The sequence below is a fragment of the Lycium barbarum genome, chromosome 11 (assembly GCF_019175385.1).
Source record: "Lycium barbarum isolate Lr01 chromosome 11, ASM1917538v2, whole genome shotgun sequence".
Classification (NCBI taxonomy): domain Eukaryota; kingdom Viridiplantae; phylum Streptophyta; class Magnoliopsida; order Solanales; family Solanaceae; genus Lycium; species Lycium barbarum.
Window position 1 is genome coordinate 18,096,565 of NC_083347.1, and position 72,089 is coordinate 18,168,653.

Below are 72,089 nucleotides of genomic sequence, written 5' to 3' on the forward strand. Positions count from 1 at the left end.
ACTTCGTCTAATGGACTTATGCATCATTAGTAATTAAAGTTAGTAACCTGCTCTTCTTTGTTGTCTTCTTTCTCATTATTAATTTTTTCTAAGGACGATTTTGTTGAACCAAGTAAGACTGACAAATGTGAACGAACAATTAAAAAGTACATTTGAGTAGCCAGAAATTCTGAATTTTGGTCATGTATATGTAGGACTGGTCATTGGTACCTGATTAGTATAATGTTGGAATATTCAGGGACATGACTCCTACAAAACTAACAATGAGAAAAAGGGCATTAGATTCTAATAATTTATAAACCATGCTTAGCGAATTTCTCTAAAGGTATATAACCTAATGTTTGAAAATATCCACGAATTAACGGAGAAAAGAAAAAAGTGACCATTTAATTATTTGAGATCAGAGCGACTGAGAAGATAACTTATAATTTGAGATCAAGGCAAAAACAATCGAGATTCGTGGAAAATTTATTTAATTATTTATAGAGTATTTGGTTTCTATGTGTCAAATTCACATGGAAGCACATAATATTCAAATATTATCCTGAGTCTTCTAGCATTGACTACTTTGTTTGGCCTAGCTTCTCAAATGTCTATTTTTTAAAAGTTTTTTACAAACATTTATTGTAGCAACAGAGATTAGATGGTAAAGACATTCAAAGCAACTAACTTAATGACTAGAGATAGTTTATGTCCATCAAGTAATTGCATTGAATTTGGTAACTCAAATAAACAGCCAACCTAACATAATTTGGTAACTCAAATACACAACCAACCTAACATAGTAGTACAGTATAATATTTGGAAATTAGAGTAGATATAAAGTATAATTTGGTCCAAGCTCAATTAAAATTTCAAATCTATCAAAGATGATTAATAAGACGATTCAACTTTCCTAGTCAAACTTCTTTAATTCAAGTATATTTACATTCTTGATAATTTATTTTATATATACCATATTATTACCATCTCTTTCCTGGAACATGGTTGTCTTCCTGGTCCATATATCTTTTCAAGAAGCTCTGCTTTTCAGGTTGTTCTTTGAACGTGACACTTAAGGAGCACATTTCATGAGTAGAATTGCTTCCATTGAGCATAATTATCTTTTCTTTCATATCCTTTTTATATTCATATATAGCTTACGAAAAACTCATTAATCTATCAGTGGCATATTGACGAAAGCAATGCAATTAAACAGAAGCTAAGCTCTTGAAACCCAACAACAAAAACAACATACTCAATATATTTACACAAATAAAGTTTAGAGAGGATGGGGTGTATGCAGATCATACTACGTCTACCTTTTTGGGGTCTTACCCCACTGATTGTTCTATTACCATTAAAGAAATTATTAGTACCGTCAGTTGATGTTTTCAAATGTGCTAAGCTTGTTTTATTGTAAGAACATATAGAACTTCAAGTAAAATCCAATTGAAGAAGCCTTTTCTTTAAGCCGGAAACAGAGGCGGCTTAGCAAAGTTTTTGGGCTAAAGCTAAATTGTAATAATAGGCCTTAAACTTGATTAACAAAATTCACACGTACCTTTTATCTACGGTTATTTTTCTAACTTTTTGAGATATAAAATTATTAACTATTTTAATCAATATGTATAGAAAATTATTTTCATGCATGCGACATTCCTTTGCCAGAAATTTGTGCATTATTGGTTTGCCTTTTTTTTTTTTTTTGGATATGCTTAAGAGTAGTCTTGTTTGCTTTCACCAAATATTTACAATTGATCTTCAATTATAACTCTAAGAAGAAGATAGATTTCTCCTCTGTAATAAGTTTTAACAACAAATAGATAATCTGTTTTCACTCAATCTTTAAGAGCGCTTCCAAAGGGGAAAAGTTCCCACCTGCTCTCTAATTCTAGTAGACTAGTAATTCAGATAGTTAATTACAGCCAGCAACTTTTCTATTCTACTACTCTTTTAATTATGTGATACAGTTTGAATTTTGAGAGTCAAACAAGAAAATCTTTGATCGTGATTTATTCATATGTCCTTTAAATATTATAAATTATTACTCCCTCTGTCTTTATTTATGTGATATACTTTCCTTTTTAGTCTGTCTAAAAAAGAATGATACATTTTTATAGTTACAAATAATTTAACTTAAATTTTTCCTTTTATCCTTAATGAAATTATTTACAACCACACGAATCTATAACTTATTTTAGATCACAAGTTTCAAAAGTCTTCATTTTTTTTTAAATTTCATGCCTAGTCAAAGTATATATCATATAAATTGGGACGAGGGAGTAATTATTGTGATTTTTATTACTTTTACGTAGTTTTCAAATATTTAAAATATTTTTCAATAAAACTTCAAGATTATATGTCTGAATTCACTGTCAAAATAAAGAAGTTCGACTTTCAAAATTCGAATTGTATCACATAAATTGAGACAGATAGATCATAAAGTATGTAAATTACAAAAGTATTTTAAATTTGGTATGAACTATAGAACATTTTTCTGTGATGAAACGAAAAAGAATGGGGTGGCAAGATGAGACCAGAAGTCAAAAGGTAGAATGGTAGTGTTCACACATGGGTTTGCTTCCGGTGTCTCCGGTAGCTGTCTCTCCGATGTAGACGCCGTATTATGTTTGCGTGTCATCATATCACTGGTTACTCAATTATTTTCCACATGTCAACTCAACCATTTTCTTATGAAAATGAACGTGCTTCCAGAGTTCAGAGTAGTACGTATTATAGTGTTGCATAAATACGTCTTAAACAAATCTTAGTCATAAATTTCATGTCATTATTATCATGATTATCTTGATTTAAAATTCGCAGTGAGTGGACTGGTTGGTTGCATTGATACCCTCCTTCCTGTGGCATTATTTGACTAGGTATATAGTTTAAAAAAGAACGAAAGACTCTTTAATTGTGAGAAAAAACAAATCTTAGATAGTTGTGTGTCTGTAAATTATCTTATGAAGTTAAATTATTTTTAGATATAAAAATGTGACATTCATTTTTGTGACAGACTAAAAACAGAAAGTATACCACATAAATTAGGATAAAGGGAGTAATTAATTTGACCTTAAGATCTCTTATAAAGTAATACTACATTAGGTTCATTTTAATTGCCATGTTTTTCTTTTGTATGTTCCTTGACAAAATTTTAACTAAATTAAAAGAGTAATTTTAATTAAATTATCTTTATTTATTCTTTTATCTCAATTTAATATTATTCTTTTTTCCATCACATTAATCTTTCCATCACCTTTGAAACAGGGCAAAGGTGGGCACCATAGTACTTTCTCTAGTTCATAATAAGTGACCTTTTGGCCTTTTTATTCTGGTTCAAAATATGTTTCCTTTCAGATAATAAAAAAGATATTGAGTTTGTATGTCAAATTTATCTCTATTTTGATAAGTAATGTAATCAAGAAATTAATTATATTAAAGATATATTACCTAGATTAAGGGTAAGTTATCAACTATACATATTTTTTTCTAGGAGTTATTATGTCCTTAAGGAATGTGTCAAAGGCCAAAAGATCACTTATTATGGACCTGCGGGAGTAATAAAAACTATATTAAGTATGTTTCATTTAATTAGAAGTTAGTCAAAATATCTATATTTTTTCCTCGAGCAGTGTGCAAAGGCCAAAATACTATGGATCGGAGGGAGTAATTAGTTATATTTTGATTATCTAAAATGATAGCTATCTTGTACCATCTATTTTTAGTATGCACGATAATGGACAGAAGGAAGTATAGTTTGATTGGTAAAGGACAAAAAAATTTCACCCACACAATTTTTTTTTTCTTTTCTTTTCGTTTCTTCAAAATTTAACACATTCCCAGGTAAAAGGAAAGAATAAAAAGGCTACACCATGATAAATTATACAATGCGCAAATCCAACAAGTAGTACTCCATTACTTTTGATATTCCTTCAACGTTGTTCTTTATCATTTGTTCTATCTTCAAGAGAAAAAAATTTAGTTAAATAAACATAGAGTCCTGTGCATGGACTCCTATGTGATCCAGGAAAGATTTGTACTGTTTGGGAAAATGTATAATTAGCACTGGAGGATAACAAACTTCTCAATGTATGTGTTTTTACCTTATTTGAAGGAGAAATTTGTGCCTGCAAGTGATACATAAATCTCCATGAAAGCATGGAAGCATGTTCTTCTTCATAAAATTTATTCTTTCTCCCTTTATTCGTATTATCAGAGATGTCAAACCTTGAAACTGATGCACTTGGAAGTTGGAAATTTGGAATATAGTACTAATTTACATTCTACAATTCCTTGGGATCAGTAATCCTATTACTTCACTCATGCTTGCAACAAATTGGACTTTTCATGTTAATTAGTATAAGTGGTACAGCTTGAGATATTTTTCAAGAGAATTCGAAAGTTAGTACTATGCCCCTTTTGTTTTGACGTGAGAGACCATTTAAATTATTATCGTTTTAACCTTTTAAATTTGATTCAAAATCTCGTTCTTGAACGTAATTTGAGGAGATATAAAAGATGACTTAATCAAATAACCCTTAGAATTAGTGTTATTTATCAAATGGTTATCTTAATGGATGTGCCAGAACCTTGAAAGACAAATAATATGCTAAGGTAGCTAGTGTGCCAAAAAGTTAGATCTTAATTTACAGGTAGTTGTCTACCTAACACGGGATGATTTATGTAAATTTCCTTTTTAATATTAGGTCACTGTATAAATCTTGTCCCTATTTTTAAAAATTGTGCAAAATATAGCCTTTGGGAAGTTATCCTTCGGACTCAATTTAACAGACAAAACGTTAGAATGTTGTCCAACATATTTGCAATAGCTTATAAAATTTAGATCGTGGACTAACATTTTATCTTAAATTTTTAGTTTGCTCAAAAAGAGATCTTTAGACTGTAGGCGGTGGCCTAAAACGTCCATAAGTTACGAGACAAATCAAAAGAGGATTATTTACTAAACAGCTGTGAGATAACCAAACCTAACCCCATTGTAATATGAGCCCATTTATTAATTAAGACAAAGGGAAAACGAACATTTGGAAATTTAAATTGTTAGATATCAACTAAATACTGCCATTATGGATTCTTCTACAAGAAAATAGTGAACATGAACAATATTAGAAACATGGAATAGCAAGTTATATAGTACTAGTTTTCTTCTACATTAAATTATGGAGAATCTGCAACTCGAAGCGTTATATGCCTTTCTTTTATTGAGAAAGAAGATGGCAAAAAACGTATAATAACATGCATGTTAATTTACGCTTGAAATTAAGATTTTTTTTTCTTGAACTAGTGATTCAGTTAGCCGTCAGTATAACAGTTATTTTCAGTGAGAATTATCAAATTGGAGATGTCTCCAAAAGTATGTGTATGCCAATAATCTTTGAATGATTTCTTAGCCAAAAACTTCCTGATAAAAAAATCCTCAAGCAACTAACAAGAATATTAGGAGTAAGATGTTTCTCCTATTTAATTATCGGATATATATTTGGTACATTCAAGTAATTATTTTAATGATTTGATGCTCCATCATTAGTGTTAAGTATATCTGCTACATCAAAGTCCCATTATTCTGGAAATTAATATTTTCTATATTTGCATCAACATCACGAATATATTCACTCGTCACAGCACAATCCTTTTCGTTGGTCATAAATTCTCCAATTTTAAACAGCCTTACTCACTAGGTCGAATCAGTCACTATTTATAAAGACCTACTAATCCCTCAACCTATACAGCAGGGGCGGCTCAATACATATGGTGGCCTAAAGCAAAACTTAAATGAGAGGCCTTAACCTTTTTTGTTAAAACAAAAAATGAAAATTCGTACATAATTTCATTTGAAACCTATTTTCTAACTTTTTGAGATGTAAAGTTATTTAAAACTCCTGGAATTTGTGTTAGAGTTTTAATCCGTCTTTTTGAGTTTTGAATAGTCAAATTCATACTTTCTAATGTACGTATTTATATTCTACTAAATAATTTAAAAGATAATATAAAGTAAGAAATTCAAATATAAACAAATTTTAGATGTAAATTAATAGAAAGATAGAATAATGGAACCTGATTTAACAGATGATTTGATATTACTTTTTGTTACTTCAATATGCTGGATGCAAGGCTTGAAAATTTGAGGAAAAAAACAAAAAGAAAATCGACGATTTACTTTGATTCTCTTATTTTAGTGAAATTATTTCTGAGACTTGCCAAAAGGCCAAGGGAATACAAAAGATAAAAAGAGCAAAATACATATTATTTGAAGAGAAATGTTAAAAAGAACAAGAATAATGTAAGTTATATTGATGGCGTTGGTTGTATCAGTAAATGAGGCAAGAAAATATTATTTACACATAAGATTTAAGGAGTGATTCCCAAAAAACCAATAGTCAAACATCTCTATAACGATCACTCACTATAATAACCTTTCTGATAACAATCAAGTTTCCTTTAGAACTTTTTTTGCTGCTATATTCTACCTGATCTTTATAACAATGTTTTACTTATAAAAACAACATCTATTAATATAACTTATTTTTTGTAAAATCACCCCTTTATAACAATCTTACTCAAATGTTAATTGATTTTACTATTTCTCACTTCCGTTGCAAGTCAATCATCTTTCATAATTAAAACAATAGTAGTACTTCCTTTTTGTCATAAAGCCACATATAAAAATAGAAATCTTTAAGATAAGTAATAACAAGTATAATATTTTGAATCTTTAATATACCACTTTTGATAAGAACATAACATTAATACTTATTCAATAATAAAAAATTTGTATTGAAAATGTGCACATTAAAAAAATTTGGGGCCCCTACAATTACGGGGCCTAAAGCAGCAGCTTCACCATCCAGTCTCCCCTGCTGTACAGTGTGTCTGACAGTCTTGTTTTCATTGAAAAATAGGTATTACTATTTCATCCTGTCTTTTTCTATTTTTTATAGCTGAAAATGGTTTTGAATGTACATGCGACAATGATTGTTTGAGTTGATAGCCATCTGTATTGTGCCATGAACTTCGTAAAAATGAAACATCATCAATTCCTCCTTTCGTCTCATAATAGTTGTCACGTTTTGCTGGTTGAAAGCTAATTTGACTAATATTTTAAGTTAATGGAATTAAATTAATTTAATATCTTAAAATTAAGATATTCAAAAACTACACAAAAAGTATGATAAATTGTAATTTTTCTTATGTTAATATGGTGAAAAATGTATTTTAGAACATTGGACAAATGTTTCGGGGCGGACAGTGCATGACCGAAACCATGTATCACTAAATTTGGAAGAACCATAAGTCCTTACTGCTCCTTCAATTGAGAAAAATGTGAATTTTCTATAGCTGCCATTATTCATTGTCTTCAATTCGCTTTGACTAAAGTATTAGCAGCTGAATATTTTCCCAAATCTATACTAATACTAGTAGTAAGTTTGTACTTATCGTAATTAATAATTATTGACTTGCAATATTATTTTCCACAAACTGACTTAAAATCTTGGATCCACAAATGACAAATCGAACTCAGTGACGTAGCCACCTTTGTCCACGAGGCGTTAATTGACACCTCTGGAAAATGACACTGCGTAAATAGGTAAACAATTTATTATATATATATAGAGAGAGAGAGAGAGACTATATGGTGCCATGTCGGATTGATTCCTTGGCTTTTTTTTCTGAGTTAACTTGGGTATAATTTTTTTTCTTAGTTAATTTGGGTATATTTTGATGTTTTTTGGTGAAAATCCTGAGACACTACTGATAAAACATGAGATGACGCTCGGTTGTTGGTTGCTAAACTTTATCTGAACTAATTTATTAAAGTCTACTTGACATGATGGATCATGAAAAAGCAATTCGTAGACGATACTAAAGAAGACTTTGTTCTTCGTAACATACATCGCCAAATTGCAAAGCATCAATCATAGAATCTGAAGTACTACTTTATAATAAGATGCATGCATGCTGCCATGAGAATTGACACTCACATTTATTGACAAGTCTTGGCCAATCCTACACCCTGTAGTTCTACAGTGAAAACTTTAAGCCATATTGTGCGTGCAGCTTCTTTGGTTTACAAATGGGACCAAAGTTAGCTGCAAAAATGAAACCAATCCAATTCACCTAGCTAAACGTCTTTAGAAATATGGCAAATATGAGAAGATATTTCTGTGGGAATTTATGAACTATCCAAAAGCAAAAGACATTGAAAGGGAGATTGGTCATAATAGCTTTTAGCTTAGAGTCCATTTGTCCCCTACAATGGTTGCATGATATTGTGGGAAAATGAAGCATGTATGAACTTGACATCTTTGTTTATAGCTATCAAAATCTTCTTGACCTCTCTACCCTTTAAACACTATGGGTATAGCTAATTTCAATAATCTACCAGTTCACTAGCGTTTGGGCGTACTCTGTTTCGCACTTATTGTCAATATTGGACAATAGTTTTAGACTAATGGAGTTCATCAAACCTTTGTATTTTTCTCTAAGAAGATAATCTGATGGATAGCTACAAATACTTGGAGGTTTTTCTTAACAAACTTCTACTATTATTGTCGTGAAGGATTGCGTCCCAGGCCTGTGCAGCTGACTCCTCCTTTTGGCCCAACAGAAGGTACAGCTTAGCCCAACTCTATGGCTTCCATACCCAACTATAAACCATATTTGTGCTCTTTGCAGACTATTTAATTAAGAGCCCGTTTGGATTCGCTTCTTTTAGGTCCTTTAAACTAAAATAACTTTTAAGCACTTTTATAGTGTTTGGATAAAATAAAAAGTGTTTTTAAATCTGTTTTTAAACCAAAATTAAAATAATTAGCCAAAAGCCATAAATAAAAATTCTTAACTTATGATTTTTGACTTATAAGTAATAAACCATAAGCCCATCCAAACAAGTTCTAAGTTTTTGTTGGGCCAGGCCACTTTTATGTTAAAATTCTATTCCAAAAGGAAAAACACTCAATTTGCACGATTACCCTTATGCGGGGGTGGAATTAAATTTTTGCCTCTCAAATTGCTAGTCTTTAATATTTATTCTTCACCTAATAACCCGAGATTCTAGGTTTGAATTCTGGCTCAATCGAAAAAAAAATCACAAGGCAAAATTTCGTAACAAAATTAGGCCTATTCGGATAAAAGTTAGGCCTTGGGGCAAACTTTTGCCCGAAATAGGCCTTAAAGCAAACCTTTGCCTTAAGACCTAACTTTTACCTGTATAGGCCTAATTTTGGGCAAATGTTAAGCCTTAAGGCAGAAGTTTCAAGAAAGCCTTGCATTGAAAGATTTTTTTTTTTACTGAGCGGGAATTCAAACCCTGAATCTCGGGATATTTCGGCCACTTTTTAAGGCGAAGGATAAAAATTAAAGATCAGTAATTTGAGGGGTAAAAATTAAAGACTAGTGCGTTTGAAAGGCAATTCCCACAAAAAAATGAAAAAACACATTTTATATTTGTTGGGCTCTTAATGGCAGGTTTTATAGCTACATAAATGTCATGATATATTTTAGATCAAGAGTTTCAAAAAAAAAAAAAACTTTCTTAAATTTCGTGCTGAATCAAGCAATACTATAAAATGAAACTAATGTAGTATTTAATTTTAACATCTTCATTTTATCCGTGCATACATGACTCGTATCTCACTTTGATATTAACGTTGATTAATCCTTAGTCGAAGAGAGAAGGAAAAAGTGATAAGTGGAACTCTTATCACCTCTCATTTAATTGAGTTATTGACTTATTTGGAGTTAATTGCTTGTTGCAGAAAAGAGTTGCAAGTTCGCACGGATAAATATACTATACTGCAAGTCATCTAGTCAGTGAATACACATGGCAGGGAAGCCCACCATTTTATAATTCTAGATTTAGTAGAACTAATAACTACTATAATTCTAGATTTAGTTGAAAAGATTGACATACTTTATATTTTTAGAAATTAAAGTTCGTTTTTACTTCCTATTTTTTCGTTGAAATGACTTTTGTTATAGGCCACACTCAATACAAAGTTACAAACCAAATTGTTTGGTTCAATATCAACTTGGTAAATTACTTGTAATTCTTCCGACCCAATTTATGTGATATAGTTTGACTAGGTACAGGTTTAAGAAAGAAAAAAAAGATTTTTGAAACTTGTGGTAAAAAACAAGTCATAGATAAATCACTTTATTAAAGGTAAAAAGGAAAGTTTTAAGTTAAATTATTTTAAACATAGAAATAGAAATGTATCATTCATTTTGGAACACACTAAAAAAAAAATATATCACATAAATTGGGACAGAGAGAGTATTTAGTATAAATTCCGTCTACCGTTATTTCTTAAACCAATATTAGGTATGTGTAGTGGTCATGTTGAAACGCCACTCCTCCAGGTAGTTAATAGCAGTACTTAGATTTAGCAGCATTCTGAAAATATAAATCGAGTCTGAATCAAACACAAAGATAGAAGAACTGAATAAATTAAGAAATTACATAAAGTCACTTCCAAAAGTTAAAAGCAATAGACTTCGCGTTGGACGAAGGTTTAGTTGATTTCGTAAACGGTATATTAAGCAAATAAATTGATGATACCAAAATGTTGCAAGATGAAGGTTTATACATCAAACAAAAAAATATAATAATCCTGGAAGTATATAGATAAAAAATACTTGAGATTCAGAAAAGTGATTCTAAAAGTTTAATTTGGAAGGATCATATGCTTGAACATTTGTTGTGAATAGCCAGAAAGGCAGTTTCCTTAATTCTTTCACAAATGCTAAAACAGCATGCGATTTACTATTGTAGTGTTTCCCTTTATTTCTTTGGTGATTGTCATTTCAAAAAGTAGCCATGACTTTTGCAGCTAATTAATGCAGCATATACAACAAAACCACTCTCAAATGTTATTGCAACACTGGCTATTCCATACACACATATGACTACTCTAAATATCACGACAGAAACCTTCCAGTGAAAGCTACTTACAATACTGTTACATATCAAAAGTGAAATGAGAAATGCATCAAAGTAAGTACAATATAATACAAGTATTATGACAACATAAATGACAGCAAACAATGTCACAAACTGAACACTGAGAGATTGGAATGATGCTGGTGAATGGACTAGTTCATGTCGTCTGCGTGATGGCATTGATGGTGTTCTTCCATGAGTGAAACAACATCTGGCTCTTCATTTTCTTCCTCTGGTTTTCTCCAAAATCCTATGTTCTTAACTGGACAAGTGAACGACTCCAGCGAGCTGCAGTGGCTTACATCGACATACTTTAGCCCAGGCATTGCACTTTTGATTTCTTCCCATGTCTCCTCTAGTTTTGGCAAGAACTTCAAGCACAGCCCTTCTATTTTCCATTTATTTCCTTTACTACCCCTGAAACGATCGCTCATATGTTGTAGCATGTTGGACTCTTCGATACAAAGGTATTGCAATCGATCTAACAATTCAGGGGCTATCCATTCTGGGGTAGTGTTTCCACTGAAGTGCCTTAGGTACAATTCTTCGAGAGATTTAGGTGGTGACATCTTGTTCAGCCTCTCTAAGAAAACTTTATCTTTATGGTCACCAGCATTAATAACAAGCATCCTTAGCTGTTGAAATTGTTCGAGTACTGTTAATTCGTCTTCCTCTATCATGCTTCCATCCATGACATCCAATTGTAGTACTCGAAGTTCTCTCAGACCCTTAAGATCACGCAAGTGACATGCATTTGGTGTTGTTGTATCAGGTATCTTGAAGCCATACAACTCTTGAAGATGTGAGAGTTTGGAGAGACCAAGTGGTAGATAAGAAAGAGAGGTACAATTCCCCACATCCAAGACGATCAACTTTGGAAGAGAAGTGATTGATCTTGGGAGCTGTTTGAGGTTCTTGCATTCAGCAAGTACCAAAATTTGTAGGCCCCATAACTTTTTGACGGATCGTGGCAATTTAGTCAAGTTTGCCACATCTTGAAAACTCAAATAAGCTAGGCGTTTCAAGGATGTGATCCAATGCCACATATCATTTTCACAAAATTCGGAACTCTTCTCAAACTTGACGTGGGAGAGGTCTAAAACCCGGAGAGTCTTGACTTTGGCTAATGCAACCTTCCTAGTGAAGCCAATGCAATTGGCTTTGGTGAGAAGAAGTGCCCTTAACTTTGAGTTTCCATCCAAGGGCTGCAACAATGTTTCATTTGTCACGCCCAAACGGCGAGAGTGGATTGTGGCTATGTTTGCATTGTTCCCATCTAAACTGCAAAAGCTCTCTTCTTTTGCAACTTTGATTATCATTTCCCGAATCATGTCATGCATTTTGCAACTGTAGACTCTCCCGTCATAGTTTCTTTTTCTCACCGCTTCAACCAGGCATCGACTGATCAGTTCTGATAAGCATTCAAGAGCCATTTTTCTTGCAATTTTTTTTCCTTTTTGGTAAACGAATCCTTCTCCAATCCACCAATTTGCCAGTTGATCAAACTCTATCTCGTAATCCTCCGGATAAATTGCAAAACATAGAATACACCGCTTCAACTTGAGAGGAAGGTCATCATAACTTCGTTGGAGAGTAGCCAATAAGGAATCATGGCTGTTGCATTCGTCTGCAAATATCTGAGGCAAATCTTCACTTATCGCCTGCCACACAGAAAGCAACTGAAGTTTCGATGAAAGCAAGCCTCCAATTGTCTTGATTGCTAGGGGAAGACCACCACATTTTTTCAGAATGTTTTTTCCCACACGTTCTAGTTCAGGATCCTTGTATTCTCCCTTGAAGGCAGCCTTGCAAAATAACGACCAGCCCTCTTTGTCGGAGAGCGGCTTGGGTTGGTGAATTCGTTCTTTCTCGACTCCCATTCTCTTAACAACATCTTCATTTCTAGATGTAATAATGATGCAGCTGCACTGGTTCTCTGATTTGGGCAGTCCTTCAAAGATCCGGTTCCACCATCCGCCAACAATACTCCACACATCATCCATGACAATTAAGTAATTTTTATTTATAAGCGCTTCACGAATTCTCCTCAACAACACATTTCTATCTGACTCATGATATTCCATTTCCAGCTGCTGAAGAATTCTCTTCATGGTCTCAAGCTCATCTAAAGTCGATTTACAAACCCAAATTTTCATGCTAAAGCGTGAACACACTACTCTATCGTTGTAAAACTTTTGGGTAAGTGTGGTTTTACCCAGACCTCCCATCCCCACAATGCCAATTAGTTTTAAAGATCCATTGCAAGGAAGTATCCACTCTTTCAGTGTGCTGGTATCTTGAGCTAAGCCAAAGGGTTCAGCGATAGTGTCTGGTGTCCATAGCTCCCTGCCACTATCACTATTACCAACTTCTTCACTTTTAGATAGGTCAATCACTGGGGAAATGACCTTGAAAGTTTTGTCAATCATAATCGATATTTCCCTGTTGATTTCTGCCAAACTCTTTCCAACCCGATTACGGAAATACAGTCCACGTGGAGAAATAGAGGACCAATTATTGTTTTTCATCTTCTCATGTTCTGCTCGGTTTTGGCAGTCAACGACCAGGTCATCTATTCTATAAATCAGTTCTCGTAATTTAGCAGAGGCATCCTCAACAGTCTTGTACTTGTCTTTGTGCTTCTCCATGTCATTGAGGTATGATTGCAAAGTTTTAAGATTTTCCTTCATAGTCTCAAACTCATGTTCAAATCCAAGGACATATTTAACTTGAGCATCAACTTTGTCAACCAATACCTTCGTTAGGATCTCAATAGCCGTATCAACGCCTTCAATCATTTTTAGCCTGCAAAACTTCTTTTCAGACATCTCATCAGTCTAATAATTCACACACATGATTTTAGACAGTAAGAAACTAAGAAAGATAAAAACCACCATGACAATATGATGTGAGAAAGCAGTTCCCATAGAGATATCATAGTTCAACAAATTATTAATTTTACTGTAGCTACTCAAGTACAAGAGTAATTACATATAACTGGAAAGTCAAATAATTATATATCTACAACTCCTATGCACCCCTTAGAATAACAATGTAATATTCGTTGGATGTGCAAAATGATCAGCTCTGATAGAGAGAGCATTCATAGGCTTTAACAATTATATTGCGAGAAGGGTCAAGGAGAAGGTAATCTATATATCTACTAAAGTTAGGCATAGACATAGACATGGTGATGCGACACCTCTCTATGGCCAGCATTTATAAAACCCTATTCTAGTCTATTTTAATAGTTTTATTTATGGTGAACTTGAATATATGCTGTGTAATCCTATTAGAATAGGGTTATCTTATTAGACTAGGAGAAGGAAGACCTTACTTCTATATAAGAAGGTCATTATGATGAATACAAAGCAGAAAAAATTCTCCTATTATTCTGGTCTTTCTAAATTCTCGTCTCTATCTCAATTTTAACATGGTATCAGAGCAACGTTAAAAAGAACACAAAAACCCTAAAACAATGGTAGGTAATAAAGAAACCAGCGATGACTGCAAAGGAATCGCCAGTGAAAAAAACAAAACGCAAACAAAAACAATCTCTGCCTACGACATTACGTCGAATGATAATGCTGAAATTGTGATGACACAAGTCCAATTGAAGGGTGAGAATTACGAAGAATGGGCTAGATCCATAAGGACAACCCTAAGAGAAAGAAAGAAGTTTGGCTTCGTCGACGGTACAATTAAGAAGCCGAATGAAGAGTCGCTGGACTTGGAAGATTGGTGGCCTATGAACTCATTGTTGGTGTCGTGGATTTGTAACACCATATATAGAACCAACGCTTCGCTCAACGATTTCACATAAAGAGAAAGCGGAAGAATTGTGGACGAGCATCCGAGAACAGTTCACCGTTATTAATGGCCCTCGGATGCAACAACTAAAGGCGGAACTTGCGGAATGCAAGTAGAAGGGAAGGACCATAGTGGATTACTATAGAAAACTCACTAAGCTGTGGGAGGAATTGGCGAATTATGAATAGATTCCAACTTGTACATGCGAAAAGTGCACGTGCAATCTAGGAACGGTCCTAGAAGGCAAAAAAAAAAATGCATCTTTTCCTCATGGGATTGGATGAGACAACGTATGGTATGGTGAGGTCGAACATAATGGCCCAAGAACCGTTCCATCATTGAAAAAGGTCTATTCGAAGCTGGTACAAGAAGAATGTGTGAGAGGAATCACACAAAAAATGGAGGACCGGAGTGAAACCACAACTTTTACCGTACAAGAAAGAAACCCTTACCATGACCAAAGTAAAGGGAAAAATGATAGTGCAGAGATCCGTACACGTTGTGAACGCATGTTTTTGACTCATTGGTTATCTAGGTTGGTGGCTAGGAAATAAAAAAGGAGATCATAAAACCGGAGGAAGAAGACGAGGACAACAATCACAACAGAGGGGTGGACCGGGATCCGGTCATGGAAGAGGCAACTATCGGGCTAACATTGTGGTTGTCAAAGAAAGATCTCAAGCGGAGACAGGACCGATGAACACAGGTAGGACAAGACCTCACAATTTGAGCGACGAGATCCAGAAGACTGTGATTCGCATGTTGAATTCCAAAGGAATAAACTCTGAATGGAAAGATGGATAGTAAGACCGAAAACTCATCCTGAACTATTGACTCTGGAGCTACCAATCATGTGATAGGTAATCCAAAGGAGCTGAGTGATCAACGAGACATTCCTAAGTGTCTAGTTGGGCTTCCGGATAGAAGTAGCTCGGTGGCCACAAGAGAAGAAACAACTATGCTAAATAATAGGAAATGGTTGAAGGATGTTCTTTACGTTTCGGATTTAACATGCAATTTAATTTTTGTGTCACAACTTGTTGACCATTTAGATTGTGATGTAAAATTTAACAAAATTATGTGTGTTATATAGGACCCATCACGAGGAAGCTGCTTGGAATGGGTGAGCGTCGAGGTGGACTTTACTATTTCCAGAATGTGCCGTGGATACGAGCTATGAAGGCAGAGGTAGTTGATTGGTTCGATCTTTAGCACAAACGGTTAGGTTATACTTCAGCACAAGTAACGAAGTCTATTACAACATTAGGCCTAAAAGAGAGTAGTATTGGATCAGATAAAGAATGTGATATATGCTAAAGGGCAAAGCAAACAAGAAGTGTTTTTTCCTTAAGTGATAATATAGCTTCAGATATCTTTGAAATGATTCATTGTGATTTATGGGGACCGTATAGAACCTCTATTTCTTGTGGTGCTTCATATTTTTTTATTATTGTGGGTGATCGATAGCGAGCCGTGTTGACTCTTCTGTTAGTCGACAAGAAAGAAGTGTCCCAAACCCTGAAGAATTTTTTCGCCTTGGTGGATAGGCAGGTTGCTAAGAGGGTGAAGATTGTTAGAAGTGACAACGGAACTGAATTCACATGTATGAACACTTACTTCTTTGAACATGGAATTCTTTTCCAAACATCTTGCACCGAGACACCACAGCAGAATGGAAGAGTCGAAAGAAAATACCATCACATTCTTAATTGTAATAGTTTTATTTATGGTGAAATTATAATTATGGTAATATAGGATGTGTAGTCTTATCAGAATAGAGTTACTTATTAGACTAGGAGAAGGAAGATCTTACTTCTATATAAGGAGATCATCTGATGAATACAAAGCAGAAAGAATTCAGTCATTATTCTTGTCTCTCTAACTTATCATCCCTGTCTCAATTTTAACGACATTCTTATTTATCTTTTTTTCTCTTTTTTTAATTCACTTTCTACATAACTTACTAACTAAATGACTTAATAAAAGCCTCATATAATAAATATAGCATCTACCCAAAGTAGCAATATCAAGGATTATCTTTATGACCTTTTTTCTTAATTATTTTACTTTGAATGTGCTGTATCTAATTTATTAAAAAAAAAAAAAAAATTGGAAGTCCTTTCTTTAACTTTCTTAACAATGCTGGAAACATAAAAACAACCCATTTATTATCTTCTATTAGAAAGTCCAAAAGTCATTAGCCAACCTAATATGTTTTCTTTTAACCTGCTAAATCAATTCAATGTAGAATAAACGTGGATGAAATGGCATTCATTTTATTGAATTCAACATATAATAAATGTGATATTCATTTAGAATGTAAATGATTCACAATTTAATTGAGAAAAAAATAAAAAGTCTACTATATATGACATTCAGTGAGGATTAAGCCAATCCAACAAATTCCTCTATGAAAAAATATAGCCTCGCCCAAATACTTAGAATTATTCTCTTCTACATACTACCTATAGTGGTGTGAGGAAGAAGAGGAGGGATGAAAGAAAACAAAAAGGAAGAAGGAGGATAACACTAATAATATTTGGAATATATTAACACCGGGTGATATGGTACAATTTTAATGTGCATGATGGGAGTGATGTACAAATTTGCTCCAGATTGAAGGGAAGAGGGAATACGAAGGAAAGAAGAAAGAAGCATCATTTACTTGCGGAATTAACGCATTCAATTTGATTTTTTCAACTTCTCATCTTTTATTGTACTTTTTACTTTTCTTCTTTCCATATGAACAATTAAAATTTAAGCTCTTTGATAAGAAAGACAAAGATATTAAATGGGTGATAAAACAAATAGCTAATTAGAGTTTGGTATAATGTGAAAAAGGTTAAGTAGAGTACGTCATTTAAATTATATTTAGTAGTGCAAAAAGGATTCATTCTAAATGTTAGTATTTTGTTACCACTCAGAGTGTCATCCAAAATCAGAAACTTATCTTTTTGATTATTTGGATATGTTCAAAAGCAACTATAAGAGTAAAAACTGCAATTTCAATCATGTTAATCTATTATATTTAGTAGTGCAAAAAGGATTCATTCTAAATGTTAGTATTTTGTTACCACTCAGAGTGTCATCCAAAATCAGAAACTTATCTTTTTGATTATTTCGATATGTTCAAAAGCAACTATAAGAGTAAAAACTGCAATTTCAATCATGTTAATCTTCAGTTTGTCTTACAAATACTATTCTTTTATCGTGCTATAAATTTTGGTCCAAATTTTGTAAGGATTTTAAAAAAGCTATGAGTTATAGTTAAGGAAATGATCTCCTATATTCATTTAGAATTTGAATAGAAATAGTAAATCTTACAAAATTTCATGCGTTTTATTTATAGATCTGATGTATATATTGATCTCTTCTGTTGAAAAGATCATGTAGCTAAAATAACATTTATAAAGGTCCACAGAATCAAATCACATGTTATTAATTTGAAAGATTTCAATCAATCAAAATGTCACGTGTAATTTTTCTTTATAGCACAGGATAATTAATATTGAGAGTTGAGACATGAGTAAATTTTTTTTTTTAAAATTTTCTAACAATTCTTCTTTATTTAACAAGGTAATTTATTGAGACATAAATTAGTAGCGCGGATAACTTCACTAGTTAGATATGCAATTCATGCATTAAAATAGAAATATACACGCTCGCAATAGTACGTATAACAAGACAGTAATTGCATGACGTATGTCTCTTTTTACATAAACTGCAGCATCATTAACTAATATGTTACTGATGATACAAAATAGGAATAAAGAATATAAGAATCTGTCAATGCTTATTTATGTTATTAGATGAACATTCCCAAATTAAGCACGAGCCCAACAGTTTGTATAATTGTTTACTTCTCTTTGTTAGGTTTCTGGCCAACATCTGCGCTGGAAGTATTCATTTCCCCTTATTACGCTTTGAGGAGAATTTTTTTCCTAGTAAGTTCTAAACTTCTAATGACAAGTTCCCAACTACAATCTAATGTCCGTTACCTATTGCATTCTTTTGTTTTAATTTTGTTGTACAACTGAGGTGAATTATTTATTGTTGTTCTCTGTTATTTTCCATCGGTCAATTAATATGTCATAGTTTTGGCTACTCAGTATGGAGATTTTCTACCTCCTAAGGTAGGGGTAAGATCAGTGGCGGAGCTAGGAATCTAGCTAAGGGTATTCAAGCTTATAAAGGAAATAATTCTTTCAATGAGTGGGTGCACCAAAATTTTCAAATAAATTAGATAATATTTAGCTTCGCCATTTCCTTCGTAATTTTTTCCTCAAAACATTATCCAAGCACTAAAATTTGAAATGTATTTTTGAGTTTTCACTTAAAATTTTAATTGAGTAAAGAAAATCATTCAAGGGAGTGCAGTAAAGAAAATCATCGAACACCACTAAAACACAAAAGGTGGAAATGTAACAAAAGAGGAAAAAGAGAGAGAGAGAGAGAGAGAGAGAGAGAGAGAGAGAGAGAAGAGCGAACCAGACAACCATCTCTGATGTCGTCCGATGAGGTTTTAAACAAACTTCTTCAGTAATCAAAGACCAAGTCAAATATACTTTGTTTTTATGTTAAACTAGTAAACTTATTTGGCTTCAAGTGTCAAAAACAACAATAATTTTTTTAAAAAAATTGTAAATTTAAATAAATATTTTTATTAGATTTAAAATTTATATTTAACTATAATTTTCATTGTCAAATTTTCTTATAAGAAAATAAACTATAAAGATATAGTGAGACCTTTCTGATTTAATATTTTAATGAAGAAAACATTTAGATATAATACTTCAAACAATAGAAAGTAAAGAGAGATTGGGCCTATTGTTTGGCAATATAAAATGCAGTGCTTGTCCAAGGGGTTTTAGAAAAAAGAAAAAAAACTACACAAATGCTTCAGCGCTAGTTTGAACTCGGGGCGTGAGACTATCAACGAACACCCTTAACCACTGAGCTGTCGCACGCAGTTGTTACAAGGGTGTTCATTATATCTATATAACAACCAGTTACAAAGTTAGATCCATACACCCGCTATAATTTTCCGGCGAAGGGTGTTCATCTGACCGCCCTTACTATAGGGTAGCTCTGCCCCTTGGGTAAGATATGCATACACTCTACTCTTTCCAGATTCATTTGTAGGATTACACTGGGTATGTTGTTGTTATAGGGTCTGCTTGGAAATCCACTTTGTAATTGGATTTGATGTAATTGAGTGTAATCACTCGATAGCATGTAATTGAGGGGAGTAATTATACTCTTCAATTCTCAAAGGGATTGAAAATTGATAGTAATTACATGGTGTAATTATCGGGTTATTCTGCTAGTTACTGTCAAAAATTTTAAATTTTAATACCTATTCTTTTCAAAAAAGAAAATTTCTATTTTTTTCTTTATATTTATTTTTTATTCTTGTAATTCTTCTTATTTTTTCTTTTTCTTTTTACATCCGGAAGATGAAGGTTACGAAAATGAGGATTTTGTGATGGATGTTTGGGCATACTAGGAAGGATAGGATTAGAAATGAAGTTATCCGGTATAAGGTGGGAGTGGCTTCGGTGGAGGACAAGTTGTGAGAAGCGAGATTGAGATGGTTCGGGCATGTGCAGAGGAGAGGCACAAAGGCCCCACTACGGAGGTGTGAGAGGTTGGCTATGGATAGTTTCAGAAAAGGTAGAGGTAGGCCGAAGAAATATTAGGGAGAAGTGATTAGATAGGACATGTCGCAGTTGCAGCTTACCGAGGAATTGACCTTAGATAGGAGGTTGTGGCGGATACGAATTAGGGTAAAAGGTTAGTAGGTAGTAGAGCATTGTCTCGGGGATCCTTCCATACAAGTATGCGTAGCACTATTCTTGCAGCTTATTGCCTTTAGATTTTTGTCACTATCTGTTGTCTCTTGTAACTTCGATTATCGTATTAGTTTGCTGTCGTAACTTTTTTTTTTTTTAACACTATGCTTTGTTATGCTTTCTATTGTATTTTGCGATGATTACTTCTGTTAATTCTTATCTGACCTTCTATGAAATGTTTTTTTACTGAGTCGAGGATCAATCAGAAACATTCTCTCTACCTCTCAAGGTATGGTAAGGTCTACGTACACTCTACCTTCCCCAGACCTCATTTTGTGAGAATATACTGGGTATGTTGTTGTTTATTTGCTTCTCATTTTCCAATCTTTACTTCATGTGCTTCTATTTAATTTCTCATATTTATTTGTTTTTTATTTTATTTTCATTATTTTCTTCATTTCGCTTAGCTATATTATTATTCTAATTTTTTAAACTATAGCTCCTAATATTATAAAGATGACTCATCCACAAACATGATTTATAATGTGATGTCATTAAGTTGGATTTCAATGTCGACAAACTTGTGACTTATACCGAATGATGTTAGAATTGATAGAATACTATTTATTAAACATTTGAACAATGTTATAGATTTATTATTGTAATATTAATATTTTTATGAAACATGCAGTTCAGGATGAATCTTGCAAAATGTGTGCTTTGTTAAAAAAAAAAAAAAAATTGGATCAAATTATTAGTTATTTGAAAGTTATATACCACTTATTTTTTTATAATATTAGTTAAAATATATACTTTCTATCCCAATTTATGTGATACACTTTTCTTTTTAGTTAGTCCCAATATATTTCTATTTTTAGAAATAATTTAACTTAAAACTTCATATTTTACCTTATTGAAATAATTTACAGCCACACAAATATCTATGGCTTGTTTTAAACCACAAGTTTTAAAGATCTTCCTTTTTTTTCTAAACTCGGTGCATAGTCAAACTATATCACATAAATTAGACACGAAATTTAATAAAGAAAGGAAAATTTTTAAAACTAGTGGTCTAAAATAAATATTTGTGTGGTTATAAATCATTTCATAAGGGCAAAAGGAAAAATTTTAAGTCAAAATTACTCCTGTTCACTTTTACTTGTCCACTTTTGACTATGCACACCTCTTAAGAAATAATAAATAAAGTGCATAATTTACCAATGTACTTAGAATACTTGGTGCATAGTTTTATTGGATTTGAAAAATGATATGAAGTTAGTATTTAACACTATGGGTAAAATAGGAAAAAAAAATTCTCTTGTCTTGATATGCTAAAAGTGATAATTAAAAGTGAAAATCTATTTTTGAAATAGTGGACAAGTAAAAGTGAACAGCAGGAGTATATCTAATCTAAATATAGAAATGTATTATTTTTTTTTTTTTGAGAAAAACTAAAAAGGAAAGTGTATCACATAAATTTGGACAAAGGGAGTAGTAATTATATTTGAATTCAAATGCAACTTTAAACTTTGGCTATGAAACAGACTTTTTTATTAGCCATTGTTCAACCATTATTTCAATGAGAATTCGAACGTTGCTTTTGATTTAATTTGTAACAGACCCCATTAATTTATTTATTTTTGGTTTCTCAATCGGTGTCCGGTATCCGCATTGGAGTTTGATTATATTCAGATTTTCGCCGCTAGAGCCCATTTATGGGGGAAGCGCTCCCTACCAAGATTTTTTCCATACATAGAGCTCGAAGCCGAGACTTCTGATCAAGGAAGGAGCAGTCTCATCTACTGCACCACATCTTTTAATAGTATACCTCATTAATTATTCGTTTTGTCATTTACTTTATTATCTTTATTGGCATTAAAAGGGAGACTTGCTTGTGGGAGCATGATGGTGCATTCAGCCATCTCGTTTTCTCATTTATAAATTCCCAATTTCTTCTTGCTTCGATGAAGGTGTAACTAAGAACCAAATTCATTTCTCTTCTCAATTTCTTTAGTGTTGGGTTATTTATTTTTGAAATCTTTTTTAGATTTTGGCTTCTAGTTTTGTACTAAAATAATTTATTGAATCCTGCGGATACACTTACACCAAGTGAAATGTCCTTATTGACAATGTCTTTGACAAGCCTCAAGCTTTCAAGAATTCTCTACAGCGTTCGTGATCAAGTATTTTCCATAAGATTTCCAACGATTACGACAAACAAATAAGTCTTTATAATTACAATATTGTGTCATTACCCCCTAGTAATTACACAAAATCTAATTACAAGGTGGCTTTCCAAACACACCCGTTACTTTTTTGATATTGGCTTGCAAATTTAAATTAAATAAACTTGATACATGTATTAAGGTTGGAGTAAATTTATTTTCAACAAAAGAAAGAAGAAAAAAAACAGAGCGAGTTGAAATTATCAAGTCGTGTATGTACCTGAGAAATGAGAAGACAAGTGAAAGTTCCACAAGGGAGAAAAGACGGATGGGATATTCGTATGAAAATTCAGCTCCACCTCCACCTACACCTAAATATTTACCAAAAATATTCACTTCAGAATCAAAACTGGTGCATTCCTTATCCATATTTTTAACTATCAGGAAAGTAAATATGAAATATATTAAGGTAGTGGAGAAACCATTATTCATAAAGTGAAGCTCAATAATCACACAAATACAATTTGATAAAGACCAGGCTAAAGATTATTTAAAATTTTGAATTTATGTGTTCTGAATTTTAAAAATATAGGATTCTGGATAAATTTCTTATACATATGAAGTGATTTTTTTGAATAAAAATACAAAATTTTAACTAAAGTTACTGCCGAATTATAACTAGAAATCTAACTTCGCCCAGGGACTAGGACAAACAAGAAACTTGAAAACAGAGAAGGTAGATGCAGGAAAATGAAATACAGATATTTCATAAGTATACCACCTCCGTCCCATTTTAAGTGTCTTAGTTTGACTAGGCGCAAAGCTGAAGAAATAAAATGAGACTTCTGAATCTTGTGATCTTTAATTAAAGATGCGTGTAATGTACTAAAATATCCTTTGAATCTTGTGATTTTAAATTTGACATGTTAGATGTTTAAATTTCCAACTTACTAGATTTAGAAAGAATTACTCTTTTGGGTCAGATCAAAAAAAAAAGTAGGACACTTAAATTGTGACGGAGGGAGTGTGTGATTTTGGCTTGAAGAAAAACGATGTGAAATCTTTTACCTGATTTCTTCAGGGTAAAGTGCAGATATCAGCTTCCAGCAACCCTTCTAAATTAAATCCGAGCAAACGTTAGTGATCTTTGTTTCAGCTAGTAAAAGGAGCAAGTTTTGGGTACGTAAGATTTTATGATACATGAAAGAACCTCAAAATAGGATACTAGTAATAAGTAGGAGTACTCAGGGAATGCTTTCTATTAAGTAGTGGAAGAAGCGGTTCATTGGAATATCATTAGGGGTGTTTGGTAGCTGAAGGTATTAGTAATATATGGATTACTTATGAGGAGGAGTTTATGTATTATTTTATGCAGAAATTAATTATTCATGCATTAGTTATTCCACTTTCTATCCTTCATAAAATAATATATGAATTTTCTCATAACTTATATATATATTGATTATGCGAATTTGTACATCACAAACCGACCACAGTATTAGTCTTATATATGAATAACTGACCTACTAATCATGAATACTCCCTCTATTTCATTTTATCATGTGATAGTGTTTGATTGCAAAGGTGAATTTAAGATTAAGAAAAGACATAGATTGCATCCTGAACTATACCTAAAATCTCGATGTCACACTCAAATTATTAAGACGACCTTATACACCCCTGACAATCTTAAACGTGAATTTAATGCCACCCTGATACACATATAACCAGTTACACAAGGGGAGGTGTTACACACTAACGCCACATCAGCGCCATGTTGGAAATTCCCTAAATTTAATTTTATATTCTTTTCTTTTTTTTTATTCATTTAATTTTCTTTTATTAATTATATTTACACTAATTAATCCCTAATTAACCATTAAAATCCTTCGATAATTATATCATCTTCATCACCATCACCTCATCTCACCGGAACCACCATATCCGGCACCACCATCGCCACCAATTTCACCACCACCATTTCACAGGAAGTCTCACCTCTAACCGGCCATTGAAGCTTCAATTTAAAGCTCAATGAGCTCATATCTACGATGCAGGTTGTTCTAGTTGATTTTCACCACCATATCCGCCACCACCATCGCCACCAATTTCACCCCATCTCAATGAGCTGAGATTTTCTTGTATTTTCAGCATTTTGCCCAGTGTAAATGTGTGGCTCAGATGCAGGTTGTTCTACAACAGAAGGATTTAAGGGGTGGGGTGGCGTGAAAGTGGAGGAGAAGGGGGAGGGGGTATGTGGTGGTGGTGAAACAGTGAAACCCAACTAGTCAAATTTCCCAAACACCCACACAAGCTAAGTTGAATTTTTCAAAAATCAAAAGGCTGGAAACGGTAAACTCGAACCAAGAAAACAAGAGAACTATTTTTCTTTTGGATTTCAGATTTTTCGAATTTTTGTTTGTAAATTTGAAATGAAGAAGCAGAAGGGTTTGGGGGCGTTGGGGTCTGGGTGGGGTGGCGTGGAGGTGGTGAAATCAGTTTTTTTTTTTTTTTTTAATTAAAAATTATTTTTACTTTAATTTTGACTTCACTCTCCTATTATTTAATCATAATTTTTTTGTGTCACATCAACTCATAAGGTGGTATTAAATTCACTTTTAAGATTGTCAGCGGTGTAATAGGTCATCTTAATAGTGTGAGTGTGATTCAGTCAAACCTTTCTATTTTGTCATTCGTTATAACAACATTTTACTATAACAACCTAATTTTATTCGGAACCGATTTTTCATGTTATATTTTACTTCTCTATAATAGCATTCTCCTATAACGGCAGTGATATTCATTATAGTGATACACTCTTTGTAAAATTACTTCTCTGTTCATACTCAAATATTGCATTATAATATTTTATAGAAATCTCTATCATAGCCATACTCAAATATTGTATTATAGTATTTTGTAAAAATATATTTTCTACAAAAATAAAATATCAAAATACTTACGATGATCATCATTAATGTCATGCACATAGTAAATTTTCAAGTACAAATATCTAAAAATCCTCAATTATACTACTAAGCTCTTAGACAACCTTCAAGAAAAAGCTATTGAATTCCCTTTTGTTGAAAGTATGAATAAAAATCTTCGCCAGTTCAAGTGTTATATTATCATTAATAGACTGAAATTTATGAAACAACGTATAATTGTAGAATTGTCAAACTTATGACATTTAAATTTTCAGTTAATTTTGAATCCATATGTTCCTTTGATTTTAATTATTTATCATTATGGTACAAATAGGTATGGATTTCTTAGTAATTTATTTGTCTTTTCAATTTTCAATTTAATGAAATATGAAACTCGATTGAGATTTTAAAATTAACCAGTATTTTAGTTTCGTTTATAACATATAAAATATAGACAAATGATTTTTTGCGTACTTTTATTTATAACAGCTAAATGAGATCTAAACATCAAATGTCAGTATACATACATAACAGCACCTCACTATAGTAGCCATGAAATTTTCGGACAAACGCTGCCATTATAGAGAGGTTTGACTGTATTGAGATTTCGGGTAATCTATGTCTATTGCTATTTAAGATTTAAAGTTTATGTATCTTGACAACCCCAACTTGCAACAAAATCCACAACTCATTTATGCTATTGATTTCTCAATTCACTGTATGTGCACATTTTAGTGAAATGTTCAGTACATATATAAAGTCTTAGACAAAACTATTAAGTTATGCGGAATCTATACTGTATACTATCTGTTCGCCCCAATTCTGACTAAACATAAATTGTAAAAATTAAACTTCATAATCCAAGCATAACATAATATTTTTGTGACTATAAACATATCAATATGCAACTTAACTGGTCAATAGCAGTCAACCTAAAATGGAGTTTATAAAGGAAAAAAGAAAAGAAGGAAAAGGACAATGAAGATTCGCATTTCTTTACTGGCGTTAGTGCTCTATAGCTGTAAAAATAACTAAAAGTTTAGTTTTGTTATGAAATATATTATGGATGTCCAATACACAAATATAATGCTTCTCCTCCACCATCTTAAGGGTTCCTCCATTTTCTCATATATTGAATGCATAAGTAGCACTATAAATAGAGGCATAAGTTTTCATATGAAATACACTTGTAACACATTTTGGAAGAATAGTAAAAATCTCTGCTCTTTTGTCATTCTATTTCTATGGTTTTCATCCTTTAATATTGTGACTTTTTTAGCTTCATTTTATAACACGTTATCAGCACGGAGTTCTAACCAATTGAGATAGTAAAATGTTGCCAGTAGCATCCTTAAGTGTTGATAATACCGTGGCTTTATGCGAGGGTTCCAGGTAAGTAATACTCTTCAATATATTCACTAAATACTTTTGTAAACTCTTCAAGATAAAACACACTTTAGTCATCGAATGTTGAATTTTTCACGTTGCCATGTCTAATAGCCAAAACATCTTTTATGTTGTTCCATGTTTATCACGAAAGCTTATATGCCATATTTGGAATCCAAATTTAATTCACGTATGAAACAATCTTATATATGGATGGGTATGCTGAATTTATAAACATCGATATTTTGATCTATATATGGCTGGATTCCCTTTTTAGGAGTGGTTAATCTATGCTTTGTTATACTGCTTGAACGTGTCCAGCTAAAGTCATGCCCTAGATCCCCTTATTTATATCTTTTGAATTCTTCAAGTTATACACCTTTGATTCTAACTATGAGCAGAAACAAATTTGCTAGCACTTCGGCAGAACTTGAATAAAGAGAAATCATTATTGCTCCTGAAAAGCAATACGTGATGAGGCATCAAAATTATGGTTGATGCAATTTTTGGTTACTGTCTATCAATATGTAAATTTATTCTATAATAATTTTGTAAATTTAATATATCACGGTGCTACATATTAGCTCCTAAAGTAATAATCGCTTTGAAGTCAGGTATACTCTGAAAGATATGTTAGAGAAAATTTCTCTACATCATATTTATGCCTCGATTTGCTCCAGAAGTAACAATATGTTAAAAGAGGTACTAAGCTATCATTATTTGATATGATTAAGCCACTTTCAGATATATTTCATTCCTGAAGAATGAAACTTCTAATAAATGTTACAAATACGGATCTATTCCCTGAAATGAATGTGATAGTATGTAGTAAAGCTTATAAATATGGACGTGCTCTTGGTTGTGAAGAAATCACGACTCAACTCCAGAAGAGGTAGAATAATTGAGAAGAAATATTTCGAATATTCTATGCTTTACTCCCGGAGTAGTAAACTCATAAATCTGCTCCCGAAGTAGCAAAACTTTGAACTCTACTCCGAATGTTATAACCTCCGAGTTCTACTCCCCAAGTAGTAGAATTCTGAAATTTACTCTTGAAGTAGTAAATAACTCTAAGATCTACTCCTGAAGTAGTAAGACCTTAAAATTTACTCTCGAAGTAGTAAACATTTAAACTTTACTCCCGAAGTGGTAAAACTTTAAACTTTACTCATGAAGCAGAAAGAATCGGTAAAATATTTGAGAAATATTCTGAAGCAATATCTTCTTGTGCTTAAGGAAAATAACGAGTTATTGATAAATGTCGTATAGCAAGCACATTTGAATAATCAGGATTCATTTCCCGAAGTGAATGAAAAAAATACCACAACCTATCTCTTAGAGAGATAAAATACAAGGAATATACATTTTATTTGTGTGGTATGAAATTAAGGCATTGCAACACGTACCTGTCGTATATAGAAACATCTTAAATAATTTTATTAAAGTATCATTTTAAAGAAAAAGGAAGCAGAGTAAAGTGCTTTCTACTATAACCACATTGATAAATTATGGTTAGTTGTTATTGATTTCCTTGAAGGAAATAAACATTGGTGTATCCCTTTCCTGAAGGGTGTGATTACTATGTGGTTGCTGCTTTGATACAAAATATTCAGATGTTAATGGCTAGTCTCCTTGAAGGAGATATTTGAAATACTGAAGTTAGAACTTAATGTTTACTTTTCGTAATTTACAATTTATAATGTCCATTTAATTACTGTTTCTTTCACGACACCAGTAGTGTCTAACCAATTTTTTTCTCATGATACTAGCAGTATCTACGCAATATTTGGTGATACAAAAATCAAGGACTGCAGAAGAGATAATTGTTTGTTTACGAGTATCATGACACCAGCAGTGTTCAAATAATATCTGATTATGAAAAATAAATTAAAGTCTCTTGAAGAGGTTATACATGATTGCACCATTTATCCCAGATCGTAATTGTTATAAATCGTAGTAAACCTGAAGTTTACTAGCAATAAAATTGGTTATCACATTGGGACTACAAATTATTGGAAAATTGAATATTTTTAAGTTACTACGGGTAAGAAATATGTATATGAAAAGTTACCCGAGTATGATGGATCACATGTCACAATAAACCAGAAGTTTATGACATAAAATCTCATGCAATATTAAACCAGAAGTTTACTAAAATAAATAGCACTCGTCATGGTAAACTTAAGTTTTACGGATATAGATAATTTTATTAGTTGGAAATACCATTTTGGTTGTCCTGATTTAAATCTGATGTGCTAATTGAGTATTAAAAACATATTGAAGAACTAGAAGATTCTTCAAAAATTTGTTTGTGTTGCTTGTTCTCATGATAAGTTGATTACACCAGCTAATGTTGGGACTGAATCCCCAAAATTCTGAAAAATATAAAAGGTGAATGTGGGCTCCTTCACCTGCAATGTGATGTCTTAAATAGATGCATCTATGAGACGGTCATATGTATGTTTATTGTCAACTAGCAGTTGACATTTACGAAGTTGCTTGCTCAAAATGATTGAGTTGGAAGCACAATTTTCAGAATACGTAATCAAGACAATCATCTTGATAATGCTGGTTTATATTTAAGTTGGTTTGACATTAGATGCTTCCATGATACAGCTAAACCATTGCTTATGAGAACAAAGTTTCAGATGTTGGTCTGAGATATGATATATTGCATACAACAGTATTTGTATGCTTCAGATCAATAAATTTTGATAAATTCTCCCCTCATATTTGGTTCAGGGTCAAGAACTAGATATTTCCATCTTTTAGCATTTGATGTGCGGTACATAATTAATGTATATACCATGATGCACACAGATGGATTTTCCCAAAGAAAATGGGGACATATGTCACTAAAATAAGGGGGAGAGAATAAGCATCTAAAAAATATGTTGTGAATTATCATCAGTATGATCCTCAGATAATTCAAGTCAAATGCTGGAAGCATTTGCTGACCCAACTATTTCATATTTTATCTGCAAAATGCTCCTAATGTCCCTGAAGGACAGAGTCTACAACATGCATGGAGCATGGTAGACCAATCGGTTCTAAATATAATAATCCTTGAAAAAGGGAGGAGCAAATGATCATAATAAGGAGGCAAAATGCTCTTGAAGAGCCGACGACATAACACTTCATGAAACCTTATGCGAGGTTCAGGTACCTGAAAATGATGAAGTGATGAGATCTCAGTAAGTTATGTCGAATTGCGAACCGATACAAAATGATATCTTGTCGACGATATCTTTGATACAATATGGCGCGCAATATTGTATAAGATTGTGAGGATCTGAGTACTACGTCTCTTAAAGCATGTTGATGTAGAAATAATTACCAAGTAAAATGATGCATCTTGGTAAACGTAATGTTTATTGGACCAGCAGTCCAAACATCAGAAAATGTCACATTATTTATACTGATGGATGCTGTCACAGCCTATGTGGCTTACTTGATGAAATTTATATGAAAATTCCTGAAGGATATAAAATGCCTGAAGCATTTGGTTTAAAGTCTCGGGAAATGTATTCAATCAGATTACAAAGATCATCATATGGTTTAAAACAATCAGGGCGCATGTGATATAATCGCCTAAGTGAGTACTTGATAAATGAAGGATATATAAATGATGCCATTTGTCCATGTGTTTTTATTAAGAAAACAAAATCAGGATTCATTATACTTGTTGTTTATGTTGATGACATAAATCTCATTGGAACTCCAGAAGAGCTCCAAGAGGTGATTGAATATTTGAAGGAAGAATTTGAGATGAAAGATCTCGGAAAGACAAAATTCTGTCTTGGTCTGAAAATTGAACATTTCGCAAAAGGGATCTTTATCCATCAATCTGCCTATACTGAGAAAGTTTTAAAACGATTTTACATGGACAATGCGCATCCTTTAAGTACTCCAATGGTTGTTCGCTCACTTGAAGTGAGTAAAGATCCGTTCCGATCTCAAGAAGAAAATGAAGAGCTTTTTGGTCCTGAAGTACCATATCTTAGTGCAATTTGTGCACTTATGTATCTTGCTAACGCTACAAGACCTGACATAGCGTTCTTTGTTAATTTGCTAGCAAGATATAGCTCTTCTTCTACACGAAGACATTGGAACGGAGTTAAGCATATATTGCGATATCTGAAGGGAACTAGCGATATGGGTCTATTTTATACTAACAAAGGTAGTACAGATCTTGTTGGTTATGCAGATGCAGGTTATTTATGTTATACCCCATTTTAACCGGGTTAGAGCGGAGTATAACATATTGGTGATTCCTATATTACTTTGTTTTAAGGAGTCGCCACCTAATTAGTTTAATGGTGAATTAGGACACCTAGATATTAACTAAGGTAAATCTAGCTAAACCTCCGTTAATAGTCTGCTTAATCAGTATGATTCTAGGTAAGGGTTCTATATTATCCTAAAGGGAAGGGATTAGGCATCCTTTAGAATCCGTTAACTACGGTTGTCCGGCCAAACTTAGGTTAATTAATCAAAGTTAAAAATGCCCAAATTTTAAGAAAAAATAGCTTGTACGTATCACTAAGGTTCTTTTAAGGAAAGGATAAATATACTGTTTAAACTAACTTGTAGAAAAATATAGTTGTTTGCATAAAGGAAAACTCCAAGATGCCTTTGAAGACAAGACTTATAAATGTTGTTAAGATTTAAATGAAAATATAATAACGTTATTTTTTAAATAAAATTAATAATTTGCATAAAGGAGATTTTTAAAATGCTATTTTGAAATAAAGCTTTTAAATATGATGATGTTGTCAAAATAAAATTTGAAAATATGATAATTTGCATATGAGTAAAAAAAATGCGGGTTTGTGCAGTATTTTAGTAAACATTTAAAACAAACTAAACGATGACATGTTAATTGACTTTGCATTTTAGAAGTATAAACAAAATTATATTTTATTGACTATATTTGGCTAAAATACGCATAATTTAGATAAGCCTTAAAAGATGTCTACAAAATATTCTCTAGTTCCTCTTCGCGTGTTGGTGGTGTTTTAAAATTCCCAAGGTATAAGAATAAAATATAATTCCTTTAACTCAAATATGAATTTACGCTATTGAAAATTGATTATTCTAAAAATAAATATTATAGGTCCTATAAATACTTTAATACGAAAAAAAGAAAATGAAACTTAGGGAAATAATTATTAGTCTCTCTTAAATTAACTACCCAAAACTAAACCCCACTAAATTTACTAGAATTCATCTAAGTTAGGACAACAAAACAAAATAAAGAGTTAATCATGCAATACAAATTAAATGTAAAAAAATAAAGAGAAGGGTCAATAAGCTGAATGGGCTCAGCCCCTTTTAAGGACTGCTGCTGCTGTTTTTTTTTTTTTTTATTGGGCTTGGGCCCAGAATTTTTATTTGCCACGGACAGTGCCGATGCGAGGGAGATTACGTTGGGCTTTCAGCCCAACACCGAATGCGGAGGAAGACAAGTCCTCGGACTCATATGCGAGGTTCATGCATAAAAGAAAGATAAGCATTAGTATCTAATCGACGAGTAAGGTTAAATATGTGGAATATGAATTCAAAATAGATCAATAGACTGTGTATATTATGTGTATGTTTGGGTACATTTCATATATATACACAATTCAGCCACTACATACTTATAGCAAAGAAAAACAAGGCAACACCCAAGATTTATATTCTACAGCATAGAGAAAAACATGTCACATAAAAAGGGAACAACTATTCAATACATCAGTTCTATTACTTTTAATAGGAAAATACACACAAAGAACCTATCTTACATCTTAGATCTATTCAGAATACGAATAAACATGAGCATCTTCTCTGAAATCAACACCAGCTCAAAAGGAATTTGATAAGAGAAACAATATAATAAGTTAAGACAGGTTAGTGAGCATCTCAGTATGCCGAGGTAAACCAAACAGACCAAAGAAGTAAGGTAGGGGTTGCAGCAAATGTGATTTGCACTATCTCCCTAAACCATTCATACAGGTTTAGCCGTAATATACTTACTCAAATATCAAATTATCACTTAAAAAAAAGGGAACTTCCCTAATCCTCTTTATCAATTTTATCTCTTTTGAATAAATCGAATTCAAGACAAAATGCTTAACTTAAGCTAACAATCTAAGGCCTTGAACAAACTATCTTTTAGGGACTGATTTACTACTAAGGAGTACATGTGATATTCCTTCTTAAGAGACAGTGAGTCACAGAACCCAGTCAAGTGAAGTGGCAGGGCTTAAGATTTCATTTCTTTGTACCAGAACAGATAAGATGACACATACAAACTCAAAAGTTGCAACTTATCCTCCTGTACAAATTTAAGCCTATTACATGCTTACAAAATTGAACATAACAAACATTACTAGCAAAACCTACTGGTGGCTCATGTCATTCATTCTTATTAATATTCCCCAGAAGATGACTGAAAGCCACAAACAAAATAAACTTCTTTCAATAATGATTATCAGACAAAGGGATTTCCTTCTCAATTCCCTAATTTCTGCTTTATTGGCCTCATAACACATACAAGGGATTATATAAATGATAAACAACAATGCGAACCCCTTAAATAAGTTCTCAACTTAAACATAAGACACAAAGATATCATATCTTGTTGAATCACACCGAGAGGGAATAGGCATATTCAAAGATCTATAGACCTCTTATTGGGCTTATCCAGATCCTACACATAATAGAGGGCCTCAGATGAATATTTCTTATCAATCTTATTGCACAGTTAAGGCTGAGTTAAATATGTTTGCGATAGGTAAATTCAACAGACTTCAGGTAGGACACAGATTCAGTGTTCAGCAAATTGACGACAGGGTGACATCAAAACAAACTGGCACAATAGATATCTGTTGAGATAGCAAATTGACACAGGCGCAAATTGAAACCATATTCTAGCAGTATGGCACATAGCCAGATGGATATGCACGCTAGATATCTTGTTCTTTATTTGCAGTCTTATCATGACCATAGGAAATCAAAATAAGCATGAGTTTCCATGTAAAGGACTAACAGGCCAATAGGACACTGAAATTTCAAAAGGGAAACAATGCATTCCCAATTCATATAGGACAATTAAGACAAAATACTAATATTCAAAGAAAAATAAGAAAAAAAAGATCTGCTCAGACATGAAGAATATCACATAAACAGACATTTGGTCTTAGGCAAACAAACAAGGCTTTTAGAGTTAACACGGATTAAATAATCACAACCAAACAAACTTATCTGGATAGATATTCTCCAACAGCTTTAACTAAACAGTACAAGTTAAGCATACTAACTTAATTTAACCACCAAACAATACCTAAAGGCAACCTTAATCATGCTTGCACTACTCATATTAACTAACAAACTAACCCATAACATGATGACAAGCAGAATTAAACGGAAATAGAATAATTGAAGGGAGGAAGTTCACATATGGGCAAATCGAACTCAGCTGCTATCTGCTAACGTTGATATGTAAACTAAGACAGAACTAATGCTAACACACATTAAGACTACACTGATTAACTGATTCATAGGCAGAAATTACACTAGCCTAATCAACGCAGAATTGGAATAACATCCTTTGACACTGTCAAACTATTAGACTAACCTAACAGTAAATCAGCAAAATATGTGGAACACATAAATACATAACACAAACAGAAAATGCTTAATCCACTGCTAAATAAATAAAGGGGTGTTTACTGACCTTCTTCAGGTGCAGCGAAGTGGGGCGAAGGTTTCGATATCTACCTCGAAGACTACTAAATCAGAACTTGCGATGCTCGAATTTACAGCAACAAACAGGGCATACGAAAAAACAGGAAACAAATATTCTCATTTTTTGACTCGATATTTTGGATTATCGCCACTACTACAAGCTCAATATTTTGGGGATTTTGTGCGGCTGAAAACTTGCTTTGGGGAATTTCATGAATCGAAAAAGAACTTCGTTCTTGGGGGGTTTTCTCAATCCAAAAAATCCTCTTCCTTTCCGGGGGGTCCTCTCTGATCGAAAAAAAAACCTTTCTTTATAATTGCTTGAAGGGCGAGAGAGGGAAGAGCGTGGGGAACATGAAGGTGTGGGGAACAGGGGTGTCGGAGAATGGCAGAAGCGTGGGGAACCAACGGAGGTGGGGGTGACAGGTGAGGGAAGAGGCGAGCAGTGGGGTAAAGTGGGAGTATAGAGGAGTGTGGGGTGGTAGAGGTCACGTGGGGGGAGACACGATGAAGTGGGGGTGTCAGGGAGCGTGGAGATGCAACGGCGTGGAGGAATCGATAGGTGTGGGCGTGATATGGTGAATGGAGGTGGGGATCACGTGGTGTGGTAGGGGTGTGTCAGATGAAGCAGTGGGGGTGAGGGTGCGATGGAGTGGAAGGTGGAGGTGGTGGGTTGGTGATGATGGTAGGTGACGATGAAGGGGTGTAGGTGGCGGAGGTTGGAGGCGGTGAGGATGGGTGGCGACGGAGAAGATGGGTGGCGACGAGAAAGGGAAAGGGGAAGGTTGAGCTGCGGCGGAAAAAATGGGGAAAATGAAGGGGAACCCTAAAAAGGGTTCCCTTATTCGAATGACAAAATGGATCGGACCCGGTCCACTTGTGAGGCGAAATGGCTAAGGAAATGTTGCAAATTGAGCTGGAAGTTGAGGTTGTGTTAGGAAGAAGGCTTAAGGTATTTCCCAGATTGACTACAATATTTTTTCGAACCACCTTTCCCTTGCTATCATTTTGTTCTTGCACCAAACCCATACCGGTGTTGAAAGCTTCAAATCTCTCTGCCATTATAGTCTCGTCCTTAATACAGATTCGCAGCCAAAACAATGTTCAATGCCAGACAACCTTTTAAAGAGAAAAGTAAAACTTCATAAACAAAATAAAATGTTAGTGCATAAAGTAAATGCCCAAAATAATGTATATATATATATATATAGTCTTTTTTTTTTTTTCCTTTTTTATTTTTTTTTTTTTAAGTTAGATTAGTTCGTGATCTAATTAAGCAGACTCTAAATTAGAGATGACTTTATATAAAGAAAATGAATGGATGAAAATGAATCATCAACTATTTGGCTCTGACGGTTGCGAATGAATCGGAAGAAAAGAAAACTACATTGGAGTGGAACATGCCATTTGAAGAAAGGTTGACTGATATCGAACGCCAAAGCTTGGTTTTGAGTTAATTCTTACCAATTCCAACATATTTTTAAAAAATTTGCCCCAGTTTTAGGACGTTTTGAAAAAATGTCTTGGGTTGCATTCCAAAATTTTCCCAGTTTCATGCTCCTTCGTTTGGGGAGTATTAAAATTTGTAGTAAATAAGACCGGGCCTTATATAGGCTGCCTACGTATCCTGTATCCGACAGGAAATCAGGTCAAACGTAGTTCGAGTGCGTGTAAAAAGTTTTTTTTTTTTTAATAATGCAAGAGATTAGCTTAGAGAAGATCATGATTTATCGGGCGCAAGACAGTTGAATTTAATATACTCGAGAGTTACGAAGCATTGGCAGGTTGCAAAATGTCAAGGAGAGGAGACCTATGAGGTTGTCCTTCGACTTGCATGCCAAAAATTGAAATTAATGGGTGCGCGAAGATAGATTTCAGCGACCCAGAATGACGCGATTGACTCAGTGAAGGCTCCGCAGAAGCAAGGTACTTGAACAGTCATTCTTGAACAACTTGATGGCAAAAATCGAACAAATATCGAGAAGTGCCATTTGATAGATTGGACCAATAAATTTGGACATCTACCAATAGAAGAAACGATAAATGCTGAAGATGATAGAATTGGAAAGTAAAAGTTCCATGACGTAAACCAAGTGCAAATGGATTCTACGAGGCATGGAGCTAACGGGTCAAATGTTTCGTCGTTTGAGACAGAAGATCATACCCGTAAAAGAAGGACACAAAAAGCTCTAGAATTTGCAGTTTGATGCGAGACAAATTGTTCGATACTAATAGATTTGAGTAACTAAGCAAATAACGATAAGAGAATGCCTATTAAAACGAAGTTGGAATGATAAGAGTTAACTTTAAGGATTTTCAAGGCTAGTTCATGTATGTGAAAATTAAAAAATTTCCTCCGACGATTAGAAATTTGTCGGGAGTCATGCTAAGAATGCGAACGATCTTAAAGGTGCTCTAGAGTGGCTAAAGAGCGCTAACCGCGGAATAAATAGTTTTTTTTTTTTTTTTGAAGTGAAGATGATGCAAAAAATAATTAATGAACAATATGCAATTGTGCGGCAAAGCAAATATGAATTTTACTTTTCTTCTGAAACAAAGATGATGTTAGTAAATATCAAGTAATAACTTTTCACAAATAAATTCAAATAAGAGCCTGCAAATAAATTTAAGTAATGAGCTTGTCATCAGGTGATAATCGCAAATAAGTTCAAAAAAAAACATATTGCAAATAAATTCAAGTAAACCACTTAGCAAGCAAGCATGCAACTTAAAAGCTTATAACACAGTATATAAGATAACAGCCACACGTGTTAATACGTAGGGGACCTCCTTATGCCCGAGGTAGGCCTACCGTGTATTTGAAAGATAAAGGCGCCATTATATGTCATCCCATTTGCTCTTTAATTAATTAAACGAGTCTATTCCCAAAATGAAGTACATAAATATTTTTAGGCTTTATTACATGCCAAATAAGAAAAGAAAAAATATTCCTAAAAATAAGCTAAGTTCAATTGCGTCCAAGCTTTTTTCAAAACTTGCGATCTTCATGGCTATCTGCATCACAAAAGGTTAGTCAAACCCCACCCTCCTAAAGTTTAATTAATCAGAGCAATGGTCGATATTTGGCCCAATCAACTTCAAGTAATGCACACATAACATGATAAGCGTCGCTTGGAGTCATGAACCCACTTGGACATTTTGGTAACGTTTACTAATGGACTTAATACACCTTGGGTATTAAGCCTCTTAGGCTCGTGCATGTCCTTAAAGAGGGTTTTGGTTTAGCTCTATCTTAAGCTGAGTAGGAGTTGTTTTCCTATAACGCAAAGCTCCCCCAAGCGGACAACTTGGAAGTGGAAAGTCCGTGGCCGTCGACTGCACCGCTGATCGACTAAATCCACTAGACCAATCCAACTAAAGGGGTAATTTAGTAGTGCACGGGCGCAAACTGCGAAGCCGCTTTAAGTGTGTGAATATGTGTGAGTTTTCCAGGAGTGGAAGAAATATGAGCGGAATGCCAATTTAAGGAAAGCAATAACATACATATTACATAGAAAATTTACAATAAAACAATCACTTAAAAGAACATAAAAAATAAAAATAAAGCGGCAATAAAGGCAAAAAATAAAGAAAACAACCAAACATCCAACAAATTTAATTATTAACCTAAGTTGTTATGATTAAGAACCTAAAAGATCCCCAGCAGAGTCGCCAAGCTGTTATACCCCATTTTAACCGGGTTAGAGCGGAGTATAACATATTGGTGATTCCTATATTACTTTGTTTTAAGGAGTCGCCACCTAATTAGTTTAATGGTGAATTAGGACACCTAGATATTAACTAAGGTAAATCTAGCTAAACCTCCGTTAATAGTCTGCTTAATCAGTATGATTCTAGGTAAGGGTTCTATATTATCCTAAAGGGAAGGGATTAGGCATCCTTTAGAATCCGTTAACTACGGTTGTCCGGCCAAACTTAGGTTAATTAATCAAAGTTAAAAATGCCCAAATTTTAAGAAAAAATAGCTTGTACGTATCACTAAGGTTCTTTTAAGGAAAGGATAAATATACTGTTTAAACTAACTTGTAGAAAAATATAGTTGTTTGCATAAAGGAAAACTCCAAGATGCCTTTGAAGACAAGACTTATAAATGTTGTTAAGATTTAAATGAAAATATAATAACGTTATTTTTTAAATAAAATTAATAATTTGCATAAAGGAGATTTTTAAAATGCTATTTTGAAATAAAGCTTTTAAATATGATGATGTTGTCAAAATAAAATTTGAAAATATGATAATTTGCATATGAGTAAAAAAAATGCGGGTTTGTGCAGTATTTTAGAAAACATTTAAAACAAACTAAACGATGACATGTTAATTGACTTTGCATTTTAGAAGTATAAACAAAATTATATTTTATTGACTATATTTGGCTAAAATACGCATAATTTAGATAAGCCTTAAAAGATGTCTACAAAATATTCTCTAGTTCCTCTTCGCGTGTTGGTGGTGTTTTAAAATTCCCAAGGTATAAGAATAAAATATAATTCCTTTAACTCAAATATGAATTTACGCTATTGAAAATTGATTATTCTAAAAATAAATATTATAGGTCCTATAAATACTTTAATACGAAAAAAAGAAAATGAAACTTAGGGAAATAATTATTAGTCTCTCTTAAATTAACTACCCAAAACTAAACCCCACTAAATTTACTAGAATTCATCTAAGTTAGGACAACAAAACAAAATAAAGAGTTAATCATGCAATACAAATTAAATGTAAAAAAATAAAGAGAAGGGTCAATAAGCTGAATGGGCTCAGCCCCTTTTAAGGACTGCTGCTGCTGTTTTTTTTTTTTATTGGGCTTGGGCCCAGAATTTTTATTTGCCACGGACAGTGCCGATGCGAGGGAGATTACGTTGGGCTTTCAGCCCAACACCGAATGCGGAGGAAGACAAGTCCTCGGACTCATATGCGAGGTTCATGCATAAAAGAAAGATAAGCATTAGTATCTAATCGACGAGTAAGGTTAAATATGTGGAATATGAATTCAAAATAGATCAATAGACTGTGTATATTATGTGTATGTTTGGGTACATTTCATATATATACACAATTCAGCCACTACATACTTATAGCAAAGAAAAACAAGGCAACACCCAAGATTTATATTCTACAGCATAGAGAAAAACATGTCACATAAAAAGGGAACAACTATTCAATACATCAGTTCTATTACTTTTAATAGGAAAATACACACAAAGAACCTATCTTACATCTTAGATCTATTCAGAATACGAATAAACATGAGCATCTTCTCTGAAATCAACACCAGCTCAAAAGGAATTTGATAAGAGAAACAATATAATAAGTTAAGACAGGTTAGTGAGCATCTCAGTATGCCGAGGTAAACCAAACAGACCAAAGAAGTAAGGTAGGGGTTGCAGCAAATGTGATTTGCACTATCTCCCTAAACCATTCATACAGGTTTAGCCGTAATATACTTACTCAAATATCAAATTATCACTTAAAAAAAAGGGAACTTCCCTAATCCTCTTTATCAATTTTATCTCTTTTGAATAAATCGAATTCAAGACAAAATGCTTAACTTAAGCTAACAATCTAAGGCCTTGAACAAACTATCTTTTAGGGACTGATTTACTACTAAGGAGTACATGCGATATTCCTTCTTAAGAGACAGTGAGTCACAGAACCCAGTCAAGTGAAGTGGCAGGGCTTAAGATTTCATTTCTTTGTACCAGAACAGATAAGATGACACATACAAACTCAAAAGTTGCAACTTATCCTCCTGTACAAATTTAAGCCTATTACATGCTTACAAAATTGAACATAACAAACATTACTAGCAAAACCTACTGGTGGCTCATGTCATTCATTCTTATTAATATTCCCCAGAAGATGACTGAAAGCCACAAACAAAATAAACTTCTTTCAATAATGATTATCAGACAAAGGGATTTCCTTCTCAATTCCCTAATTTCTGCTTTATTGGCCTCATAACACATACAAGGGATTATATAAATGATAAACAACAATGCGAACCCCTTAAATAAGTTCTCAACTTAAACATAAGACACAAAGATATCATATCTTGTTGAATCACACCGAGAGGGAATAGGCATATTCAAAGATCTATAGACCTCTTATTGGGCTTATCCAGATCCTACACATAATAGAGGGCCTCAGATGAATATTTCTTATCAATCTTATTGCACAGTTAAGGCTGAGTTAAATATGTTTGCGATAGGTAAATTCAACAGACTTCAGGTAGGACACAGATTCAGTGTTCAGCAAATTGACGACAGGGTGACATCAAAACAAACTGGCACAATAGATATCTGTTGAGATAGCAAATTGACACAGGCGCAAATTGAAACCATATTCTAGCAGTATGGCACATAGCCAGATGGATATGCACGCTAGATATCTTGTTCTTTATTTGCAGTCTTATCATGACCATAGGAAATCAAAATAAGCATGAGTTTCCATGTAAAGGACTAACAGGCCAATAGGACACTGAAATTTCAAAAGGGAAACAATGCATTCCCAATTCATATAGGACAATTAAGACAAAATACTAATATTCAAAGAAAAATAAGAAAAAAAAGATCTGCTCAGACATGAAGAATATCACATAAACAGACATTTGGTCTTAGGCAAACAAACAAGGCTTTTAGAGTTAACACGGATTAAATAATCACAACCAAACAAACTTATCTGGATAGATATTCTCCAACAGCTTTAACTAAACAGTACAAGTTAAGCATACTAACTTAATTTAACCACCAAACAATACCTAAAGGCAACCTTAATCATGCTTGCACTACTCATATTAACTAACAAACTAACCCATAACATGATGACAAGCAGAATTAAACGGAAATAGAATAATTGAAGGGAGGAAGTTCACATATGGGCAAATCGAACTCAGCTGCTATCTGCTAACGTTGATATGTAAACTAAGACAGAACTAATGCTAACACACATTAAGACTACACTGATTAACTGATTCATAGGCAGAAATTACACTAGCCTAATCAACGCAGAATTGGAATAACATCCTTTGACACTGTCAAACTATTAGACTAACCTAACAGTAAATCAGCAAAATATGTGGAACACATAAATACATAACACAAACAGAAAATGCTTAATCCACTGCTAAATAAATAAAGGGGTGTTTACTGACCTTCTTCAGGTGCAGCGAAGTGGGGCGAAGGTTTCGATATCTACCTCGAAGACTACTAAATCAGAACTTGCGATGCTCGAATTTACAGCAACAAACAGGGCATACGAAAAAACAGGAAACAAATATTCTCATTTTTTGACTCGATATTTTGGATTATCGCCACTACTACAAGCTCAATATTTTGGGGATTTTGTGCGGCTGAAAACTTGCTTTGGGGAATTTCATGAATCGAAAAAGAACTTCGTTCTTGGGGGGTTTTCTCAATCCAAAAAATCCTCTTCCTTTCCGGGGGGTCCTCTCTGATCGAAAAAAAAACCTTTCTTTATAATTGCTTGAAGGGCGAGAGAGGGAAGAGCGTGGGGAACAGGAAGGTGTGGGGAACAGGGGTGTCGGAGAATGGCAGAAGCGTGGGGAACCAACGGAGGTGGGGGTGACAGGTGAGGGAAGAGGCGAGCAGTGGGGTAAAGTGGGAGTATAGAGGAGTGTGGGGTGGTAGAGGTCACGTGGGGGGAGACACGATGAAGTGGGGGTGTCAGGGAGCGTGGAGATGCAACGGCGTGGAGGAATCGATAGGTGTGGGCGTGATATGGTGAATGGAGGTGGGGATCACGTGGTGTGGTAGGGGTGTGTCAGATGAAGCAGTGGGGGTGAGGGTGCGATGGAGTGGAAGGTGGAGGTGGTGGGTTGGTGATGATGGTAGGTGACGATGAAGGGGTGTAGGTGGCGGAGGTTGGAGGCGGTGAGGATGGGTGGCGACGGAGAAGATGGGTGGCGACGAGAAAGGGAAAGGGGAAGGTTGAGCTGCGGCGGAAAAAATGGGGAAAATGAAGGGGAACCCTAAAAAGGGTTCCCTTATTCGAATGACAAAATGGATCGGACCCGGTCCACTTGTGGACCGGGTCAATTTTAGACTGGGTATCAAAAAGAATAGGCTAATAAATTAAAACACGAATTATTCTAAAAATTGAGATAAGGGATATGGACTAGTCCAAAATTATCAGGAGTCAAACAGGCTTTAATTTGGAGTCCGGTAAGTCAAAATGCGGACCGAGTGCAAGAAATAGTTCGTCTTCGAAATTTGAATAAAAGACCCATTTTGATTAACGATGTACTAAGGGTGCCAGAATATCACCTGGTACGAAAAAATGTGTAATTGTAAAAAGACCCGGATAATAAATTATATGTTGTTGCACTGACCGTGCAATAAAAAATTTTAACGATAAATGAAGCTATCATTTTAAATGCGCGAAAATAAATGCGATGTGCATGCGGGAGTTGATAAAATGCCGAGAAATGCCAGTTTCAATAATACTAAATAGCCGTAGCGAATGACTAGCGGTAATAGTACTGCTAATAATGATAACAATAATGATAATGGTAATAATGATAATGGCGATAAAAATAATAATAGATATAATAATAATAGTAGATAACAAACATTGATAATTAAAATGATAATAATTAATAATAATAATAAAGATGATAATAATTAATAACAAGATAACAATAATAAATAACAATTATTGATAGTGACAAAACGTTAATAAATTAATAATAATAACAATAATAGTGGTAATAATAAGATAATAATGATAATAATAATAATGATGATGATAATAATAAATAAATAACAATTATTGATAAAACAATGACAATAATTAATAATAAAATAACGATGATAATGATGATTAATAATTGATAACAAAATAACGCTGATAATAGTGATTAGTAATTAACAATAATAATAATAATGACAATTAGTAATAATGATAATTTAAGAATAATAATAATAGTTATTAATAATAATAATAATGATAATAATAATAGTTGTAACAGAATAATAAAACGTCGTTATTGATAAGAGACTAATAACTATAGTAAACATAATATATATTATTATTTATTTATTTATTTTTTTATTATTTTTTATTTTTTTATTATTTTTATTTGTTTATTTATTTATTTATTTTATTTATTTATTAATATTAGAAGCGCAAATATGTATTTCGGAGGAGAGGCGGGACAAAATTGGGTGTCAACAACTTGTCCCTCTTTGCCTGATAATGATGAAGGAGTTTTCGGGCAAAGACGTTGACTTAGTAGCCTATTTTGTCCCGGCTAGAGGATTATGAAGGACTAAGGGTAAAGAAAATTACGGCCGAACTCCGGTCTCTGAATCGCCTACATATCTCGGGCTGCACGAGAATCAGGCCGTGTGTAGTTCTGGGAAGACTACGACACCTATGACTGGCAACTCACGATTTGATGCGAATCTTCGCAAAAAATATTGTCCCAGTGTCGAGTTATGATGACACTGAGTATTGTGATAGAACTCCGAAAATTGAGTGTGCTGGAATGCGAACAGAAAATTTGAAATTGAAGCCGAGTGTTCGAGGTAGATCATTGACCCTTGTCGGAAGTTTGCTTATCCTTCCCGACGTATTGCCCCAGTTCGCTGCCGAAGAAATAGTTCCACGTTGCGCTAAAGCTCCTGCGAAACTTTAAACTAGATAAAATAGTCAGTAAAAATAAATATTGAAGTAAAGCGATGCAAGTGCGGTGCAATGCGGCTGCGAGCGCACGCATGAGCATTTGAAAATAATAATAAAACAAGGCAGGTGCGACGCGATGTCTTATGCAGAAATTTTAAAGGGCGGTGCGCAGCCTTATGCAAAAACTACAAAGGGCGGTGCGCAGCCCATGCGAACATGAAAGGCGGTGCACAGCCTTATGCAGAGAATTTAAATGGGGTGGTGCATGGCCCAAGTAGTATATGAATATGGAAATGATGCAAAGGGCGGTGCGCAGCCTTATGCAAAAATTTTAAAAGGGGCGGTGCATGGCCCAGGCAATATATGGAAACGATGCAAAGGGCGGTGCGCAACCCCTGCATCATATGAAAGGTGGTTGAGCCCGAAATGTCCTATTTTAGGGCGGAAGAACCTAATATCCTATTTTAGGGTGGAAGAACCCGATATCCTATTTTAGGGTGGAAGAACCCGATATATCCTATTTTAGGGTGGACTAACCCAAGCATCCTATTTTAGGGTGGAAGAACCCAAGCATCCTATTTTAGGGTGGAAGAACCCAATATCCTATTTTAGGGTGGAAGAACCCAAATATCCTATTTTAGGGTGGAAGAACCCAAGTATCCTATTTTAGGGTGGAAGAACCCGAGCATCCTGTTTTAGGGTGGACGAACCCGAGCATCCTATTTTAGGGCGGAAGAACCCAATATCCTATTTTAGGGAACCCAATATCCTATTTTAGGGTGGAAGAACCCAAATATCCTATTTTAGGGTGGAAGAACCCAAATATCCTATTTTAGGGTGGAAGAACCCAATATCCTATTTTAGGGTGGAAGAACCCAAATATCCTATTTTAGGGTGGAAGAACCCAAGTATCCTATTTTAGGGTGGAAGAACCCAATATCCTATTTTAGGGTGGACGAACCCAATATCCTATTTTAGGGTGGAAGAACCCGATATATCCTATTTTAGGGTGGACTAACCCAAGCATCCTATTTTAGGGTGGAAGAACCCAAGCATCCTATTTTAGGGTGGAAGAACCCAATATCCTGTTTTAGGGTGGAAGAACCCAAGTATCTTATTTTAGGGTGGAAGAACCCAAGTATCCTATTTTAGGGTGGACGAACCCAAATATCCAATTTTAGGGTGGAAGAACCCAAGTATCCTATTTTAGGGTGGAAGAACCCAATATCCTATTTTAGGGTGGAAGAACCCAAGTATCCTATTTTAGGGTGGACGAACCCAAATATCCAATTTTAGGGTGGAAGAACCCAAGTATCCTATTTTAGGGTGGAAGAACCCAATATCCTATTTTAGGGTGGAAGAACCCAAGTATCCTATTTTAGGGTGGAAGAACCCAATATGTCCTATTTTAGGGTGGACGAACCCAAGCATCCTATTTTAGGGTGGAAGAACCCAATATCCTGTTTTAGGGTGGAAGAACCCAAGTATCCTATTTTAGGGTGGAAGAACCCAAGTATCCTATTTTAGGGTGGAAGAACCCAAATATCCAATTTTAGGGTGGAAGAACCCAAGTATCCTATTTTAGGGTGGAAGAACCCAATATCCTATTTTAGGGTGGAAGAACCCAAGTATCCTATTTTAGGGTGGACGAACCCAAATATCCAATTTTAGGGTGGAAGAACCCAAGTATCCTATTTTAGGGTGGAAGAACCCAATATCCTATTTTAGGGTGGAAGAACCCAAGTATCCTATTTTAGGGTGGAAGAACCCAATATGTCCTATTTTAGGGTGGACGAACCCAAATGCTGTGCGTTTGCGAACAATGATGTTGTGCCTTTGCGGGGTATTTGAAAGTAATAATGCAATGCAGGTGCGGTGCTTTTGCAGTGCGGGACATTTGAAAGCAGTAGTGCGTATGCAGTGCGGGAAATTTAAAGCAATAGTGCATATGCAGTGCGTGGTATTTAAAATAGTAGTGCATGCAGTGCGGGGAGTTTAAAGCAATAGTGCATATGCAGTGCGTGGTATTAAAAATAATAGTGCATGCAGTGCAGGGAATTTACAGCAATAGTGCGTATGCAGTGCGTGGTATTTAAAATAGTAGTGCATGCAGTGCAGGGAATTTACAGCAATAGTGTGTATGCAGTGCGAGGTACTTAAAATAGTAGTGCATGCGCAGAGCATTTGAAAGAAATAATATCTGTGCGTGTTATAAGAAGATTCAAACCGCTCGATGCGCAATCCCTGCAAATCTGTAAGCATACTTCGGCTTCCGCAACTGGAAGCCTGGGTGATATTTCACCTTGCTAAAATATTTCCATGAATAAAATTCCTGCGCTCAAAGAAAATTATGAGTTTCGAAATTTGTGTTGATTTTGAATCATCCTTGAATCATCCTTTGCTTCATGACTTTCGTGATGTTTTCTTGATGCTAAGATTCGTATGTCGTGCATTATCGTTGAGGAGTAACTAAAAATTGGTTCTACGTTACTCAAAGAAAATTTGTTAGTATAAAAGGAAGTGGTTGCCTTGCGTTGAACATTGAAGCTTTGGCTTTGAATCTGTGCTTCTCGTTGCTATGTCATTGCGGAAATCTGATTATGTGAATATGGCTTGGGATAAGCCGTCTGCAAAATTTCTCCAGTTCGACTATGGGAGGAAAATTGGGATTTTTATTTATTGAGACCGGACCCAACATGGGCGCCTACGTATTCTGCTACTAACAGGAATCAGGTCGACCGTAGTTCATTTAAAGTCTAGAAAAGATTACAAAATAGCAGCCACACCTAGAGATGGGCATGTGGAGAATGATGTTCTCAAGTGGCGAGATGATGTCCCTATCAGTCTGCTTGACTTGCTGCACGCTTTCTTTTTCAAATGCCTTGGTGCCAGTTTCGATGAATCACCCTTAACAACAGTTGTCTTTATGTTTGCAATATTACCGGTTGAAGGCTCTAGCTGTAGCTTTATCTTGCCATTTTCAATCATGCTTTGAATCTTACATCTTAGTGCTGGACATTCTTCAATGTCATGTCCTTGAATGTTTGAGTGATAAGCACAACTCTTAGATAAATCAAAGTTTGGTGGTGGATGCTTAGGTATAAATCCCTTCTTTGGTTGTAGAATACCCTTAGCACTCAACCTCTTAAATATATTTGCCAATGGTTCATTTAGAGTAGTGAAGCAAAAAGATTTCCTCTTCTTTTTATGTTGAGAGCTTGATTGTGCTTGGTGAACCCGTCGTTGGTAGCCTTGCTTGGAGTTTTGCTGACGAGGACATTGCATAGTGGCATAAGATTGAACAATTTGGTGATTTTTATGGCATTGCGCTTGATGCATAGTCGTGGAAGCAAATTGGTTTTGCTTCATTTCACTTTGCAAATTTCCTAGTATCTCCGCTTGGAAGGTTTGGTGAACGGCTTGTGTTGCTGAGCTAACTGTAATTCTCCCTTCTTGAATGGCATTTTCCAGTTCTCTACCAATCCTAATCAAATCAGAGAAGTTGTGTGCACAAGCTCCGAGCAACTTATCATAATATAAGTCTTCCTGAATTTGGATGAAGGTTGAGATCAATTCCCTCTCGGATAATGGAGGATGTATTTTTGAAGCTTCTAACCTCCATCGTATGGCATATTCTTGGAAAGACACATGTGGCGTTTTCTTTATTCTAAGCAAATCGGCTATGTGCGGATCGCCTCCATTGTTAAACTCGAATTGCTTTATAAATCCGCGGGCCATATCTTCCCACGTAAGCCATTTGCTAAAATCTTGTTTAGTGTACCAATAGAGTGCTGATCCTGATAAACTTTGAATGAACAATCTCATTCGTACGGCTTCAATATGTCCAATACCAATTAATCTGCTGCAATAGTCTTTTAAATGAGCGACGGGATCTCCCTTCCCATTGAAAGTGTTAAACTTAGGTATTTTGTACCCTGACGGAAGCTCAACGTTTGGATGCACACATAAATCTTCATACTTCAAAATCTGGAAATTCCTTGAACATAACTCTTCATTAACGACTTTCCTCAAATTGTGGAATTCTTTTCCCAAATCTTCATGGTAAAGCGACTTGATTTCCTTTCTAGGCCTCCTATATGGGGATATTGCCAGTTCGTTTTCCTTACTTTTTCCGAATTGAGTGGTGGCTATGGAAAATTGAGGATTAGGAATTATCGCTACTTGATCGAGAGTGTAGGTTGAAGGCATTTGTGGAATGGTATAGGTAGGATCTAAGTGAGGCGAAATGGCTAAGGAAATGTTGCAAATTGAGCTGGAAGTTGAGGTTGTGTTAGGAAGAAGGCTTAAGGTATTTCCCAGATTGACTACAATATTTTTTCGAACCACCTTTCCCTTGCTATCATTTTGTTCTTGCACCAAACCCATACCGGTGTTGAAAGCTTCAAATCTCTCTGCCATTATAGTCTCGTCCTTAATACAGATTCGCAGCCAAAACAATGTTCAATGCCAGACAACCTTTTAAAGAGAAAAGTAAAACTTCATAAACAAAATAAAATGTTAGTGCATAAAGTAAATGCCCAAAATAATGTATATATATATATATATAGTCTTTTTTTTTTTTTCCTTTTTTTTTTTTTTTTTTTTAAGTTAGATTAGTTCGTGATCTAATTAAGCAGACTCTAAATTAGAGATGACTTTATATAAAGAAAATGAATGGATGAAAATGAATCATCAACTATTTGGCTCTGACGGTTGCGAATGAATCGGAAGAAAAGAAAACTACATTGGAGTGGAACATGCCATTTGAAGAAAGGTTGACTGATATCGAACGCCAAAGCTTGGTTTTGAGTTAATTCTTACCAATTCCAACATATTTTTAAAAAATTTGCCCCAGTTTTAGGACGTTTTGAAAAAATGTCTTGGGTTGCATTCCAAAATTTTCCCAGTTTCATGCTCCTTCGTTTGGGGAGTATTAAAATTTGTAGTAAATAAGACCGGGCCTTATATAGGCTGCCTACGTATCCTGTATCCGACAGGAAATCAGGTCAAACGTAGTTCGAGTGCGTGTAAAAAGTTTTTTTTTTTTTAATAATGCAAGAGATTAGCTTAGAGAAGATCATGATTTATCGGGCGCAAGACAGTTGAATTTAATATACTCGAGAGTTACGAAGCATTGGCAGGTTGCAAAATGTCAAGGAGAGGAGACCTATGAGGTTGTCCTTCGACTTGCATGCCAAAAATTGAAATTAATGGGTGCGCGAAGATAGATTTCAGCGACCCAGAATGACGCGATTGACTCAGTGAAGGCTCCGCAGAAGCAAGGTACTTGAACAGTCATTCTTGAACAACTTGATGGCAAAAATCGAACAAATATCGAGAAGTGCCATTTGATAGATTGGACCAATAAATTTGGACATCTACCAATAGAAGAAACGATAAATGCTGAAGATGATAGAATTGGAAAGTAAAAGTTCCATGACGTAAACCAAGTGCAAATGGATTCTACGAGGCATGGAGCTAACGGGTCAAATGTTTCGTCGTTTGAGACAGAAGATCATACCCGTAAAAGAAGGACACAAAAAGCTCTAGAATTTGCAGTTTGATGCGAGACAAATTGTTCGATACTAATAGATTTGAGTAACTAAGCAAATAACGATAAGAGAATGCCTATTAAAACGAAGTTGGAATGATAAGAGTTAACTTTAAGGATTTTCAAGGCTAGTTCATGTATGTGAAAATTAAAAAATTTCCTCCGACGATTAGAAATTTGTCGGGAGTCATGCTAAGAATGCGAACGATCTTAAAGGTGCTCTAGAGTGGCTAAAGAGCGCTAACCGCGGAATAAATAGTTTTTTTTTTTTTTTTTGAAGTGAAGATGATGCAAAAAATAATTAATGAACAATATGCAATTGTGCGGCAAAGCAAATATGAATTTTACTTTTCTTCTGAAACAAAGATGATGTTAGTAAATATCAAGTAATAACTTTTCACAAATAAATTCAAATAAGAGCCTGCAAATAAATTTAAGTAATGAGCTTGTCATCAGGTGATAATCGCAAATAAGTTCAAAAAAAAAACATATTGCAAATAAATTCAAGTAAACCACTTAGCAAGCAAGCACGCAACTTAAAAGCTTATAACACAGTATATAAGATAACAGCCACACGTGTTAATACGTAGGGGACCTCCTTATGCCCGAGGTAGGCCTACCGTGTATTTGAAAGATAAAGGCGCCATTATATGTCATCCCATTTGCTCTTTAATTAATTAAACGAGTCTATTCCCAAAATGAAGTACATAAATATTTTTAGGCTTTATTACATGCCAAATAAGAAAAGAAAAAATATTCCTAAAAATAAGCTAAGTTCAATTGCGTCCAAGCTTTTTTCAAAACTTGCGATCTTCATGGCTATCTGCATCACAAAAGGTTAGTCAAACCCCACCCTCCTAAAGTTTAATTAATCAGAGCAATGGTCGATATTTGGCCCAATCAACTTCAAGTAATGCACACATAACATGATAAGCGTCGCTTGGAGTCATGAACCCACTTGGACATTTTGGTAACGTTTACTAATGGACTTAATACACCTTGGGTATTAAGCCTCTTAGGCTCGTGCATGTCCTTAAAGAGGGTTTTGGTTTAGCTCTATCTTAAGCTGAGTAGGAGTTGTTTTCCTATAACGCAAAGCTCCCCCAAGCGGACAACTTGGAAGTGGAAAGTCCGTGGCCGTCGACTGCACCGCTGATCGACTAAATCCACTAGACCAATCCAACTAAAGGGGTAATTTAGTAGTGCACGGGCGCAAACTGCGAAGCCGCTTTAAGTGTGTGAATATGTGTGAGTTTTCCAGGAGTGGAAGAAATATGAGCGGAATGCCAATTTAAGGAAAGCAATAACATACATATTACATAGAAAATTTACAATAAAACAATCACTTAAAAGAACATAAAAAATAAAAATAAAGCGGCAATAAAGGCAAAAAATAAAGAAAACAACCAAACATCCAACAAATTTAATTATTAACCTAAGTTGTTATGATTAAGAACCTAAAAGATCCCCAGCAGAGTCGCCAAGCTGTTATACCCCATTTTAACCGGGTTAGAGCGGAGTATAACATATTGGTGATTCCTATATTACTTTGTTTTAAGGAGTCGCCACCTAATTAGTTTAATGGTGAATTAGGACACCTAGATATTAACTAAGGTAAATCTAGCTAAACCTCCGTTAATAGTCTGCTTAATCAGTATGATTCTAGGTAAAGGTTCTATATTATCCTAAAGGGAAGGGATTAGGCATCCTTTAGAATCCGTTAACTACGGTTGTCCGGCCAAACTTAGGTTAATTAATCAAAGTTAAAAATGCCCAAATTTTAAGAAAAAATAGCTTGTACGTATCACTAAGGTTCTTTTAAGGAAAGGATAAATATACTGTTTAAACTAACTTGTAGAAAAATATAGTTGTTTGCATAAAGGAAAACTCCAAGATGCCTTTGAAGACAAGACTTATAAATGTTGTTAAGATTTAAATGAAAATATAATAACGTTATTTTTTAAATAAAATTAATAATTTGCATAAAGGAGATTTTTAAAATGCTATTTTGAAATAAAGCTTTTAAATATGATGATGTTGTCAAAATAAAATTTGAAAATATGATAATTTGCATATGAGTAAAAAAAATGCGGGTTTGTGCAGTATTTTAGTAAACATTTAAAACAAACTAAACGATGACATGTTAATTGACTTTGCATTTTAGAAGTATAAACAAAATTATATTTTATTGACTATATTTGGCTAAAATACGCATAATTTAGATAAGCCTTAAAAGATGTCTACAAAATATTCTCTAGTTCCTCTTCGCGTGTTGGTGGTGTTTTAAAATTCCCAAGGTATAAGAATAAAATATAATTCCTTTAACTCAAATATGAATTTACGCTATTGAAAATTGATTATTCTAAAAATAAATATTATAGGTCCTATAAATACTTTAATACGAAAAAAAGAAAATGAAACTTAGGGAAATAATTATTAGTCTCTCTTAAATTAACTACCCAAAACTAAACCCCACTAAATTTACTAGAATTCATCTAAGTTAGGACAACAAAACAAAATAAAGAGTTAATCATGCAATACAAATTAAATGTAAAAAAATAAAGAGAAGGGTCAATAAGCTGAATGGGCTCAGCCCCTTTTAAGGACTGCTGCTGCTGTTTTTTTTTTTATTGGGCTTGGGCCCAGAATTTTTATTTGCCACGGACAGTGCCGATGCGAGGGAGATTACGTTGGGCTTTCAGCCCAACACCGAATGCGGAGGAAGACAAGTCCTCGGACTCATATGCGAGGTTCATGCATAAAAGAAAGATAAGCATTAGTATCTAATCGACGAGTAAGGTTAAATATGTGGAATATGAATTCAAAATAGATCAATAGACTGTGTATATTATGTGTATGTTTGGGTACATTTCATATATATACACAATTCAGCCACTACATACTTATAGCAAAGAAAAACAAGGCAACACCCAAGATTTATATTCTACAGCATAGAGAAAAACATGTCACATAAAAAGGGAACAACTATTCAATACATCAGTTCTATTACTTTTAATAGGAAAATACACACAAAGAACCTATCTTACATCTTAGATCTATTCAGAATACGAATAAACATGAGCATCTTCTCTGAAATCAACACCAGCTCAAAAGGAATTTGATAAGAGAAACAATATAATAAGTTAAGACAGGTTAGTGAGCATCTCAGTATGCCGAGGTAAACCAAACAGACCAAAGAAGTAAGGTAGGGGTTGCAGCAAATGTGATTTGCACTATCTCCCTAAACCATTCATACAGGTTTAGCCGTAATATACTTACTCAAATATCAAATTATCACTTAAAAAAAAGGGAACTTCCCTAATCCTCTTTATCAATTTTATCTCTTTTGAATAAATCGAATTCAAGACAAAATGCTTAACTTAAGCTAACAATCTAAGGCCTTGAACAAACTATCTTTTAGGGACTGATTTACTACTAAGGAGTACATGCGATATTCCTTCTTAAGAGACAGTGAGTCACAGAACCCAGTCAAGTGAAGTGGCAGGGCTTAAGATTTCATTTCTTTGTACCAGAACAGATAAGATGACACATACAAACTCAAAAGTTGCAACTTATCCTCCTGTACAAATTTAAGCCTATTACATGCTTACAAAATTGAACATAACAAACATTACTAGCAAAACCTACTGGTGGCTCATGTCATTCATTCTTATTAATATTCCCTAGAAGATGACTGAAAGCCACAAACAAAATAAACTTCTTTCAATAATGATTATCAGACAAAGGGATTTCCTTCTCAATTCCCTAATTTCTGCTTTATTGGCCTCATAACACATACAAGGGATTATATAAATGATAAACAACAATGCGAACCCCTTAAATAAGTTCTCAACTTAAACATAAGACACAAAGATATCATATCTTGTTGAATCACACCGAGAGGGAATAGGCATATTCAAAGATCTATAGACCTCTTATTGGGCTTATCCAGATCCTACACATAATAGAGGGCCTCAGATGAATATTTCTTATCAATCTTATTGCACAGTTAAGGCTGAGTTAAATATGTTTGTGATAGGTAAATTCAACAGACTTCAGGTAGGACACAGATTCAGTGTTCAGCAAATTGACGACAGGGTGACATCAAAACAAACTGGCACAATAGATATCTGTTGAGATAGCAAATTGACACAGGCGCAAATTGAAACCATATTCTAGCAGTATGGCACATAGCCAGATGGATATGCACGCTAGATATCTTGTTCTTTATTTGCAGTCTTATCATGACCATAGGAAATCAAAATAAGCATGAGTTTCCATGTAAAGGACTAACAGGCCAATAGGACACTGAAATTTCAAAAGGGAAACAATGCATTCCCAATTCATATAGGACAATTAAGACAAAATACTAATATTCAAAGAAAAATAAGAAAAAAAAGATCTGCTCAGACATGAAGAATATCACATAAACAGACATTTGGTCTTAGGCAAACAAACAAGGCTTTTAGAGTTAACACGGATTAAATAATCACAACCAAACAAACTTATCTGGATAGATATTCTCCAACAGCTTTAACTAAACAGTACAAGTTAAGCATACTAACTTAATTTAACCACCAAACAATACCTAAAGGCAACCTTAATCATGCTTGCACTACTCATATTAACTAACAAACTAACCCATAACATGATGACAAGCAGAATTAAACGGAAATAGAATAATTGAAGGGAGGAAGTTCACATATGGGCAAATCGAACTCAGCTGCTATCTGCTAACGTTGATATGTAAACTAAGACAGAACTAATGCTAACACACATTAAGACTACACTGATTAACTGATTCATAGGCAGAAATTACACTAGCCTAATCAACGCAGAATTGGAATAACATCCTTTGACACTGTCAAACTATTAGACTAACCTAACAGTAAATCAGCAAAATATGTGGAACACATAAATACATAACACAAACAGAAAATGCTTAATCCACTGCTAAATAAATAAAGGGGTGTTTACTGACCTTCTTCAGGTGCAGCGAAGTGGGGCGAAGGTTTCGATATCTACCTCGAAGACTACTAAAACAGAACTTGCGATGCTCGAATTTACAGCAACAAACAGGGCATACGAAAAAACAGGAAACAAATATTCTCATTTTTTGACTCGATATTTTGGATTATCGCCACTACTACAAGCTCAATATTTTGGGGATTTTGTGCGGCTGAAAACTTGCTTTGGGGAATTTCATGAATCGAAAAAGAACTTCGTTCTTGGGGGGTTTTCTCAATCCAAAAAATCCTCTTCCTTTCCGGGGGGTCCTCTCTGATCGAAAAAAAAACCTTTCTTTATAATTGCTTGAAGGGCGAGAGAGGGAAGAGCGTGGGGAACAGGAAGGTGTGGGGAACAGGGGTGTCGGAGAATGGCAGAAGCGTGGGGAACCAACGGAGGTGGGGGTGACAGGTGAGGGAAGAGGCGAGCAGTGGGGTAAAGTGGGAGTATAGAGGAGTGTGGGGTGGTAGAGGTCACGTGGGGGGAGACACGATGAAGTGGGGGTGTCAGGGAGCGTGGAGATGCAACGGCGTGGAGGAATCGATAGGTGTGGGCGTGATATGGTGAATGGAGGTGGGGATCACGTGGTGTGGTAGGGGTGTGTCAGATGAAGCAGTGGGGGTGAGGGTGCGATGGAGTGGAAGGTGGAGGTGGTGGGTTGGTGATGATGGTAGGTGACGATGAAGGGGTGTAGGTGGCGGAGGTTGGAGGCGGTGAGGATGGGTGGCGACGGAGAAGATGGGTGGCGACGAGAAAGGGAAAGGGGAAGGTTGAGCTGCGGCGGAAAAAATGGGGAAAATGAAGGGGAACCCTAAAAAGGGTTCCCTTATTCGAATGACAAAATGGATCGGACCCGGTCCACTTGTGGACCGGGTCAATTTTAGACTGGGTATCAAAAAGAATAGGCTAATAAATTAAAACACGAATTATTCTAAAAATTGAGATAAGGGATATGGACTAGTCCAAAATTATCAGGAGTCAAACAAGCTTTAATTTGGAGTCCGGTAAGTCAAAATGCGGACCGAGTGCAAGAAATAGTTCGTCTTCGAAATTTGAATAAAAGACCCATTTTGATTAACGATGTACTAAGGGTGCCAGAATATCACCTGGTACGAAAAAATGTGTAATTGTAAAAAGACCCGGATAATAAATTATATGTTGTTGCACTGACCGTGCAATAAAAAATTTTAACGATAAATGAAGCTATCATTTTAAATGCGCGAAAATAAATGCGATGTGCATGCGGGAGTTGATAAAATGCCGAGAAATGCCAGTTTCAATAATACTAAATAGCCGTAGCGAATGACTAGCGGTAATAGTACTGCTAATAATGATAACAATAATGATAATGGTAATAATGATAATGGCGATAAAAATAATAATAGATATAATAATAATAGTAGATAACAAACATTGATAATTAAAATGATAATAATTAATAATAATAATAAAGATGATAATAATTAATAACAAGATAACAATAATAAATAACAATTATTGATAGTGACAAAACGTTAATAAATTAATAATAATAACAATAATAGTGGTAATAATAAGATAATAATGATAATAATAATAATGATGATGATAATAATAAATAAATAACAATTATTGATAAAACAATGACAATAATTAATAATAAAATAACGATGATAATGATGATTAATAATTGATAACAAAATAACGCTGATAATAGTGATTAGTAATTAACAATAATAATAATAATGACAATTAGTAATAATGATAATTTAAGAATAATAATAATAGTTATTAATAATAATAATAATGATAATAATAATAGTTGTAACAGAATAATAAAACGTCGTTATTGATAAGAGACTAATAACTATAGTAAACATAATATATATTATTATTATTTTTTTTTTTTTTATTTTTTTATTTTTTTTTTTTTTATTTGTTTATTTATTTATTTATTTTATTTATTTATTAATATTAGAAGCGCAAATATGTATTTCGGAGGAGAGGCGGGACAAAATTGGGTGTCAACAATTTATCTGATCCACATGAAGCTCGATCTAAAACAGGCTATCTGTTTACATGCGGAGGTACTGTTATATCATGGCGATCCATAAAGCAGTCCATTGTTGCTACTTCTTCGAATCATGCTGAGATAATAGCTATTCATGAAGCAAGTAGAGAATGTGTGTGGTTGAGATCAGTGATACATTTCATCACAGAAAGATGTGTCTTGAAGTGTGATATAAAATACCCACAGTATTATATGAAGATAATGTTGCATGCATAACTCAATTAAAGGGAGGATTTATAAAAGGAGATAGAACGAAGCACATTTCACCAAAGTTATTTTTCACACATGATCTCCAGAAGAATGGTGATCTTGATGTGCAACAAATTCGTTCAAGTGACAATCCTGCAGATTTGTTCACCAAATCTTTGCCAACTTCAACTCTTGAGAAAATGATATTCAAGATTGGAATGCGAAGACTCCGACATCTGAATATTGGTCTTCGTCAGGGGGAGTGAAATACGTGTTGTACTCTTTTTTCCTTAACCAAGTTTTGTCCCATTGGGTTTTCTTGGTAAGGTTTTTAATGAGGCAACTCTCAAAGCGTATTACTAGATATGTGTACTCTTTTTCCTTCATTGAGGTTTTTTCCCACAGGGTTTTTCCCAATAAGGTTTTTAACGATGCACATCATCTATGGACATCCAAGGGGGAGTGTTATGAAATATATTATGGATGTCCAATACACAAATATAATGCTTCTCCTCCACCATCTTAATGGTTCCTCCATTTTCTCATATATTGAATGCATATGTAGCACTATAAATAGATGCATAAATTTTCATATGAAATACACTTGTAACACATTTTGGAAGAATAGTAAAAATCTCTCCTCTTTTGTCATTCTATTTCTATGGTTTTCATCCTTTAATATTGTGACTCTTTTAGCTTCATTTTATAACAAGTTTATATTTGTCTGGATGATTATTCAGTGTAGCCCGTTTTAGTTAGTTGATAGTAAATAATTGACAAGAATTATGCGTTGATAAATACTTCTAAGTATTGAAATAAATATTATAAATAAAAAAATATTTATTTAGATAAAAGTACTGAAACTAATAATAAGCACTTGATGTTTTTGACAAAAAAAATGCTGATAAGATCTTATTTTGATAAATTAACTAATTGTCTTCTTTTGTTTTGACAAAAATAATAAATTTAAAAGTATCTTTGTAAGAAAAGGATGATATGACATATAAAAATGGAGAGGAAGTTAAAATTGTTGTTTTAGAAAAGATACTTTAAGAATTAGAAAAAAATAGTAAGAATAAAATAATAAAAAATTTAGTCAAACTAAAAATGCTTATAAACTGAAAAACTATATATATACTCCTCTGATGGTTTATAAACACTTTGAGTGTTTACCAAAACATAAATAAGCTAAAATGTGTTTATAGTCAGTTTGACCATCTTATAAGCTTAGCCAAACAACTTATTAAGTCACTAACTAATGGCTTCTTATTCAGGAACCATTTGTTAGATCACTTGAACTTTAAATTAAGGTGCTTGGATGATATTTGGTTGAATTTTTTTTAAAAAGTAATTTTTGAATTTGGAAAAGAATATCGGAAAATAGTCTATGCCATGGTGGAGCTAGGATATTGATCAAGGAATTTAAAATATAAAGAAGTAAATACACAAATAAACCAAGAAAATACAACATTTACTAATATACATATTCCCTATGGTCCATTCTATTTGTCATGTTTTTCTTGCACATCCCTTAAGAAAACATTAATTAAAAAGGTAATTTGACTGAATTATCCTTATTTATTCTTTTATCTGAATTTAATGCTACTACTCTTTTTTTTACTACATTAATCTCTTTCCGCAAATATTGAGTAAGAGCCAAATGGGAAAAAAGTTCTTAGTTATAGTGATTTTCTAAAATGACAACTATTTTGGACCATCTATATTTAATAATGACGACAAATGAAAGGAATAGACAGGAATAAAAAAAAACTCAATCTCATATATACATTGTACTAGTTGTAGTAGGCCTGTGCTAAATCCGGGCCCAAACACCAAATATAAAAATAGTACGTAACTTTTATCAAATAAATATAATTTGTATCACATATGTTTACTACATAATTAATTTAATGTAATTGCAGGTTAAACATATGTTCTCCATAAATTTTCATAATTATTAAAGTTTCTTTGTCATATAATTGGATAATTTTTAACAAAAAATATTATTTATGAGAAAGCAAATTTGGCATGAAAATTAGCAAATATCAAGGGGACGTACGTAATTTATTTTATGCTTAAAAGGATTACTCCTTAAGAATTAATTTAATTCTTCATATATACTTTATACTTAAAAGGGTTAGCTCCCAGTTAATCAAACATGATTATTAAGCTAATTCAATTTTGGCTGATAATGTTACCTTCATCTTCATTACTATACAACATCATTCAATAAATTTTAGTTTTTATATTTGTAAGCATATGTGATCTCACTAAAGAAGTAAACTTTTGAAATTTTAAAATAATAGAGAGGAAATGTTGGTGAGGAATATATTATGTGAGATATGTTTAAATATAAACTATAAAGTAAGACCTAATAAGTGCTTCAGTTGAAAAAGAACATTTGGCGCTAAAGTTACCTAAATTATGCCAGTTTAAGAACAAATAATTTAAAAGGTACTTCCCCAGTTCAAATTATATGATGTTTTTAGTTTGGCCATACCCTGTAAAAAATCACTCACCCCTGGACTAAAATATCTTTAATTAAATGCTATCAATTTAATATCTCTTACTTATGTGACAATTCACTTATCGGAAATAAGGGTAAATTTTTTTAAAAAAATAATACCTGCTTAGTTATATAAATAATTATTTATTTTAAACAAAATATAAAAAATTAAAACCACCATATAATATGAATTAGAAGAATAATCTAATAAGCACCAAGAAGATTTTTTTTAAAAAGTTACACAACACACCAATTATAAAAGCCCATATAGAAAGTGGCCTTTAGTAATGAATGAGACAAAAATGAAAAAAATGAAAACATGTAAGGATAATTCACAATGCTCACATGTAAGATTTTTATAGGGTGCTTTGAAGATCGAGGACTACCAAAAAAAAAACCTATTAACACTTACATATAGTAGTAATATAATTTAAAAACGAATCCCCGACTCCTCTAGCTCGAGTGTATGGTCCAATGATCAACGTGTTTCATATTTCTCTTCAGCTTTTTGTCTAATTAACTCCACCTTTATTGGAAAGTTATCTGCATGGAGAAACTTTTGTGTTGGCTCAATCAGCTTTTAATTTTTAGGAAAGTACTTGTCCACACTTCTACTTTTTTCTTCAATAATGTAGAATATCACAAGCATATGTCTCCCAGAAACCCCAAATTTTTTCCACAATGAAAGCTACATAGCTAGTCTCCCATTACTAGACTTCGAGAATTGAGAAAGATGACCCAAATATTATTGTCCTGGTCGTTCTTTATAAATATATCCAAAACAATCTTTATAGCTTTAGAGAAACAACTTTCCAGCGTTACATTCCACTTTTGCATTTTGTACTATCCTTTCACTGCTCCAAAAAAAAAAAAAAAAATCCCGCCTTTATATTTTTGGAAAAAAGCTTAAATATGCGATCAACTATTCGAAATGACCCATTCATGCCACTAGTTAATAGTTGGGTTCATTTATGTCATTGTCGGTGACACATTTGGTTCATTCATCCCACTAACTACTAAAGGAGCCCTACTGACTACTACTACCATATTTTGCCACGTGGTTATTGGTTAGTGGCACGAATGAAACACATGTTTCACGGCGAGGACATAAATGAACCCAACTATTAACGAGTGACACGAATGAGCTATATCGGATAGTTCGATGACATATTTGAGTTTTTTCCCAACCAAATGACCCCTAAAAGTTTAGTTTATACTTGTATGGGTTGATTATTCTATGTAGATGTATAAGTCACTAATTCATGACTCTTATTTTAGGAACCATTTGTTAGATCACTTAAACTTTAAATTAAGGTTCTCGAACATGATTTGGTTGATTTTTTTTTTTAAAGTAATTTTTGGAGTAGGGAAATAGTCTACGCAGTGGTGGAGCTAGAATTTTCGTGAAGAAATTTAAAATATAAAGAAATTAATACACGAATAAGGCAAGACATGGCCCAATGATCAAAGTGTTTCATATTTCTCTTCAGCTTTTTGTCTAATTCCACCTTTATTGGAAAGTTATCTGCATGGAGCAACTTTTTGGCTCAATCAGTTATTAATAGGAATGCATTTGTGCACACTTAACCTTTTTTTCTCCAATAATGTAGAATATCACAAGCACATCTCTCCCAGAATCTTTCATTTTTTTCACAATGAAAACTACATGGCTAGTCTCCCATTACTTGAAGATGACCCAAATATTATAGTCTTGGTCTTTCTTTATAAAAATATCCAAAACAATCTTTATATTTTTAGAGAAACAACTTTCCAGCATTACATTCAGTTTTTGCATTTTGTACTATCCTTTCACTGCTCCAATAAAAAACAAAAAGAATCCCGCCTTTATATTTTTTTTTGGAAAGAAGCTTAAACATGCCATCGAACTATTCAAAATGACTCATTCATGCCACTCGTTAATACTTGGGTGCATTTATGTCATTGCCGTGACACATTTGGTTCATTCGTGCCACTAACTACCAACGGAGCCCTAGCTACTACTACCAGATTTTGCCATGTGGTTAGTGGTTAGTGGCACAAATGAAACATATGCTTCGCGACGATGACTAAATGAACTCAACTATTAACGAGAGGCATGAATAAGCCATTTCGGATAGTTTGATGACATATTTGAGTTTTTCCCTACTTTTTTTAACAACCGCTCGTGTCAACTTTACTACTCATTTCCAAAAGGCCAAGGCCATAATCTGCAGACTTGTTTGCAATATCATGAATTATGAAGTCGTCAGTTGCCATTCTAGTGCACAATTATAAGGGATTTTGTCTAATAAAGATCTGGTTCTTATTCACTTTTTACGATGAGATTAGGACCGTGACTTGTATTGGAGAAGCGAAAATAGAAAGAGGACTTCATATGATTGAAAACATGAACTTATTTGATATAGTGTGAAGTTACAAGACTGCAACTTGAATCCAATTTCAATCATGGTACCAGTTCTGACTGGTACTTAACTTTTGCTACTTCTTTTTGTTGCAGGTTGTGTTTTGCTTTCGCAAGTTCTTCCCAAAGTCAAAAGGCTAATGGGAAGTGAGAATTGTTGGACACAATTGATTGCTCACAAATTGAATTTTATAATTGCTAAGTAAGGACCAGCTTCGGTCTTACCATGCCTGTTATTCTCCTCTTGGTAGAAAAGAAAAGAAAAGAATACAGTGGCATCATGTTTCGTTCTTCAAAATACAAAATCTAAGAATTTCAACTGTTAAGATGAAGAAGTAATTCGAAAAGAAGTAGTAATGAAAAAAATATGAGTGCTAAACCTTAACCAACAAATTACTTCCTTAACTTGTTTCAGCAAAATGAAGCTAGTGACCTTTCTTTCAGCAAAGTAAAAGGAGCAAGTTACTCGGTAAGAGTTATGAAATGTAATAATCTCAAAATTGAATAAATAAGAGAATTCAGGGCATACTTTCTATTATAAGCAATGGAAGAAACGGTTTATTTGATACCATAACAATACAAACCGATTACGGCTTCAGGTGCAATGGCTTTTGCAGCTAATTAATGCAGCATATACAACAAAACCACTCTCAAATGTTATTGCAACACTGGCTATTTCCACACATACATATGACTACTCTAAATACCACGACGGAAACCCAACTAGTGGAAGCTACTCACAATAATAATATTACATATCAAAGTGAAATGAGAAATGCATCAAACCAAGGTACACTATAATAAGTGTTTTAACAACATAAATGACAGCCAAATGCCACAAATTAAATCGATTATTGAGGGGCTTGGAATGATGCTAGTGAACAGACTCGTCCACATCGATTCTGCGATAACTTTCATGGTGTTCTTCCATGCTCGAAGCAGCATCTGGCTCTTCCAGTTCTTCATTTTCTTCCTCTGGTTTTCTCCAAAATCCTATGTTCTTCACTGCACAAGTGAACGACTTCACCGAGCTGCAGTGGCTTACTTCGACATACTTTAGCCTAGGCATTGCACTTTTGATTTCTTCCCATGTCTCCTCTAGTTTTGGCAAGAACTTCAAGCACAGCCCTTCTATTTTCCATTTATTTCCTTCACTACCCCTGAAACGATCGCTCATATGTTGTAGCATGTTGGAATCTTCGATACAAAGATATTGCAATCGATCTAGCAATTCAGGGGCTATCCATGCTGGGGTAGTGTTTCCACAGAAGTGCCTTAGGTACAACTCTTCGAGAGATTTAGGTGGTGACAACTTCTCCAGCCTCTCTAAGAAAATTTCATCTTTACGGTCACCAGCATTAATAATTAGCATCCTTAGCTGTTGAAATTGTTCGAGTACTGTTAATTCGTCTTCCTCTATCATGCTTCCATCCATGACATCCAATTGTAGTACTCGAAGTTCTCTCAGACCCTTAAGATCACGCAAGTGACACGCATTTGGTGTTGTTGTATCAGGTATCTTGAAGCCATACAACTCTTGAAGATGTGAGAGTTTGGAGAGACCAAGTGGTAGATAAGAAAGAGAGGTACAATTCCCCACATCCAAGACGATCAACTTTGGAAGAGAAGTGATTGATCTTGGGAGCTGTTTTAGGTTCTTGCATTCAGCAAGTACCAAAATTTGGAGGCCCCATAACTTTTTGATGGATCGTGGCAATTTAGTCAAGTTTGCCACATCTTGAAAACTCAAATAACCTAGGCGTTTCAAGGATGTGATCCAACGCCACATATCATTTTCACAAAATTCGGAACTCTTCTCAAACTTGATGTGTGAGAGGTCTAAAACGCGGAGAGTCTTGACTTTGGCCAATGCAACCTTCCTAGTGAAGCCAATGCAATTGGCTTTGGTGAGAAGAAGTGCCCTTAACTTTGAGTTTCCATCCAAGGGCTGCAACAATGTTTCATTTGTCACGCCCAAACGGCGAGAGTGGATTGTGGCTATGTTTGCATTGTTCCCATCTAAACTGCAAAAGCTCTCTTCTTTTGCAACTTTGATTATCATTTCCCGAATCATGTCATGCATTTTGCAACTGTAGACTCTCCCATCATAGTTTCTTTTTCTCACCGCTTCAACCAGGCATCGACTGATCAGTTCTGATAAGCATTCAAGAGCCATTTTTCTTGCAATTTTTTTTCCTTTTTGGTAAACGAATCCTTCTCCAATCCACCAATTTGCCAGTTGATCAAACTCTATCTCGTAATCCTCTGGATAAATTGCAAAACATAGAATACACCGCTTCAACTTGAGAGGAAGCTCATCATAACTTCGTTGGAGAGTAGCCAATAAGGAATCATGGCTGTTGCATTCGTCTGCAAATATCTGAGGCAAATCTTCACTTATCGGCTGCCACACAGAAAGCAACTGAAGTTTCGATGAAAGCAAGCCTCCAATTGTCTTGATTGCTAGGGGAAGACCACCACATTTTCTCAGTATGTCTTTTCCCACACGTTCTAATTCAGTATCCTTGCATTTTCCCTTGGATGACACGAACGCAACCTTGCAAAATAACAACCAGCCCTCTTCCTCAGAAAGCAGCTCGGGTCGGTGAATTTGTTCTTCCTTGACTCCCATTCTCTTAACAACATCTTCGTTTCTAGATGTGATAATGACACAGCTGCTCTGCTTCTCTGATTTGGGCAGTCCTCCTGAGATCCATTTCCACCAGCCGTCATCAATGCTCCACACATCATCCATGACAATTAAGTATTTTTTGTTCGAAAGTGCTTCATGAATTCTCTTCAACAACACATTTCTATCTGACCCGTGATCGTTCTTTTTGAGCTGCTGCAGAATACTCTTCATGATCTCAAGCTCATCGAAAGTTGATTTACAAACCCAAATTCTCATGTCAAAGCATGACGTGACTCCTCTATCGTTGTAAATCTTTTGTGCAAGTGTGGTTTTACCCACACCTCCCATCCCTACAATACCAATTAGATGTAGAGATCCATTGCAAGGAATGATCCACCTTTTCAGTATCCTGGTATCTTCAGCTAAACCAACGGTCTGATATTCATTGAAAATGTCTGATGTCCATCGCACCCTTCCACTACCACTGCTACTGAGTTCTTCACTTTTATATAGGCTAACCGTAGGAGCAACGATGTTCAAATTTTGACGCATATTCACTATTTCCCTATTGATTTCTGCCAACTTCTTTCCAACCTGATTACGGAAATACAGTCCACGTGGAGAAATAGAGGACGAATAACTGTTTTTCATCTTCTCATAATCTACTCGGTTTTGGCAGTCAACGACCAGGTCATCTATTCTATAAATCAGTTCTCGTAATTTAGCAGAGGCATCCTCAACAGTCTTGTACTTGTCTTTGTGCTTCTCCATGTCATTGAGGTATGATTGCAAAGTTTTAAGATTTTCCTTCATAGTCTCAAACTCATGTTCAAATCCAAGGACATATTTAACTTGAGCATCAACTTTGTCAACCAAGCCCTCCATTAGGATCTCAATAGCCTTATCAACTAACGCACCTTCTATCATTTTTAGCCTGCAAAACTTCCTTTCAGAAATCTCGTCAGTCTAAAATAGACTTTAGACTGTAAGAAAGATGAAAACAATCATGATAATATGGTGTGAGAAAGCAGTTCCCATAGAGATATCAAGTACAAGAGTAATTACATATAACTGGCATGTCAAATTACTAATATTTATGACTCCTATGCCCTTAGGGTAACAATGTACGTACTCATACGATGTGCAAAATGATCAGTTCCAATAGAGAAGGAGAATTCGTTGACTTTAACCATTATATTGAGAGAAGGGTCTATGGGAAGGCAATTAGATATATCATTCATGCATTAAATAGAAACATACTTGCTTGCAAAAGGTACATATAACATAATAAATGTATGACGTATGTCATTCTTTTTTACATAAACTGCAGCATCATCTACCAACATACCGATAATACAAAATACAAATAAAGAATTTAAGAATATGTCAATGCTTATTTATGTAACTAGATGAACATTTAACTAACTGGCCCAACAGTTTGTATTAGTTTACTCCTATTTATTTAGGTTTCTGGCCAACTTCTGCACTGGAAGTATTCATTTAATCATTTCCCCTTATTATTGCTTTGAAGAGAAATTTTTGTTCCAGTAAGTTCTCCTAATGACGAGTTGTCAATTCTACTATTTTATACCTGGTACCTGTTGCAATCTTTTCCTTGAATTTTGTTGTACAGCTAAGTGAATGATCAGTTAAAAAAAAAAAAAAAAAAAAAAAAAAAGAACATTAATCACATAAACTACTAACTGCATTTGCGCATATTTTTAACATTGTCAGAAAACAAAATGAATAGTGTTTGTAACTTGGTAGTTCTAAACTACCAGGTTATGAGCAATAACTGTGAATCAAAATATTCTACTAAGCTAATGACTTGCTCATGGACAAAGCTACTGCTAGTTCTAACAGAAGTATGCTAGATTGGATTTTCATAAAATTTTGAGGGCTTTTGGAATTATAGCAGCAATTGATGCAACTAACTTATGTTGTAGACTCCACTACAACTGATATTTTGCAAGGGAAACCTATCGACTGACTTTCCAACTGTATATTAGTATCAGGATTACAGCCTCTAGTTACAACAATATGGTCAGGAGCATGTTATCCCTAGTAACATTATCTTCTCAGAGTTGCAAAAACTCAACAAATCTCAAATTGTTGGTGTAGACAAAATCCATGAACATAACAGAGTACAACAATTATCCATATTAAACCATATCACACTGAAATTTGAAAACACACTAAGATTGCTATGAGTAGTAGAACTCCTAATCATTACAAATTAGCAAAAAGAACAGTGAAGTAAATGCTTCATGCAATGACAATTTCATAAAAAGTGACAACTTTTACAATACAGTAGAATCAAACTTTATAAAAATAAAAAGTAAAAAGAGTTAAGAGGATTATGCTTTCAGTTGGAAATATAATGATTTCAGAGTTTTGATATGCAACTAAAAAAACAAAAAACCAAAAAAAAACATGCAACCAAAATAAAAGTAAAAATTGAAGCATATAAAAGAAACCCTAAAAACGGTGCATAAAACAAGAGTCCCAACATAAAGCAGCCGAAACTATGGCGTACTGATCGAACTATGGTAAATTCCAGAGAATAAAGATAGATCAAGACTACAGACGCTGATTCAATCTTTAAACATTTATCAATAAACTCATAACAGAATTTAAATTATGCGTTCAAGCTGTAACACTTTCTGAAATTCTAGCCTTTTTCACACACGTATATACACTTCAGGGTTCGATTGTACTCGTAATGGCATACTTCCCTTTTAATTGACGTTATAAAACCCAGAAGTGTCTCGTCTTGAATTTTTATCTACCTTTAATAAAATATTTTTTAAATGACCTTAACTTGAGAGATTCGCTAGGTAGTTTATTGCCATAGACATAAGTTTTAATTTTTGCTTAAAAGACAAAAATTGTAATCAATTAAGCAGTCTTAAAATATCCCGAACTCCTACAATATAGGAAAAATTAATTTATGTCCATAATTTATGCCCAATGGATAACAAAAACTTTGCCTAGCAAACTTATTGAAGTGGAGACTATTTTTAAATTTTTGTTAGACGGGGCAAAAAATCAAGACCAACCCTTGTGGAGGTCATTTGTGATCTAAACCGTTATTATTGGGCCAAATACATAACATACAAATGTTTATTTTGAATACACTAGCATGTAAACATATCGAACAACACCTAACCTTAATAGAAAATGTTAGTACTATTAAGCACCTGATGATGCTGACATAACAAATGTTAATGTTTTAAATTTTCTTTTATATTGGCGTGTAAAGCTAAACTAATAAACTTGATAAACGTATTAGGTTGGACTAAATTTAATACAACAAAAGAAAGAAGAATAAAAAGAGCAATTTGAAATTATCAAGTCAAATATCTACCTGAGAAATGAGAAGACAAGGCAAAAGTTCGACTCGGAAGACAAATCGGATGGCAAAGTATTCACTTCCAGAATCCATATTATTAACTATCAGGTAATTACATGCGAAATAAATTAAGGTAGTGGAGAAACCATTATTCTTAAACGACGACAAAGCCAATATGGAAAAGGCAGACGGATTCAAAATTTTGACTTTGTGGGTTCTGGATTATAGAAAAGACAGTTTATAGTTTCTGAATAGATTATTTATACCTATTAAGTGAATTTCTTAATATAAATACAGAATTTTAGCCAAAGTTACTGAATTTTGACAGACTCGTAGCTAGAAGCAGGGGCGGAACTAGGTAGGCTGGTGAACCCCTCGTTAAGGCTAAAATTATCTTCTTATGTATATATAGTAGATGTTGCACCCCTTCGCGTATTTACTTCTTCATATTTTTGAACTCCTAAGTAAAAATTCTGACTTCGCCTGCCAGAAATCTAAGTCCAATAATAGACCAGGGGATACAGGACAAACATGAAACTTGAAAAAAGAGAAGGGGAGATGCAGGAAAAACAAGTACAGCTAGTAATATATAATTTTGGTCTACTACAGCTTGAAGAACAAGAGATGTGAATCCTTTTTACCTGACTTCTTCAGGGTAAAGTGCAGATATTAGCTGATAGCAACCCTGCCAAATTAATTTAAAAAAAAAAAAAAGAAACTACTGATCTTTGTTTCAGCAAGTAAAAAGAGCAAATTACTGGGTACGAGTATGATATGTAAGAATCTCAAAATAGCATAATTAGTAAGAGCACTCAGGGCATACCTTTCTATTAACGGTATAGAGCAATGGATGATACGGTTTACTGAAGTACCATAATAATACAGACTGATTATGGCTTCAAAATTCAGATGCAGTAAAGAAACTGCGAATAAATGTACTTTTGGAGGGAATTGGTTGTAATCTTACATGTGATGTATTTCTGTGACTATAGGAACATATATCATTATAGAGCTGAACTGGTCGATATAGTCAACCTAAAATGGAGTTTAGAAAAACAAAATAAAACTAAAAGGAAAAGGACAAAGAAGATTCACATTTCTCCAATAGTGTTAATAGGCATTTGGACATCTGATTTGAAACCATGGTTAATCATGAGATGATATCAACGTTTGGACATGCATTTGAAACTCCAAATCATGCCTTTTTGGATGATTTGGGGTTTCAAACCATGGTTTCGAGCTTTTTAAATATAAAATTTGACTCATAAATTTATATTTTGTAAAAAGAAGATTCATAAATTGGTAGATATTTTTAACAATTAATCCCACCAAATATTTACCAACCTCTATTTATGTCTACCATGTGGAAGGATTATATTAAAGAGTAATTACATTACTATTCATGTTAAATTTTCTTTTTTATTGAACTAAAGTTTGATCAATTGATGTTGTATTTTTTAGAAAAGCCTTCTAACAGCGTATTAATTTTGTTATGAACTATGACTTGCTCATTTGGTAAGATTGTATAAGAATTGAAAATATTTTGATAGTTTTCACAACTTGTGGAGTTTTATGTCTATAAGAAAAAATACAACTTAAGAAATCCAAATTGCATGTCCAAACATGATTTCATCTCATGGTTTCAAAACATGTCCAAACAGCTCAGTGCTCTATAGCTGTACAATAACTAAGTGGTCGTTTGATAAGAGGTATTAGAGAAAATAATAATGGTATCAGTTTGGGTATTATTTAATTCCTGTGTGTTTTTAAGAAGGGGAGTGTTGGGTAACTGATAAAGTTGTTACCATGTGACCAGGATGTCACGGATTCGAACCGTGGAAACGACTTCTTGCAGAAATATAGGGTAAGGTTGCGTACAATAGACCCTTGTGATCCGGCCCTTCCTTAGACCCCGCGCATAGCAGGAACTTAGTGTACTGGGTTGTCCTTTTTTTTTTTTTTTTGTAGTGTTTTTAACCTATGTATAACTAATATCCTGTTTGGCCAAGCTTATTTTTTCCCAAAAATACTTATTTTTCCCAATAAGTGCTTATTTTAAAAGAAGTGAGGTGTTTGACCAAACTTTTGGGAGAAAATAAGTACTTCTAGGGAGTAGCAGAAGCATTTTTTCATAAACTAAAAAAAATAGCTTTTGCTCGAAAGCATTTTTGAGAAAAATACACTTAAAAGCACTTTTTAAAAGCTTGGCCAAACACTAATTGCTGCTCAAAAGTGTTTTTCGCCAAAAGTATTTTTTTGAAAAGTACTTTTGAAAAAAATCACTTTCAAAATAAGTTCATTTTAGAAGCTTGGAAACCTTAAACCTGCACGCTCTCTCCTCTCCCAAGGAGTTTTGAGGGCAGCAACTCTCCCATGGCTGCTTTAGCCGTGCCCCAGCCTCCTGCTGGGGACAAAACACCACCATAACAACTCCACAACAACTCCATAACACTACTAATTCAACACCAAAACCAACATATGTCACACAACTGCAAACAAATTCATCTACCAACCCTATATCAAAAACTGATTTGAAACCAATTGAATTCATTTAGGGTGAGCCAACCATCGAATTCACCATGAAGGAACTTAACGAATTCACCAAAGAGAAAGGACTACGCCAAGCTGTTATTCTCAAGTTTTCTTATGGAAAACCAGATTTACAGGAGCTGCGTAAGGTTATTTTGAAACAACTCGATATTAAAGGTCATTGTAACATTGGACAACTTGAGTTTCGTCATCTCTTGATCAAGTTTGATTTATATGAAGACTTTGTTCACGTTTTATCCAGAAATTCTGGTTATATCAAAGTCAATGGTGAAGAGTAATTGTTTAGAACTTTTCTGTGGACTATATGGTTTAATCCTAAAGAAGAACCATCAAAAGCGATGGCATGGATATCTTTTCCAAATCTCCTGCCAAATCTTTTTGCTAAAAAATCAGTTTTATCAATTGCTTCAGCTGCTGGAAAGCCAATTGTAGTGGACAAAGCCACTCAAGATCGGACAAGGCCAAGTAAGGCTAGAGTAAAGGTAATTCTAGACTTACTGGATAAGCACCCAAAACGAATAAAGTTCTTTGTGGACAAAAGTTCAGGTAAAGTTATTGAACATTATCAAGATTCATTTATGGTAATCTCCCGAAGTATTGTACTCATAGTAAACGTCAAGTGCATGATGAAAATAGTTATCGTTTGATGTTCGACAAGACTGGTGATAAAACCCAGAATGAGGCAGTAAATACAGGTATGGATATGGAGCACTATCAGGGTGACTAAGGGAGATTATAAATGCTAAATTACAGAACAATAGTGATAATTTAGATACTGATGTAGCTGAAAAATCTGCAACTTTTATCGATGCATCACAAGAGAATTCTGGGCAACAACTGATGGTTGGAAATAGTGGTGCTAGAGCTGGTTCGATTAGGACGAATAAGCAACGTGAGAAAGACTCAGTTGTAGCTCGCCCTAGTACTAATGCTCTTGTTTCTACTAGTGATACACAAAAGAAAGTAGGCATGAGTGAAAAAATGTCAACTACTGCTGGTGAAAACGCGACGGATGGATAGATGCGAACTCCAGTTTCGAATGAAACTGTTGAGACTTCAAGTGGGACTAGAAATACCCAAATTGCCGGAAAAAATAACCAACAAGTTGATAATGGTTGGGCTGTAGTTACACATCAAAAATCACTTGGAATTAGGATTAATGAACACACAGCTTCTCAGCAAATTGTGTCACATAATCCTTTTCAAGCTATTGCTCAAAGTGATAATTTGGTACCAACTGGGATTTTAGCTACTACATATGGGGTGCAAGAAAGAGAGTCGAGGTAGAAATTAATGCCCATCGCAATTGATAATGCAGGGGTAATATCAAGAGTTAAAGTCAATGAATTGCAAGTTGATTCGGGGCAGAAAATAAATGCTACATGTGAGATTAAGGCAGCTGATTCTGGGCAGCATGTTGTTGAAAACGAGAACG

At 34.1% G+C, this 72,089-nt stretch overlaps 2 protein-coding genes across 18 annotated transcripts in view; both read right to left on the bottom strand.

Moving 5' to 3' along the window:
* Positions 1-10,846: 10,846 nt before the first annotated feature.
* On the bottom strand, positions 10,847-24,101 carry LOC132617433 (disease resistance RPP13-like protein 4). Of its 4 annotated transcripts, none has more exons than XM_060332436.1 (3): positions 23,775-24,101; positions 22,987-23,077; positions 10,847-13,744 (listed from the first exon to the last, which is right to left on the bottom strand). In XM_060332436.1, the coding sequence occupies exon 3, from the start codon at positions 13,735-13,737 to the stop codon at positions 11,092-11,094; it is 2,646 nt and encodes an 881-aa protein (XP_060188419.1). In that variant the 5' UTR covers positions 13,738-13,744; positions 22,987-23,077; positions 23,775-24,101; the 3' UTR covers positions 10,847-11,091. The 4 variants fall into 4 exon arrangements, with proteins under 4 accessions (XP_060188419.1, XP_060188418.1, XP_060188417.1 ...); XM_060332435.1 differs by having other exon boundaries at positions 10,847-13,755; XM_060332434.1 differs by having other exon boundaries at positions 10,847-13,752; positions 23,775-24,100.
* Positions 24,102-62,754: 38,653 nt separating this feature from the next.
* LOC132617030 (disease resistance RPP13-like protein 4) overlaps positions 62,755-72,089 on the bottom strand; it is a 10,107-nt gene continuing 772 nt past the window's right edge. For 3 of the 14 annotated variants that reach the window (XM_060331893.1, XM_060331886.1, XM_060331891.1), the window contains 2 exons: positions 68,746-68,789; positions 62,755-65,686 (listed from right to left, as the gene is read on the bottom strand). In XM_060331893.1, coding sequence (XP_060187876.1) covers positions 62,995-65,679 — 2,685 coding nt within the window. In that variant the 5' untranslated portion in view covers positions 65,680-65,686; positions 68,746-68,789 and the 3' untranslated portion in view covers positions 62,755-62,994. Of the gene's footprint in view, positions 65,699-68,745; positions 68,790-68,927 lie in introns of all 14 variants that reach the window. The other 11 variants (XM_060331890.1, XM_060331888.1, XM_060331884.1 and 8 more) reach the window with 8 other exon arrangements.

What these genes read in the sequence shown, in the direction of transcription:
- LOC132617433 (XM_060332437.1), bottom strand. Translation starts at nt 13,737, where the DNA reads ATGATTGAAGGCGTTGATACGGCTATTGAGATCCTAACGAAGGTATTG.